This window comes from Papaver somniferum, chromosome 7 (genome assembly GCF_003573695.1).
Source record: "Papaver somniferum cultivar HN1 chromosome 7, ASM357369v1, whole genome shotgun sequence".
NCBI lineage: Eukaryota > Viridiplantae > Streptophyta > Magnoliopsida > Ranunculales > Papaveraceae > Papaver > Papaver somniferum.
Window position 1 is genome coordinate 259,996,382 of NC_039364.1, and position 72,089 is coordinate 260,068,470.

Here is a 72,089-nt window from a genome sequence, read left to right on the forward strand (position 1 = left end):
GCCAGCTCCGTTAAGGTTGTTACGGTTTCTAAGAGATTGGACGTGGTAAACTCGGGTGAGCCGGGCAGAACTGAGTCGCAACACCAGACTTACTTTGACAAGAGTTATAACTCTGATTCCAGGAATTCAACTCCCTCTGAGATTAATGGAAATGGAATTTTGGATCCAACAAAAAAAGTGGGGGGAATAACTGAGAATGCTATGCTAGAAGGTAACAAAAAAATTATTCTGGTTTCTAAATCTCAGGATGATATTCCTCCTACTGGAGTTTTGGATGATAATAATGGGTTTGTTGAACTTCATGTTAATATAAATTTGGTGGAGGATACAAATTTGGAAACAAGGGTGGTCGAGGATGAAATTCAGCTTCAGGAGTCGGAGTTTAGGAGAGACGCGAGTTTTTTCACGGTGGCAGAGGATCAAATTATTCTTAACTTAGGGTACTAGCATAAAATTAATATTGACTCAACTGAAGTAATTTTCTCTACTTCTAAGTTGGTCTTTGAACTTTGTAGCAAAGTGGGAGGTTTGAGAAAGGAAGATGAAACACAGGAAAAATTGGTGATTGGGAAAATATTGAGCAAGTACCAACACAGGTATGCTTCACTTACAGCTGGAAGGGAGATGCATGATAGTATAGAAAGTGGTAGTTCTAACGGAAGCAGAATCAGAATCAGAAAAAGAAAAGATAGAAGTTAACTCAAGAGAGCTTGTTGTTTTGAATTGGTATCAAAATCATTAGATGGAATATTAGGGGTTTGAATGCTTACGATAAGCAGGTGACTGTCAAAGACTTAAGTTTATTCATAAACCCATAGTCTGCCCAATCCAAGAACTAAAATCATAAAAAATGACTTCATGGTTTATTAGACAACTTTGGTATGATGGTGATTTTGTCTGGAAATTTATTCTGTCACAAGGAAGTAGTGGTAATAGTGGTGGACTTTTATCAGTTTGGGATGGGTCTAGGAATCAGAAACTTAAGGAGCGTCAATATATCTTTGTTAGCTATGTGGCACTAGAGATATGCAAAAGAAAAGGAAACGTGGTGGAGAAAATTAATTTGTGAGAAGACTAACTGAGATGATTTCTTCTTGCTTCCTGCAAATTCTAAAGATACTATTGGTAGGAGTATGTGGCTTGCTATAGAAAATCAAAAGTTGACTTCCATAGTTGTGATGATACTGAACTCAAGAATGGTTCAGGTTGTAGATTCTGGCATGATTGTAGTTGAAAAATAGGGATTTAAGTGAGAAGTATCCAAGATTATACAAGTTGAGTTTGAACAAGTATGGTTCTCTTGCAGATTATCGACGAGATACCTGGACTTTATCTTTCAAAAGACCTCTGGATCCGGCTGAAAGAATTGATTTACTGGAGCTTAAGCATGATGTGAGAAATATTATGGTGCTGGAGAATGAGGATGATACTGTAATTGGTGATATTTTGTCTAAAAAGATTTATGACAAGCTGATCGAGGCACATGAGGACTGTATGTTTGGTAATCTGATCGGTGGTAAGAATATACCCATAAAGTCTTCTTTTGTGTGTGTGCAGATATGTATAATTCAGTTCCAACTAGAACCATGCTGGCGAGTAGGAGAATCAATCTGTCTTAGACTGTGTGTTTATTATGCAACAAGGAATTTGAGACAAGTGAACACTTATTTATACATTGTGAATGGGAGCAATTGTTGTTGAATTATTTGTTCAATGCTTAACATTTAAAATGGTGATGATAGAGAGTTTTCTGGCTTGTATGAGAGGGTGGAGGATAACTAAGTCTAATGAACGTAATTTTATTATTTGGAAGACAATACCTTATGCGATCATCTGGGAGTTATGGAAGGAGAGAAACTTAAGGGGTGCATGGTGGTCGTCACAAGAGGCAAGATGATCTGTTGATTGCGGTGAAAGAAAAACTTGTATTTATGGTGTTCAAGAAAAGGTGCTTTTGAGGGTAACACGACAATATAAGTTCTCTTTCATGGGAGGATATTGTAAACTTGTAGTTTAAGTATCTCGTTGTAAGCTACAACTTTCAGCAAATCAAGAGAAATAGCAATACACAATAAAAATATATTAAAAATTTGTATATAAATCAAAGTAAATTTATAGTATAATCCAAAATCAACTCGAATTATTTTGAGTAATCGTCTTTTTTAATAAAAAATGTTCAAACGAGAAAGATGAATACTTAAGTAAAGTCTATATTAACGAATGAACTTGATGTCTCAAACCTTTAGCTTGAATATGAAATCATGAGATGCCATGTTAAAGTATTTTTTGCATTATAGGTAATTCCCATGGATTAATATACGAGAGACCCATTTTTGCACTCGAAAGCTATCACTAAGGGTCCGTTTGGCATGCAAATTTTACCAGCGCAAGGTAATACCGATTACTAGCAGTAGGAAGTCGTGCATTCAAACTACAGGGAGTACACAAATAGGTGTTTGGCTTGCTTGGAAAAGTTCAATACTAAAGATACTCCATATCAGACTACCAACAATTTTAAAAAATAGAAGATCGCCATGGACTTGATATTATCAAGGTCTTCATTGTCAAATTAACGTTTTCTGATTGATGATCTGTACTAATTTAATGATTTTTTTTTTTATCTTTCGAAGCTTAATTTCATGAAATTGATTAGCATGAAGCTGATTAGCAACAAAACCTCCATTTCACATGACAAAAACCAAAAATAGCTTAAAATCTTAAAGCTAGATCGTTCCAACGACAACAAAAATCGGTCTTTTTTAAAATTAATATCCACATAATCACAAAGAGATGAAGATACATCCTAAATACCCAGAGAAATCATAGGTTTTATATATTCAAACGAATTTTATTTGTAAAAGTAAATCTGGATCTACAAAAAGAGGCAGAAGACTAAAAAATCATATCTACCTAAAGTATTGTTTTTATTAGTGTTAAATTGTGATGTACGTAACATGAGTTGCAGAGATTAGAACAAAGTTATCATGAAAAACACAAATATCAGTTAAAGAAGATGATAGCAAGTCAAGAGTAATGTTTATCTTCAAAATTTTAGGAGTCAGAATGGACAAAAGGCGTAGTTTAATAATGCAATAGAAGGCGAACTTCAATGCAGGTATGGAGAGGTGAACATTCAATGTTGCCTTAAGGAGGTAGTACGAACTACCGAGTATGTGCTATTTCCTGCATTTGGACCATGCCAAACCAATAATGCTTGGTACCGGAAGATAATCCCGTGGCGGATACCGAGTGAGAGTAAGAAAGAGATGGACCCCTCCTTTAACAACCCCCTATGCAAACGGAGAATCCGCGGGATTATCTCCCGATGATATGTGTAGCATTACTCATGCTAAACACGAAAACTCTGAATGCAACCATTGACCACACCGTTGACTGCACTATCTCCTTCTATTACGCCTGTGCGAAATGGACCCAATTGCATCCCAATACTTCATAAAGTGAGTTATTTAAGGGAATATGTAAGATAGTGGAAAGGTCAACTTGGATGTATTTATTTTTCTTTTCTTAGAGCTTCTCTAATGGAATGTGTGTGAAGGAAAAAAATTTCATCCACATAGGAAACACAACCATTTTTATAAAAATTCATCTCCAACCCATTGATAGGAGGATGATGTGGCAAAAAAAAATTAGACATCCTCTAGGTGAACCTCTAGTTTTAGACATTCACTTAGAGGATGTCTTCTCATTCTAGTCACACTTTTATTAATAAAAATCATTAAAAACAAAAATGGAAATAATTTTAACCAATTATACTATACCTATAAACAAGTAAAAGAAGAATACAACACTTTATGGGTTGGAGATAAAATTTATTTTCTCTTAATATTTACTCCCTCCGTACCTATTACATGTGCAGAATTTTCATTTTCCCCTGTACCAATATATAAGCGTAGTCCAATTTCCAGCCATACCCTTATTTATGGTACATAGATAATAGTGTTATAAATAGGACAAAGGGTAAAACATGAAAATTTATGAGTTGCACTTTTCTTAATCCACGAAAATTAACCCCATCCGCCTACATATGTGGTACGAAGGTGGTAGAATTTTATACCTAGATGATGTCTTAAAAAGGATGCTACGTAGAAAATATCCATATTCACCATCAGAGAAGCTCTTACTTTGTTTTTAGTATTTTAGTTCTTGGGGAGAATGTTTGAATGCGTATAACTATCATTCAACTGAAAAGTCTTGAAGAAGAATCTATGCACATTAAAGATGTGCTCTCTATTATTTAATTTTACAGATGCCACCATCTTCTTTATCATTCAACAACAACTTCTTATCATACAATTATTATTAATTATATTAATAAATAATGATATCATTAAATTAATGGACAGATTGCAAACGTAATCTAGGTGCTTCAATAGTCATAGGTGGAGCTGATTTTGTACTTAGAAGAAGAAGATTAGTTCAGAAGGGAGTGTTTGTGTTGAATATTGTACTAATTTGTTCCTATAGTCTTATAATCCCAAGTCTTAAACAAAAAAGTAGTTGGTTTAACTTACATGTTTTCCACAATGCTCTTTACATATACATGCCTTTACAAGATTTTATACTAGGTTAAAAATTTTTTTTGAAGCATGCATTTTATTATAAAAACTTAGTTTATAATTTATCGTGGGTATGTGATACCCACGGAATCATGAAATAAAATTTGGTTGATAAAAAATGAGATTGTCTGGTCCCAGATTTTGGTTGGTGAGTTTCCTGTTAGACTGTCATCCGCTGCATGATTGGCCAATCCGTCGGCTGCTTGGTTTCCTTCTCTGTAGTTGTGCTGAATAGCAACCTGCGGGATTTGTTGTTGTATTTCCCCAATCATTTCTGCTATGTGCCAAGGTGGAGGAGCAGAGGAAGTGATGAAGCGCAATAAGTTTTCTGAGTCGGCTTCAAAGAGAACTCTTGGCCATTGTCTTTCTGTTGTTGTTCTTGAAGCTAAAAGCATAGCCCAAGTTTCCGCTGTTAAGGCAGTTGTAATTCCTAGTGGATGAGATAGAGCCAATAAAGTTCGTGCGTCTGAATCTCGGAAAATGAATCCTGGCCCTGCGAATCCTGGATGTCCTCTGGTTGCTCCATCGGTGTTAATCTTGATCTAGTTGATGTTTGGCACAAACCATTTTACCGAAATTGATGATATCCTTTTATCTCTTATTAGATGGTTGAGTATTGGTGTATCTCCTGGAGTGATTGGTGGTGAAGAGTGTAGAGCCCCGTAGTATTCGTGTTGCATTTTTTGTGCCCAAGCTAGGATTTCTTCCGAGGTAGTTTGTTTTTGTTGGTATATTAGATCATTCCTAGCCAGCCATAAGGTCCAAAAAAGGAAACAGAAGGATGATATTACAGATGTTGATGTAGGTTGTTGGAGGATTTGGGAAATGGTTGTTTGGGGCTTTAGGATGAAATTTTGGGTGGTATTGGGGTTCGGTGAATTAGTAAGTTGATTGAATAAGGTGTTCCAAGAGTTAGTTGTTGTTGGACAATGAATTAGAAGGTGACTTGGGCATATGGATGTGATGTGTTGCATCTTGGGCATATGTCTGAGTTGGTCAAATGGATGTGATGTAAGAGAGAGAAGGTTGGTAATCCTTCACTGATGGCTTTCCACAAGAAAAGCCGAATTTTTGGTGGACACGGTAGAGTCCATAGAAATTTGGTTGGTGGTAGAGGGGTATGAATTGGTTGACCCTGAGTTAGACATTTGTATCCAGAAGAGGCAGTGTAGTTTCCAGTTTTTGAGTGTGGCGAGATAATTTTGTCCCGGGGACTATTTTGGGGAAGGTAGATGTTTATGATTTTTTGGATAATAGAATTGGGAGGCTATTTAATTTTTCATGGTTCTATGAGTGAGATATTGGATCGATGATATTATTAGCTCACTTTTTTTTATGCATCACAATTAGGTGTAATTTTCTTGAGCAGACCCAACCAGCTAAACCAGTTTGAATGCTGATTTAATTGTCATTCCCAATGATACATACACAATTTTGATCTTAGCCATAGATGAGATTCTAATTTTGAAAATTTGATCGCAGTATAAACAAAAGAGGATGGGTGTCCTGTACGCTATGGAATTTCGTGCAGTTACAAACAGGAGCGGAGCCATATTGAAAAATGGGTGTCATGTGCACCCCCTCAAATATGAGCTCCCAACCTAATTTGAGCTAATTTAACCCATTTTATTAGCCTTTTTAACCTTTTTACAGACATTGATTGGTAATTTGTCCGCCTATTCCTGAGATCTTGGCTCTGCCCCTGGTTACAAACTTCTTAAAGAAGAATAAGCAGGATGCTTGTTTTGAACAAAAGAAAGAAAAAAGGTGTGATAACATCCAAACAGACCCTACATTCTCCTGTTTGTTTGTTTGTTTGTTTGTTTATGAGATTTGGTGGAGAATATATATGATATATGGAAATGGATGTCTATTTGGACCTTTTATTTTTTCCTACCTAACATTTTATTGGCTAACACCACCTACTTCCTCCTCCACCTCTTCCCAGTGCTCCCACTAAAAACACAAAAAAAAGAAAGAATTTCTTTTACGTTACAAATAAGGGATTTCTCAATTTTCTCCTTATAAAACCAAACTCATTTACTCTTCTCACTTTCAAATTCAATTGCCCAATTCTTCCATTATTCTTTCTCTCTGTACAATCAGAATTGGAATTTTTTGTCTTCCTAATTTCCAGCTTCTTCTTCTGAAATATCATCAATGGAGGGGAAGCTATTGAGAGTTAAATCACATACTTGTGCCAATTACAGTACTATTCATCGTAATCATGTTTCAAAGAATAATTTAAGAGTGCCCATTTCTTCTATTTTCACTCTAAAACCAAAAGGAAACTCTATCATCGTTAAGAAGGGTTCAACAGTAACAACAGGGTTTCAACCTATCAAAGCTTCATCATCAATGGCAACATCTCATTCTTCGTATGTATACAACGATATTTTACTTTCCTTTCTTGTTAAATTACTTGAATTTTGGTATAATGTTGCTTCAGATTGCTTTGATTTTGGGTTTCTATGAGTTTTGGAGATTAAAAATTGTTTTTTTAAAGGACTTACTTTTCCTTAGAAGGCTCTAAGTTATATTCATTTAATAGTCAGTCACGTTTATAACATTGGGTTTGCTTTACTTTTCTAAGATGTGTGAGCAACTGCTTCAGTTACATACTGGTAGAGTTTTGAGTTGTTGGAAGAATTATCTGGTTATGATTTTGAAATTTCATGCCGTATTAGCTAGGTTGTTCAATTATGTACTCCAATCGGTTACGCATTAAGACTTCAAGCTCATTTTGGCAATTTAAAACATCCATATGTGCATGTCTAGATTGTTTTTATTGTATAACGTAAGCTGATACATTTGGTAAACTAGAATTGTTGCTGCTGGGGCTAGTTTTGGGTATTGGTGGTCCTGTAACGTGCACAGACATTAATTATCCTGACTCTCGTTTAATCCCCACCCCAACTGCATCATGTTATTCGACATTGTTTATGACCACGTGCTGGGTCTTCTGAGGTTATAACATCTTATGTGATACATTTAAGACTCACTATCGACAAAACATTTTATTTTTTTACGGTTTCACCTTGTAGATGTCGTCGTAGATATCTGCTAATAGGATGTCATAACCGATCACGTGGCAATAACAATGCCTTGCATATGCTGCTATACGATATCTTCAATGAGGATGAGTACAATTGCGTGCTTAGATCATTTATTATTTGGTTTGAGTTTGTTCTATTGCTATAAACACGGTGGTGTGCGATGTTTCTAATTTATTGCTGAAATACAACTTTTAAATGCTTACGAAAGTAATTAATGATAGGAGTTGTTTTTAATACTTCGCAAAACTTCCAGATCTTTCACAAATTAGCTTAGGCCCCATGTTGGTGTTCGATGAATGTAATCTATTATGACAAGCCAAGTTTTTTTCTGTCCTCTTATGCACACATCTAGTCAAGACATCACTGAAATGCTTAGTCAGAATGTCTGGGGAATTTGACTAACCAAAATTGTTAAATCTATTGCTTAGTCAGCATATATTCTAAACAGATTTTAAATCTTAAAGATATTTTACTCGTTATCATTGATCCTCGTAGATCAATCTCTGACATTGAGCTTTATATTATTGTAGAAGATCAGAAAGCAAGAAGAGAGTGGATGAGAGTGACACCTTGACTTTGGACAGTATAAGGCACTCCTTAATCCGCCAAGAAGATAGCATAATATTTAGCCTTTTGGAGAGGGCTCAGTATTCTTACAATTCTGAAACTTATACAGCTGACACCTTTGCAATTGATGGTTTTCATGGATCTCTGATTGAGTACATGGTCAGGGGAACGGAAACCCTCCATGCTCAGGTAGGAAAGTTATCCAGATGAAAAGATGAAGTACGAAATACAGACTTTTTTTTTGTTCCTGACCTTTAATTGAGTTTCCTATGTCAATTCAGGTCGGGAGATACAAGAGTCCTGATGAACATCCGTTCTTCCCATCTGACTTGCCCGAGCCAGTGCTACCACCATTGCAGTACCCACAGGTTAGTCCGAACATGTGATGTGGCCTAGTTACTATTTCCTTATTGTCGCTTAAAAATGATGTTCACTAGTGAGATGCTAAGTAAAATCCTGCAGAACAAAATCCCGATTCCTGAATGATGGAGTACACTCAAAATTCTTCTCAATCTTCTCTTTTAGAACTAGAAAATGCATATTAATTCTCAACAACCAGTTGTACACTAAAGCAGAAAGCAGAAACTTGGACCAGCTTTCTTGAGTCCCTGAGATTCTCTGGTTTTCATTTGATTTTAGAAGTTACGGAATCCAATACAAGTCACATGTTCAAGGTCCTTTTGCATTTAATAAAATAATGCTGATTTTATAAAGTTGTACTGGTCTTGCTTTATAAAACCAAAATCTCTTTCATTTTGTTACTCTGTCTGGGTATGACCATTTTCTCAATCAAAGACAATTATGACCTTCAGTCAGTTACTGCGTTATCATTATTGCTAATGTTTTCTGCTTGGGGATCTTTTTCTAACTAAGCACTCAATATATGATTTCCATATAGGTTTTGCATCCCATAGCTGATTCTATCAACATTAACCATAGGATCTGGGATATGTACTTTAAGAAGCTTCTCCCCAGATTGGTTAAAGAAGGGAATGATGGCAACTGTGGATCAACTGCTGTTTGCGACACAATATGCCTCCAGGTAAGTTCTTGAATATGTCATGCTTCACATAGTAATCAATCCCTCTACAATTAAAAGATGGAGTTCGACTATGATGGTCGCAGTATTACATAAGAAATTAGAAACCAACTATGCTTCTTCTTATCTTCGTGTTAGTAACTAACTTAGTGTATACTATCGATTTTGTCTTGATTTTACCCAATAGTTCATGAAAAATGGATGTTTGCAAGAACTTTACCTAGTATGGTGGTGCAGAAGAACTATGTGTTCATCTTGCCTTTCAAAAGACTTACAAGTTGTAATCAACAACTGCCCTAGGAAGGGGATAGACAAGTCCTTCTGTAAGACTTAACCAAGAAAGTTGATGTTAATTTGTTGCCACCCGGATAGATAGAATCAATCTCATATGTGAAACTTGGTTATAGGAAATTAGCTAAGAGACATGCCAACAATCTATTGACTAGGTCATCGTAACATCTGTAGCTTTGGTTTGTGTCCTGGCATCCTTTCTTATTCGGTACATGATGTATTTCTTGTAACTAGCCAAAACCGTAAAAGGAAATTGAGACTTATCTACTGTCTTTCTTCTTTGTATTTTCGCTCTGCTTGTAGGCACTCTCTAAGAGAATCCATTATGGTAAATACGTGGCTGAGGCAAAATTTCGAGCCTCCCCTGCTGTCTATGAAGCTGCCATTAAAGCACAAGTACAGTTTCGAGCCTACTTTTGTTTCTGTTTTCCATTGGGCAATCTTCATTTACAGCTCTATTTCTTATACTGATTTTGCAGGATGCAGATAGATTGATGCAACTACTCACATATGAGGAAGTGGAAGCATCAGTCAAGAGGAGAGTCGAAATGAAGACAAAGACATATGGTCAAGAAGTTAACACTAGTGAAAATACTGATGGATCTGACCCAGTCTACAAAATTAGGCCAAGCTTAGTTGCAGATTTATACGGGGATTGGATCATGCCCTTGACCAAGGAAGTCCAAGTCGCATACCTCCTCAGAAGGTTGGATTGAGAACTTCCTTTTGTCTTGTTTCACTGTTTCTTTCCTACTTAAAATTGGGTAAGAAACAGTGGTTCTTGATCCTTATACTCATTAGGATTACTTACCTGATGGTACCATTGTTGATATAGAGGTGTTTAGTTAGTTCAGTTAGTTCGGCTGCTATTTATAATCTGTTTACCGGTAGTTGGTTTCACCTAGTATATTCTAAGCTGTGCTGCAATGTGAAAAGAAAGAAAAATATCGATGTTTATGCAAATTTCTATTTGTAATTAGAAATGGGTGCTTTTGCGAATTGATTCTTCTTTTCAGTATTTTCTTTTGATTTGCTGCTGAAAAACTAGTCTTTGTTGCTGAAGTTCAAATCAGACTTTTAAAAGAGTACTAGTCATAGACACTGTCCTTTGAATCTCACTAGGTGAACCTCTGAAAGACACCGTGTTCCACCACAGCCTATACATAGCTCAATGTTGGAGAAGAAATCTTTGTGGGCAATTCAGTGGGCCTCAAACTTGAAGTAAGCAATCCAGTGGGCCTCTACTTGCACTGTCTTTGAGCATGACAAATAGTTTGGTTTGCGCTACATCTCAGTGGGCTTAAACCTACTAACCCAAATCCGGCAATTATGCTAAGGGACATCTCAGTGGAAAAACCAAATGCTGATGTTACCCTTGAATCACCCTTTACCCTCAAATAGGTATATTAGCTTTGCAATAACATTCCCAAAATCCTCAACAACTCGAACCTTTCTATTGTAGGGAATTTTTATTGAACTTTTCTTCAAATTCGCAGAAGTTTGTTGTTCGAAGAGAGCCTGAACTACCCTTATATTTCTCATGAAAAAACGAACCACATTGATAATCGAAAAACTATTTCATTTTGGTTTTATAGCCGGTCCAAAAAAGGTGGGAGAAACACCTTTTTTGGCGATAATAGAAAGGTTCGAATCCTCAACAACTCGTACCTTTTCATTGTCGGAAAGTTTTTTGATCTTTCTTCAAATTCGAAGAAGTTTGTCGATCGAAGAGAGTCTGAACCACCCTTATATTTCTTATTAAAACCATGGAAAAAATGTCACATTGATAATCGAAGAACTACTTCATTCTGGTTTTGTAGTTGGTCCGAAAAAGGTTGAGAGAAACACTTTTTTTGGCGAGTAGATAAAGAGAAAAGAAATAAATGACAAATACGAAATCCCATGTAATTTTGTACCATCTTTTTTATTTTCGTTTGGACTTGAGAAATTTTGTTGAGTTTCTTTAAAATTTGGTTAATGGAGGCCATGGATAGTTGCAGGCGTAGTTCGTCCATTTAGTGAACAAGACTGTCGAACATGAAACTTATCGATTTTTTAAAATTATTCCAATACTTAGTTCGGCCACTTAGGATGATAATATGAACGACCCCTAAAATTTGACTGGTCAACAAAGGTAAAACAAACATCAGGAATATTCAGAAGTTGTGCATTCCTACTCTCAAGCCGTCGATTCATTCAGAATGTCTGACAGAAACCATATTCATAGATTCAGGTTATTGGCGGCGAATATGTTTCAGCCATGATTTGTTCTACAACTAACAAAATTATTTGTGTAGTAAAAAAAGGGATATGAGGTTTGTATTGCATATTCTCTGTGCTTTCAAACTTGAAAGTACTGGAATATAAAGAGACCAAATCGTTTCAATTCCATAACTTTACCACTCACATGGTGGTAACCAATTAACTTCCACTCCCTAATTTGAATTGTTGTCTTTTTATGTCAGTTAATGTTAATTAGTGATGTTACTAATTATCTTTAGTAGTAAATTAACAAACCCAAAACATTTTAATCCAGTTACAGAATGAAGGAGCGGGTGATTACAACCAAAGAATTTTCTGCCAAAACTACAGATCCGACAGAAGAAATTATTGTTATGAAACCAATTGCCCAACATTCCAATTCACCCAATGATGTAGAACTTTCATGGCCTAATGTTGGTGGAACAGAAGTAGTTATCGAGGAACAACAGTCAGATAATTTTGTTGACCAAGTTGATGAGGAAGACATTGAGGAACCACATTCAGTAGAATGGGCCGAAGAAGTGTCCGAATAAAATAAAAATACAAATAACAACATTGTTAACCAGTTGTTGCTGCTTGAAGAGATCGGTGATGGTCTACCCAAGGATAATGGTGAAGTCCTATTTGGATATGAAGACCATATCATTGTCAAAATTTGGCGTCACCGGGTAATGTGAAGTTGTAATCTTGGTAATTTTTTATAGAAATATTATTGACCAATGTATTTTTTACTATGTAGTATCCAAAAAATGATGCTAGAATTTTGAAGCTCTACATTCTCTTTGAAACAATGTTAAGTTGGCAATTGGATGAGGAATGTGAGGAGGTTCAAGAAATTGTGCTCAAGTCGGGATATATAACACAATTAAAGCTTCCCAATTCCCATCATGAGGTCGATAGAGTTGACATCTCCGCATTCGTGGAGAGATTTTATTTCGAGAATGACACATTTCATCTCCCCACCGGAGAAATGACAATAATTCCGGACGACATTGTCCATATTTCGGGTTTATTAGTGGGCCGGGTGCGACTCAAAATTGATTGGAAACCCTTGAAAGATTTGGGTTTAAAATTTGCTTGGTTGGATGAAGCCGAAATGATGGTTCAGTTCAGCTGCTGCAAAATTTCCTAAAGTAATTTCCTAAAGTAACTGGTAGGCGAATAAAACAACCTACAATGTAATAACTGCAAGTATACAGGTTCTATTGAAGATAGTATGCAAGCAAGGGTTTGTCCACAGGGACTAGGTGGGTGTGGTATTATTTCTTTGTTTTCCTAACTGACTTCTACAAGTGGCAGTGACAATACAAAAGCAAACAAGGAATTGGGGGAACACTAGGGTCTTGAATCCACCTTTCTCCTAAGCTAAGTCATCCTAGTTCTTGCTCTTGTCCCTAGTATAGTTATCAGTGAGCTTCTAGGCTCAACTGACTAACTAGATGGCAGTTGAGGTTCAATGCCTGCTGCTCATCAAAGGGTTGGGTCTAAAAAGGAAACTAAAAGCACTAAGATGGTCATCTTCCTAATATTAGATAGTATTCTCATTAACCAACTAACTAAAGGTCAACCACTTAGGTGTTCTACTAACCTAAAGGATATTCAATCCTAGCCTTTTCAGCACAACAGGAACATAACAAGAATTACTTAGTAATAGGATCAGAGTTTCACCAACACCCTAATTAAACTAATTAGCACATGATGAACATAATGGAACTGCACATGAACTGAGTTGAATTGGAATTGAAACAAAAAAAAATACAAACCTAAAAACTAACAGTGGGTGCACCGGCTAATCCAAGCATACCCATTTCACACAAACCGCATCCCAATTTATAGTTACAATGCTCTTCCCCAAAATAACCTAATTTCAGAAATTAGGGTTTATAAAAATATGAAAAAAATACTCACCACTCTTCTCTGATAACTGCTCCCTCTCTTCGATACACTCTGCTGCTCCATCTCCTGGTCCAATTGCGTCTCTAGCTTATCCTAATTCATCAATCTCTCACCTAGGGTTGCAGAGGGAGAAAAGAGGAGAAATTGATGAAATAGAAGGCTAGAAAGATAGGGGAAATAGGTAGGATGAAGGGTTTGAGGTAGGGGAGGTGATGGTGGTTTTGTTTACTCGAGTTCTGCTCGAGTAGGTGATGGTGATGGTGAAGCAGGAGAAGAAGAAGAAGGTATGGGTCGAGTTGTTTTTTTGCAGAGGAGAGAAGGGGATGATGGGTTCGATTGAAGGGAGTGTTTGGTTGTTGTTTAGAAAAGAGTTAGGTACTACGGTGTGAGACGGAGACATCTAAATCTGAAGTTTGGCGAGGAGAAGACGTTGGATGAAATGTTGATGGATGAATCCGACGGGTGAGATTAGAATTAGGTGATATGGTATTGGTCAGAACAGCGAACTCTGACGAACAGCGAAGCAACTCCGTTGGATTTCTGAGATGATGGGTCGATCTGATGGCTACAGAAGAATGGGTTTGGGTTTGGAGTTTAGGGTTTAGAGTTTGGGCTTGGGTTTAGAGTTTGGGTTTAGAAAATTCTGAGCCCACTTCTTCTTTAAGAACAATTTCTTCCTTTTAAGCCCACTTCTATCCTTGAGTCTTCCATACCACATTCTTCACTGCCTTTCTGCCAAAGTTTCTGTCGGCTTTCTCCCATGTCTTTGCTCTTTTCGCTCCACAACTCATCCAATCTTTATTTAGAACCTAAAAATACAAAATTAAATAGCATTAAGTATTTATCCTTGAGGAGAGTAAAATACATAATTCATTACAAAAAGAGAATTAATGGTATGCAAAATGGGATAAGTGCTAATAAAATGATAAGCAATAATCCAATATTTGGCACCTATCAGAAATCCCTGACGGAGAAGCAAATTAAAATAAAGAAAAGAGATTGAAATTCTTCGAGCTAACAGAATTGAGGCATCGTTTTAAGGGGAGCGTGAAAAGAAAAATTCCTCTATCCCCAAACGAAATCAAGTGGACTGTTACAACGTTCTTAATGTTTGTAGAAATGGTGCGCGATATTTTCGGAAAAACAGGGAACTTAGTGGGCGCCAAATACCTTCAATTGTTTATAAATGTCAATAAAGCTTCTAGATATTCTTTGGGAACTATTTGCATTGCCTTTTTAGTCAAGAATTTGAGAGAAGCTTCTCGGAAGAAGTATCGGCAAATGGGTGGTAATATAACTTTTCTCCAAGTAAGAAATTTCTGATCCCCTTTTATAATTCTAATATGTTTTTATTTTGTTTTACCTTAGATTCAGACAAGAACTATTAGGACATTCTTGATTAGTATTTTTGGTAACTTATATTTGGATGGTAATCATAATGTCGTATGTATACGTACGTGAACATAGGTTTGGATATACAAATATTTTTCGGGAGTGAGTAAGAGATTTGTAGCAAACGAAACAGTATGGGATGCGGGGTCCCATTGTAATGCGGTAAAAAGTAGAGGGGTGTCCTCAAGCCATCAAGCTTGAGACTTGGTGCGCATAAGGTTTTCGTTAAATAACTTGAAGTGGGACGACATCACGGATGTGAAATTTGACCCCATGTCGATCGGAGATATGCTTATGAAAAATATCCAATTTCTTTGTACCATGGACCCTTGTTTTTTCGGAATGAGTGCACAATGTATAATTCAACCAGAATCGTGCACCAACTTGGTTACCACCGGCAGAAAGTGTATGTTCAGCTTGAAGTTGATGTGAAGAAAAGTAAAAAGCCGAAATACATGTTTCAATACAAACTGGAAGTAAGTTCTAAGACATGCGTCGAGAGGGACCATACCTCCGGAAGTTACATGGATGTGGAACGGTTGATAGAAGATATCGGAGCAGATGCTGAATACAAGCAATGGTTTGAATCAATCTCATATTTGCAAGTATCTGTCCCGAATAAACCTATCATCCGGGGCAGTGAAATTCAGGACCTAGTGGAGTACAAGAGAATCACGGTAACATATTATGCTCATTTTTATGGTTCGATGTTATGTATAAAAACCATCTCGGATTGTAACCCAAATTCTTTTGGTATATAATTGGAATACATAGAGAAATAGGTCTATTCTGATATCTCATTTTCAAATCTGAGCCTTTTTTTTTATTTCTTACAAAACTAAGCCAATTGAACGGATTCCATCAAATTCGTTATCTCAGTTAATATTTCGTGTTGACTTGTCAGCATCTCATTAAAATATCGTAGTAAATATGGTTAGAATGGCCTTAGATGTATGTTTAGCAACCAATGCTGTTATCTTCAGACATTTTTATATGACTACACTTTTGCAAATTTATGTAATACATTATATATCTTATTAGCCAATTTCATTTTACACTGCAGATCATTTGGTGACAGTTGTTGCAGATTATTTGATGCAAATTTCGAAAAAGTTCAAATGCAGAAGGTTCCTGCTGATGAGAAGTCACTGTGGGCTACAGTCGTTTTGCATTGTGCAACCCCGATCGCTGCAATCATGCAAGGTTGAGAAGAAATTGCTAGGGATGAAAAAATTTCTGTCACTGGCTTTAAGTTCTTGTGATTGTATTTTCAGTTTCAATATTAGCTAATGATTTTTTTTCAAGGCCTCTTCATGTTGATACTTCTAGGGATGAAGAAATTTCTAAGACTGTTAAGGTTTAGTTGCGGGTCTATTTGGACTAACTTGCAGGCTTGGTTAAATATTTGTTTGGTTAATGCAAAAAAAAAAAAAAAATCTGAATGTGTTTGAATCAAGTTAAAAAAATAGATTCTTAATTTTATGTTGGCTCAACTGAATTTTGTAAATTCACGATGTCTGTCTTATAGTTGTTCTCATCTTTTTGCATACTGAATTTAGCCTTGAGAGTTGGTTCTTTATGTTTTCCTTCTGTACGTTGGTGATTAACAACATTCACTAGTCCAATTGAAATGAGACTAGTGTGTTTATATATGTCTTTATATGTATCTTGGATCAGAAAAGGAGATGATGCATCTAACTTCTTACAACAACTGCGCAGGTACTAGAAACACCACCACATAGTGGTATTCTGACGCCCATACACGATCAAGCTTGAAATATCCTTATGCTATCACAATGTCAGCGGAGAAGTCCTCTTGCGCGTAATATAGAAGCACCAGCACTGACCACAGATTTAGGTTGGGGGTATAGGTAATTAGACTGAAGTTGTGGAATACCAGTAGAAATAAAGCAGGGATAGCATCTGGCAGTGTGGCACACAAGGTAAATCAGATTTTTTATTCAAACTGGATGCAAAATCAGTTGCATGGGCAGTAACTGATGTAGAACGACTTATAGCTTGGCAATTACATCACCAGAATTCAGAAGCTAAACAAGTTGTACAGGCTTTTGAGTATTGGGATTGCATTTGTATTATTAGAGTTCAAAACAGTGTTGCTCATATTTCTGGCCAAACTGTTTAAGAAAAAGAAACTAACAAATGAATGGCTTTTTAGACACCAAATTGCATTAGGCATCAGTTAGAAGATGTTTGTCATGTGTAACACACTTAATTGTTCAATGAATCTTCTTTTGCACCAAACAAAAAAAGAAGTCCGTACACGAGTTACTGCACTCCTTTTGGACTAAAAATATTAGCAGGGATTCACCGTCTTATTAATTCTTTTTCAATTTCTTGTATTCTGAAGGGTGTTCTTCTCTTTTGCAGACATATTTTTTACTTTGTAGCGCAAATTTTTGTTATAATATAATTGTATGACCTGTAGACTTTGAAAACTACCAGTTTTAGTGTGTTCCATAATTTTGTAATGACACCTAAATGTCGGTCTATCTAACGGCATGCATTAACTAGCATGAAATTCCAAAAAAAGGGTATGATTGAATTTAATATATATACCAAACATGCAAAGTTTGAATGTGACATGAAAGAACTTTCTTGGCTGTGAGCATCCGGGTTCAGGGTCGGATTGAATTTAATATATTCCAAAAAAACTTTCTTGGCCGTGAGCATCCTGTCCTTGTCTAGGCATATTATGAAGTCAAGGCAATAAGAAGTGTCAGTTCTAATCCTTTTACTTGTCTTAAAAGGGAACTCTATTGAGGATATACTACTTAAGAGGACTGCCTCCCCTACAAGGTCATCCTGAACTAATCAACATGGCTATTATCATCTCCTTAAGGATACAGTTGTTAGATTCAAGGCTTCTAATTGGTTTTGAACTTCAAGTTTATACATCTTAAGGATTCTAAGGCATCATTCTTATCCCTAACCAAGTATACAAGATAGTACCTCGTACAATTATCTACGGAAGTTATAAACCATATTTCACCACAGTGGCTTTGGGTTGAGCTCATGTCAACTAGGGCTAACTGAATTAATTCTAAGGGCTTAGAATTACTCTGAACATTTGTGGTAAGAGATTTTATATCATATTTTGATTCCTCAAAGATTTTACTTTTTTGTTCAAAATCCAAACTAAATTACGGATTCTATCTGATCATCATTATGTCTATGTTCAGTACCCATAGTCATAAACTATATCACAGGACAATTAGATAGAACAACAAATTAGTCCAGAGAAGTCTTATCGCACGTTTCAATTAGATAGCGATAGCTTCAAGTAACAAGGACTATGGGTTGAATAGACGATTCTATCATTCCCATAAACGACGCTAGTGATCGCAACAAGAGTTAGAAATCAAATTGAGCAAAAACATCAATAAATTTTGTTAAGTGAAAGTAAACATTACTTACCGAGAAAATCAGTGAAGATAAGTCCATCGGAATAACGACCAGTCGGGACACCGGGGACAGGCATACCATAAGGGAACTTCCAGCATCTAACAGTAAAGTTGTTATTTCCTGTATCAAGATAAGAATCCCCGAATAGAAACAACTTCGAGGGAGAATGACCTTCGGAACCATGATTTTGTACTACTACTTGTTGATCAGTAACAGAAACCGTTAAGCCGAATAAGAAGAAAAAAAGAACTAGCACTGAGAAAATAAAAGTAAAATTTTGCAAAAGAACTGTGGCAGTTGTCCTGCCTAATGGTCATTTACGTTGTTTTAAATAGGACTCTTTGTTTGATATTTTCTTTCAAACTCCAAGTTTTCTTCTTCGTTGAAACAAACAAGTATCCATATACTAGATGATGAATCATTTACGTCAAACACAATACAACCCCAGTAATAAAGAACTGGAGTTGGAGTTGTGTTTCTCAAGTGAATCATTTACATCACAGGTTTTTTTTAAATAAATAGCCTTATGAAATGATAACATCCTTCAATCATCCATGGCGATGTTGAATATCTTTAATTCATCTCTTTGCTAGATGCTGATGGATTATGTATTTATACGTTTCAGGTGAATCAATTAACAAACATGCACCCCAAGAAGTCACCGGCAGTTAGACATCACGGGGAAGTTGCTGATGACCACCAACACACTACAAATATCGAAGAAAATGGTCTAGTTCTCCGACCAATGGCTAAAGAATCCGACATTTGCATTCCCTTAGATCGAGAAAAAGAACATTATCAGGTAAACGAATTTCATGTTCACTTTGGGTTTCAGTAAAGATCATTCCGCATTAATTTCGCCATCTAACGCCTAAACAATATCTTGTGTCAAGACCTTAGAGGCACCTTGTCCAAGTGTTGGAGATGTCCTGCGACGAATGAAATCAGATGCTAAGAGAAATGATAAACTAGCAAAACTCGCTCCAATCTGTTTAGGAATGGCAGCCTTTTCAATTGCAATTGTTACTCCTGTACTTGTGGAACTTCTGACAAAAATGACACATCTTCATCACCCGGTAATCTTTAAAAGCTTGGCATGGTCAGGCATGTTCTCCTTCATCTTCTCCATAACTGCATGGGGTCTCGGCTACATCAACCCACATATACAATTTTTAATCCGTTTCGTAGAAATGCTCTTGATCCTTAGTTTTTCCTTGATCGTTTGTACCTTTCTAATTGCACTTCTCACTTTATGAATATGATACAGTAGTTGCTTGGTAGCTTCGTTCTGAGAAACTTGTGGTCATACATACAGCTAGATACACATAACTCAGAAAATGTACGTATATACTGTATTGATTGTTATACTCACCAACTGAAAAGCGATGCTTCGACAATATATCCCACACAAAATCTCCCATTTCAAAATCCACTGCTTTGCGCTTTTTATCATCTGATGCCATGATAAATTTATTTAAGAATTTGGTCTTGCGACTCGCATGCTAGAATAAAACTTGAACTTTTTCACTTTCATAATTACCAACCAATATTGAGCATTGGATGGAGTACACCTATCCTCCAAAAATCCAACTGCACCATAACCTGAAAACAGTCATACATAAGGAATCAATACAAATATTTAAGTTCTTAGTTCTAGTCATAAACGTAAAACCAAGGCCACAATCGGCAGAAAGATTAACATTAGGATGAACATCTCTAAGATCCAAGTTCTTATTTCTACTCACATTGTTCTCCCAAATATCTTCTGCCACCCAAGAAACCTTACTCTTAAGAGTATGCAAGAATGCAACATTCACTATATTGGATAAGATGCATAGCAGCCTAACGTACAACCGTGGCCTTTGAGCCACAGTAATTCAAAAGGTAGTTAAATGCTATAAATATGCCCGAAGGAAATTTGACATTGAACTTGAAAAGGCCAACTCGACCACTGTCAGCATCTGGTGTCTTATAAGATTCCATGATTTTTTTGATTCAAAACAACCTAGGATATTGATTAAAACCATGACTAATAGTGCTGCTGCATTATAATAGAACGAAGAGGACTCGAATGTGGAGGGGTCAAGGTCTAAATAGTCTGACAAGACAGCTCACTCTAGGGAGAAGACTACAATTTAAATCCTACTGTAAACATCTGGCACAATCCTCCCTAGGTACAGAATTGAGGCTAGCTTAACAACTTAATGCAAATCGGGATGTTTTCCATAGAACAAATTAAACTGAAACATGTCAGGCCGTCCAGGCAAACAAGATATTCTTAGACTAACAACCCCAATCAAAGGACTTTTTATGTAGTCACAGTGTACATCACGAACACATAACAAATTGATAACCCCCAGATAAACGATCAAACAAAAGTAGCTAAATTTACACCAAACAGTCAAAAAAGAACACATACCAAAAGAGGGGGAAGATTAAACACTAATATAAGACTACTTACTTCTATTGAAATGGTGAAGTCCAACTTCAGCAAGCATAGCATAGTACTCATCAAATCCTTTATCAGTCACTACTGAAGGTGACGTCAGAGAAATTTTCTCCTTAATCAAACCCTTTGAGACTATAATTCTGATGATAGATTCAGAGACACCTTCATATTTCAAAAGTTCTAGTTTGACCATCAACTTTCAACCACATTTACATTGAGAATCCAAGAAGAACTTTTAAGAGTTGTAACTACGACTGAATAATTCTCTTACGAATCAAATGAAGGAACAAATTGGATTTTTAAGCTCACATTCAGGATGAATGAGTTCCTTGAGATGAAATTAGCTAGTTGTATTCCATAAAGAATTGAAGGAAGAAAAAAATCCAATTTGAGTTTGTTTTAAGAGGATGAAATAGCAAAATTAATGGATGCTTAGTGATAAGATCTGTAGTGTGAGGTTTAGTGAATCCTCAGTTTATCGAATAGCTTCATTTTTCAGATAATCCACATAATGAATTTATCAAATAAGAAACTACAAATGAAGAGTCAGAAGGAGAGGAAGATGAACTGATCACATTATCACTAGTAGACATGGAGCTAACCTAAACGAAAAACACCTGGATTCTGTAACGCGAGGAGAAAATATTTAGAAGATATTGATGAACATAGATTGGTTGGTGTCAAAACAGACTATTGAATCTAGTTATCTTATCTCTAGTCGATATGTCCATTTCGAAATGGACCTTGGCATAGGGGCGGCAAGGAATGGTAGAGGTGAGGCAAGGGTAATAGTAATGTCCCTCTAATTGGTTAGGAGGTGTCCTATGGGGGTTGTTAATTGATCAGATTACCCTTTTCACCTCAAATGGACTAATTTATCCTTGTTTTTGTGGTTGAAAAGACTGAATTGTCCTTCCCCATTATTAACCTAATTAAAACTCAAAACAGTTTTTTTTTACTTCATCTTCTTCTCCTCTTCTCCACCACCATTAAAACTTCTTCATCGTTCTTCTTCGATTAATCGGCGAGTTGAAAAATTGATAATCGTTGATTTGAAACTATATTAGAGATGTCGAAGAAGCAGGTTTGTGAAGATTGTAGGGTTCTAATAAACCAAATCCTCCATTAGGTCAAGAACATCAATTTGAAACTCCTCAGCCATCAAAATCATGCACAATGACTTATATAAGGTATGTTTCGAAAAACCCAGTTAGTATTTCGTCTATTGTGTTTGATTTAAGTTAGTTTTGTATGAAAAATTAGGATTTTAGATCAAAATTGAAACTTGAAATTGAAACTTGCATGTGAGGTACGGTTGAAAATAACCCGCATACCAATCGTACCTGCAAAATTTGAAGAACATACGGTTGGTTTCAACCCAAATACCAACCGTATGTTGAAAAAGTTGAGAAATAGGTTTAGATACGGTTCGTAGCGAAACGTACCTTACCAACCGTATCATCCATACGGATGGTAACCTAAAGCACATTACCAACCGTATTTTTTCCTGTGTACTTTTTGTTATGGGAGCTACGGTTGCAAATATTGGTTGAATTACCAACCGATGCTTTGGACGGTTGGTATGGGAACCCAAGTTATGAACCGTACTTCCATCCGGTTGGTAACTTGATGCAGGTTACCAACCGTATATTTTCCTGTGTATTTTGTTTTATGGGACCTACGGTTGCAAATATTTGTTGAATTACCAACCGACATTTTGGACGGTTGGAATGGACCCCAAGTTACGAACCGTACTTTCATCCGGTTGGTAACTTGATGCAGGTTACCAACCGTATATTTTCTTGTGTATTTTGTGTTATGGGAGCTACGATTGCAAATATTTGTTGAATTACCAACCGATGTAGTATACGGTTGGTATGGGAACCCAGGTTACGAACCGTACTTAAGTCTACTCAGGAATATCTTTGTGTTTTGTTTTTGTTTTCCATATTATTTGTTATAATTTTAGTTAATCAATCAATTGTAATGCTTGTGTAGGAAAAAGAGAGGAAATAACTTAACCCCGATTGATCATATGCCCACCCCTCGTGGTGACAAACATTTAGGATTTCAAAATAGAGGTATCCACAAGGATGAGATGAGGAAGAAGAATAGGTTTGAAATTAAGTGGAGGGAGCAACCTGTGGCTCAATCTGCAGCTGAGTTAGAAGGATTGGAAGATGAAGAGGAAGAAGAGGAATCAAATGATGAAGAGGAGGAAGAGCAAGCAAATGATGTAGAGGAGGAAGATGAAGAGAATGATGAAGAAATGGAAGAGAAAGAAAATGATGAAGAAATGGAAAAGGGAGAAAATACCAAAGGAAAAGAGGTAGTTGTTTATGTACCTCCAAGGAAAAAGAAAGAAAAGAAGCCGAGAAAGGAGCCCGCACCGAAAGGGATGCATATTCCTAAAGGCAAAGAATTGTTGTTGCCAGCGAAGAAGAACAAAATGCTTTGGGGCGAGGCTCCAGATAAGTCTTCAATCTTATTTGGTTATAAAGATTCCTGGGCTGCAAAAGTCTGTCAAACAAGGGTATGATTTTTCTTTTTTTTTTCTTAGCATTCAATTTTTAACTGATTGTGATCCATTTTGTTTGTTTATTTCAGTTCACCAATATGTGTTAATATTTTTGTATGTTTCTGTTTTTAGGACCATGCAAGATGCACAAAATTGCTCAAGCGTCAAAGGGATAAACATTGGACATTAAGTAAAGAATGTGCTTTGGTTCGAGATCTAGTGGTTAATACAGGATTAGGGCCCGGAATCCTCAATTTTCAAATGGAGTACGATAGTGTTGTGGTCTCTGCGTTTAGGGAACGATATTGGCTTGAAACCGATACATTTCATCTTTCATTTGGAGAGATGACAATAACACCGGACGATGTGAAACAAATTACTGACCTTGAAGTTGAAGGACAATCAGTATTTGAAGGTTTCAACAACAACATGGCTTGGACGGACCTTTACGCTCTTCTTAAAGAAACACTTGGGTGGGGGAAGATGAAACTGAGATGGAGTTTAAGTTGGCTGGTGGTTACAACCCAAAGGAACCACATAAACTAAAAAAACCGTTGAAAAATCTAATGTTGAAGAATCTGAGGAAAAAGTTTAAAGGAACGTTCAAGAGGGAAAAGGCAGGTGAGGTGATTGATGAAATAACAGCTAAGCGTACAACCACAGCTTACTTGTTGTATTCTCTTGGGACCGTATTCTTTCCCGACAACTTGGGAAATCGGGTGAATGTTCATTATCTACAATTGTTGAAGAATTTGGACAACATCAAAAACTATTCGTGGGCCACTGCCACCCTTGCATATCTACTTGATAGCCTAAGAAAAACCTCGAGGGTTGGAGCTACTGAAATTGTCGGGAATGTTGCGATTCTAATGGTAAGTTTGGTTACATTTTTATTCAATTATATGATGGTTTGTTATATTTTTAGTCATGAGGCAATAGTTTATACTCGGCTTTTATTTTAGGCATGGGTTTATGACCACTTTCCTAGCTTGGACCCTCCTACTAATTTGGAACCACATGATTACGGCCCTACGGGAAAGAAGTTCATGTTCACTGGTAGACAACAAAAGTTCAAAGACGACAAGCTCATTCGAATGAGGGAGCAAATAGATGCTTTCACTGTTGAAGATGTTATCTTTGACCCTTATGTGAGGATCCACAATGGAGTTGATGTTTGTAGGTTCTTAGAGACCGCAGGATACAATGGACCATTGTATCATCCCACAGGTTACGTTATGACCAATCTTCGTCGCATTCTACGCCAAATTGGTCATATTCAAGTAAGGGCTATCAAGGAAAACTTCAAATTATCCAAGGAAGGATCCGAGACAAAAGGCCCCACCATTTTACTCAACCACCTCCCAACTCCGACGGTTGATGCTTGGAACAATCGCCATGAAGAAAGATACCAACTCGCAGTGGCAGAGGAAATTCCTTGTATCAACATGAAAGAATCCACTGCTGATTACATGACTTGGTATACTTATTTTGGTCATCCATATGTGATCAATAATGATCCAGAGGCCCAGCAAGCTATTCTAAAGGCTGTAGCACAAAGGAAGGCAGTTGATGAGACCAAAGAGAAAACGGGTCTATTTGGTTTGTCTTGGAAGAAGCTATACTTCATGTCGGTATGTAATTTTGTTATCCTCATGACTTTGGATTTGAAGATTAATGTATATTATGAAATAATCTCTTAACACTCTTTTTGACATGTCAACAGAAAGAATGAGGACAATCTTTGGCAAATAGCATGACTTCATGCATACGTAGTAATGGTGTGATTAAAACTCCTCAACAAAAGATCTTGCAAGAACAAATAAGGAACTTGCATAATCCCAACATGGAAGAATTGTACGAGGGGTTGGTCATGGAAGAACGAGGCTCAAAAAGGAGTAGAGACACTCTTGGAGGTGCGAGTAGTAGCCGTCGTCAACTTTCACCTGGCAGCGAAGAGACAAATGATGGAGATGAGGAGGGAGGGGTGGGCCATAGCCGAAGAGGTGGTCGCGGTCGTCCTAAAACTCGCGGTGGTCCTAAAACTCGTGGTGGTGGTAGCACCAACAAAAGGGGTCGTGGTGGCCGCCATGCTTATTTATGGTTTTATCTTAGTTGTGTGTTGTTAGTTATGACTTTCGACTTATGGATTTATCTTATTTGTGTGTGGATGTTATGAATTTCGACTTATGTTATGCATAATTGTTTTATGTTAGTTATGGAATTTAGCTTATGAACTTATATGTGTTAGAGGTACACCAGAGATACGGTTTGTACAGTTAGTAATTACCTTTTAAATACCAACCGTATCTCTGGATTTCAAATTTACTGAGACATACGGTTGGTAACTTCCTTTTAATTACCAACCGTATGTATAGGTACGGTTGGTAACCCAAATACTCTACTAACCGTATATCTTCCTGTATCCCTATAACTGTGGATTTCAAATTAATCCAGACATACGGTTGGTAACTGCCTTTTAATTACCAACCGTATCTCTGGATTTCAAATTAATCCAGAGGTACGGTTGGTAACTACCTTTTAAATACCAACGGTATTTCTGGATTTCAAATTTACTCAGAGGTGCGGTTGGTAACTGACTTTTCATTACCAGTCGTACATGTACTTTCCCCACTTTTTGGCAGTTGGTTCCACTGACATGTACTTGTGCAATTTGAAAATATATCCGTTGTGAGTATCAATAACTTCAATTTCAAAAAATAGATCCGTTACTGAAGACTTATATATATATATATATATATGCTTATCCTCCTTGCTTGGACTTACACCTCCACTTGAATTCCAAAAATAGATCTCTTACCTTAAACTTTATTATGGCTCCAAACCTTGAATTCACTTTGGAAGAAGATTTATGTATTTGCCGCAACTTTGTTCTATGCTATCCAAAAAGAGGAGAAGAACGACGTCGATGTGGTTTGGTGAGTACAAGTTATTTGAGTACTCTATTTAAAAACTTTTGTTCCGAAACAGGTAATCCTAATAACCGCAATGGAATTATGTTGTATGTTCGTTATGGAACTATTCGGGATAATGATGTATTTTCAAATGTTGTTGTAGATAGTGGTGAAAACTGGGTTCTTTTCGAACTTGTGAAGGTAACTTTTTTCTAGATTTAAATAAATAAAATTATATGCACAATATTGACAAAATATGGGAGAGAATTTTTACTGGGGGTCAGGATTCCACCATCCAACAAAATTTATGTGATTCAATAACAATTCTTATCATGCAATTCTAGACAATATAACTCCAATCAAAGGGAATTGTGATTCTAATCATTGCCTAAATTAGATTTTGAAAACATCCATTGTTAATCGCGAGCATGAAGTATCAAAAGCAATTTACTAAGCATACTCCATCAAGAGAAAACACAATTGATTAATAAAAATCATTTACTCCATATTTATTCGGTGCAATTAATCATAAAAGAGTTGCATAAATAAATTTAAATAAATTTTACCACATAATTTTTGGAAGAACGGCTTCCTCCGTCACCCCTGGGATTGGATTTAGCTACTCATGATGAAAAACCTCTCAAAATGATTCATTGATACTCAAAAGTTTTTTACAATCAAGAGAAAATGGAGAAAAAATGGTTTACAACACTGTTTGCAACTCATAAAAACGTTACAAACAGCTGTTAGAACAGCGACAAAAGGGAAGTGCCGTTTCCTGGTTGAATACGTCCCTCACTTGAGCGTCGCAGACGCTTGGGTAAAACGACTGCTTCTACGCGTCTGTTCTTCGCGTTCTTCAGTTTACACCAGCAGAAAACTCTTCACTGCGTGTTCTTATTTTTGATTTTTTTCGACTCCTAAACTATCCCCCAGACTCTCCAACTCTTCTCAACTCTTTAGCCTTGTATTTTTATAGTGTTTTAGAACAAAAATATCCGACCATAACACCGTATAATCTCCCATTAATCCCGTCATTGCTCGCTGCCCATATTTAACAATAATTTCCATTTTTGGCTTCTACACACGTAAACTTTGATCCTGCACGCTCTAGTTAACCTTCCCCACGCCTCCAAAGTCATCGAACTCCTCCACAACACTCCATGCATGGAAAACACACAATCAAACTCATGTTACAGGACACGTTGCTCTGTTTTGAGCTCGTGACTCAAACCAGGATTTCCAGCCAATTCCGATCAAATCCGATGCCCACAATGTGTTCCTTAAGCTATATCACATCTTCCTACCAAGTTTGAGCCATTGAATCGCAACACAACACCTTCATTTTGTCGATTTAAAATCTGCCAGTTGATGAACCAATTTTCCCGCCAAAAAGTTTATTTGAATTTGAGAAGAAGGTGCCCCTTATCCAGAGTGCTGGGGTGCGAATGGTAATTTGGGTGGAAATAGTAATTTTTCTGGGATCCTCCGGTACATTTCTTGGGACGTTTCCGGTGCATTTCTGGGGTGTCTTTCAGTGCATTTCTCCGGGGTGTAAAACATTACTTATTGAGCAACTCTTTCTACACAAGGGGTATTTCTCCAAAAACACCTAAACAAACATAAAAACACCACAATAAGCAAAAATGGGTACTAACAAAATACACAAAAGAGATGAAAATAGACACATAAATGCGTCTATCAAATACCCCCAAACTTATTATTTGCTAGTCCTCGAGCAAAATTTATTCTTGAAAAGTGACCAAGTTAATCTCGGGTGGGTTTATCAGAGGTGTACCCACAAAAACCAATACTCCAGACCCTAGCTATCTACGAAAAATCTTGGAAAGCACTAAAGAACCTCCTTGGTTGGCATACTTATTAATTACAGGAGGAAGTACCCTGACGCGAAATTCCAATTGTTGTATACGAGTTTGCACTCAAGCATATTAAAATTCATATAAGTGACAGAGCTCTACTAAGATAGTTTCACGATGGACATCATACTCGGAGTCAGACTAATCACATGAAAAGATTAAGAAGATGGAAAAAGAAAAATGTAGATGGTTGAAAAGTGAACGGTGTTTCCCATATCTGTCTGAAGGCCTCTGCCAAGGTGAACCTAACCTAAATGACTGAGATACCGGTCTGACTAATATTAACACACTGGCATATACAAGAGAACCAGTGGTCAATAACTTAAATCTAGATCAACAAACTGGCAAATACAAGGGAACCAGCAGTTGACTACACATAACCATTCACTCTTTTTTTTTTTTTTTTTTAACTTAACGGCATGAATAGATCTTTTTGATCCAAGCGCATGCTTCTTGTCAGCAGATTACACGATAGTTCCCACGGGTCCTGCATTCCACGCTTGCTTAGGCGACGGAAACAGGGAGAACACACGCATATTGCTATCCAAGTGTTAATACTTATTCCGATTGGTCTAACTGGTCCGAGTTTTTTTTGTTTTTTTTTGGGTAACTCAGTCACTCTATTTCACCCTAGAAAAGGTAACAACTTGAATCGTGTGCCCCACCAAATCACTTGAAACAAAAGAAAACTAAAAATAGAAAGTGAAAAGGACTCGACGAGATATGGCGAAACTATCATGTTATTTCTAACACCTGAGCTCTGTGCTTTTATGAATAGACTCTATAAATGTTTCCATCTAGTCAGATTGGTTCCTCATCTCCTAAAACAAAAATGTTTCCATCCACTTAGATTGGTTAGTGCTATCCTTAATAGGCGTAAATTTCTAGGCTCTGGAGTTTATTTATTGCAACTAAAAAGTTTCTCCCATACCCCCAAACTTAAATCTAACATTGTCCTCAATGTTCTAAAGATGAAATTAAAAGCATGAACAAGGAGAGACAGTTACTATTTGAAGCAAAAGAGTGAAGGAAGGATATTACCGGGTTGCATGAGATTGGGTTACCTCCCAAGAAGTGCTAAGTTTAAAGTCTTCAGCCATACTTAGGAAAGGATTAGTCAACTCGAACCATAAAGTAACAGTCGAAATAACTGTGGGTCTTCAAAACTAAATAGAGCTGACCAAAGGAAACTACAATAACCCAAGAAAGTGAACAAGAATAACATGCCCTTATCTAGTTTCCTGATTAAGATATTTATATCTAATTGTGGTTCAGGTTCAGGTTCTATGAAAGGGTCTAAATAAAATATTTTCCTCGGATGCATTTCCTCATAGGTTGGATCCAAATTATTAGGTCCTAGAGTTTGGAAAAACTCAAATAAGAACTTAGAATCACAAAATAATAATAACCTAAATAACTGAGGATCCTCTAAGTCAATCAGGTTTGACTTACATAATTGACCACAGTGAGAGTAGTGGTCATTCTTAAGCAAATGTGTCGATTCTAATTTCCTAAGGCATTTAGGTTTAGTCTCACAACTTAATATTCGACACATTTGGAATATAAACGTTCCCACATTTGGAAGAAAACTATTTGGTGGGAAAACAAAATCAATCTTGGTATTATTGCCTGGGTTAACCACATCAACCAGAGGATGAGTTTCTAACATTTGAGACTCTTGTTGGATATCATTAGGTTCTGGAAAACGATTATGAAGATAATCTTGTAAGATGGTTGCGGCATTGATGTCAAGTCCCAAGTGAGGGACCTTACTAAGAGTTAAAGCACATGGAGAATGATACTCACCCCCAAACTTAGAGTTTTCGGCGTCTCTAGATAGACTGGTCATAACCTCCCTAATTTCTAGGTCGGCAATTGATTTTTCTAAGTCAGGTTCATCCTCGCTAATCTCTACGAGTTCATCTAAGACTATTGTTTCTAAATCGTTTGACTCGATCTCAAGATAAACTGGTTCCTCTAAACCATCATCGGTTTCGTAAACAGGATATACTACATCGTCTGAAACGGGGGTATCTCTAGTCAAATCCTCGTCCTTTTGAATAGGTGAATAATTTTTAAAATTATTAGGATCTGAACCAGAAATAATATAATCATTATAAGGCTCAACTGGGGTAACAAATTCTTGATCACTATTCCCACATATTTCAGATTCTTCATCATCACTATCCTCATCATCATGATACAATTTTTGAAATTCAAGAATTCTCAATCTTTGTTCCAAACTACATGGTCTATGTTTATAATATTTCTCATAGATCGTTAGAGGTGATTCCTCAATAAAAGTTGGAGTATCCATATATCGCTGCCCACGCATATATTCACCAAGAGTCATTTCCGAAGACGTCTCTTGATAACGAGAATTTCTAGACATATATTCTCGCAACGTCATCGCAGGTGGCGTCTCCTCAAAAGGATTCATCACCGAAGAAATATAAACTACAGAGGGATTCTACACAATCACAAACAAGGCCGACTCGACTCCACCAAAGCAAACCTAAAGATTTCTAGCAAACAAAAAGCATGATGGCTCCACTTAGATTGTTTCTAGACCAGCTTCTATCTTTCGAAAGGGAATTCGTTGCAATTTGATCAAACCCCTCTGGAATCAATCCGAGTCAAAGTAAGTTGAATTGAGGCGAGGGAAGCTCAGTGGAGCTTTGATACCCAAGGCCTCACCGCTATCACAAGGCGGCGCAGTCACGCATTCAACTCACAGAAACCATCATGAACTTTGGAGTGTGCTTAAAGAGCAACCAATATTTTTCGAACGAGTTTCCTATTAAGCTCGTTACCTTATCGGTCTCGTTCTATTCCAAATTTTAAGCTTGGGTTCGCGTTAGGTTTCTTTTTCCTAAGGCGGGCAAGAAGGGAACGGTGATGAAATCCGAACCCTTATCTTGTTTAGGCCAGGCCTTGCCCTTTACTAGGAAAATAAAGACAGTCCAGTTCGTCCTCAAACAATTATCACCTTAAGGCAGACAGTAACCCGCTTGCAGGAGATTCGCGTGTGTTTCGATTGGACTTACCTCCCGTACCAGACGGGCGATGAACCGTTGTCGTCGACTCGGGCCACGACTCCTATGTCGTGTGCGAACCCGAGGGGCCGAGACGATATAGTAATCGTCGTCCTTCCCTGCACACAGTTTATATAATAATTTTTTTTTTATTAATAATACCCTTCCGTAGGGTTAAAAAAAATAATAATAAAGTCCAAGAGTCCAGTCCAAAGTCCAAATAAAGTAAAGTGCAAAAGAAAAAGAAAAATAACCAAAAAAAAATATAAAAAATCTCTCTTTTTTTTTCTCTCTTTTCTATATATAAAACAAAAAAAAATTCCTCTTTCGCTCCTTTCGCTTTAAGCTTTTCCTTATAAGGTCCTTAGTACTCCACTTCGAACCTGCAAATCAAAGACAAAAAGAAACGTAAAAAGGAAAAAAAAAAGATAATAAACCTAAAAAAAAAATTCTACCTAAGCACAGGTCCGCGTCGGCGGCGCCAAAAATTTGATGTATTTTCAAATGTTGTTGTAGATAGTGGTGAAAACTGGGTTCTTTTCGAACTTGTGAAGGTAACTTTTTTCTAGATTTAAATAAATAAAATTATATGCACAATATTGACAAAATATGGGAGAGAATTTTTACTGGGGGTCAGGATTTATGTGATTCAATAACAATTCTTATCATGCAATTTTAGACAATATAACTCCAATCAAAGGGAATTGTGATTCTAATCATTGCCTAAATTAGATTTTGAAAACATCCATTGTTAATCGCGAGCATGAAGTATCAAAAGCAATTTACTAAGCATACTCCATCAAGAGAAAACACAATTGATTAATAAAAATCATTTACTCCATATTTATTCGGTGCAATTAATCATAAAAGAATTGCATAAATAAATTTAAATAAATTTTACCACATAACTTTTGGAAGAACGGCTTCCTCCGTCACCCCTGGGATTGGATTTAGCTACTCATGATGAAAAACCTCTCAAAATGATTCATTGATACTCAAAAGTTGTTTACAATCAAGAGAAAATGGAGAAAAAATGGTTTACAACACTGTTTGCAACTCATAAAAACGTTACAAACAGCTGTTAGAACAGCGACAAAAGGGAAGTGCCGTTTCCTGGTTGAATACGTCCCTCACTTGAGCGTCGCAGACGCTTGGGTAAAACGACTGCTTCTACGCGTCTGTTCTTCGCGTTCTTCAGTTTACACCAGCAGAAAACTCTTCACTGCGTGTTCTTATTTTTGATTTTTTTCGACTCCTAAACTATCCCCTAGACTCTCCAACTCTTCTCAACTCTTTAGCCTTGTATTTTTATAGTGTTTTAGAACAAAATATCCGACCATAACACCGTATAATCTCCCATTAATCCCGTCATTGCTCGCTGCCCATATTTAACAATAATTTCCATTTTTGGCTTCTACACACGTAAACTTTGATCCTGCACGCTCTAGTTAACCTTCCCCACGCCTCCAAAGTCATCGAACTCCTCCACAACACTCCATGCATGGCAAACACACAATCAAACTCATGTTACAGGACACGTTGCTCTGTTTTGAGCTCGTGACTCAAACCAGGATTTCCAGCCAATTCCGATCAAATCCGATGCCCACAATGTGTTCCTTAAGCTATATCACATCTTCCTACCAAGTTTGAGCCATTGAATCGCAACACAACACCTTCATTTTGTCGATTTAAAATCTGCCAGTTGACGAACCAATTTTCCCGCCAAAAAGTTTATTTGAATTTGAGAAGAAGGTGCCCCTTATCCAGAGTGCTGGGGTGCGAATGGTAATTTGGGTGGAAATATTAATTTTTCTGGGATCCTCCGGTACATTTCTTGGGACGTTTCCGGTGCATTTCTCCGGGGTGTAAAACATTACTTATTGAGCAACTCTTTCTACACAAGGGGTATTTCTCCAAAAACACCTAAACAAACATAAAAACACCACAATAAGCAAAAATGGGTACTAACAAAATACACAAAAGAGATGAAAATAGACACATAAATGCGTCTATCAGATAACGTTCAAGAATTTATGGCATTAGTTCGTATTATGAGTGAAATACGATTAAGGGGTGAAACTGACGCTGAAGTTTTAGAGAGCTCTATTCAAGAATGGAGGTGATGGAAAAGGTCGAGTTTTCAATACTTACCTCATTTCAACATCCTTAAAGACTTCTATCGCACTCGTAGACCCGGATATTAGTATCATTTTAAGTCGCATGAATGACGTTGAAATTTCATTTATATTTTTAATGGTTTCATGGTTGTAGTGTTGGTTTAGTAATGAACATGGTTTAATGGTTGTAGTGTTGGTTGGTAATACTTCATTCATTCATCACCCGAATCAAATAGAAATGATATTGTCATTTTTAATCATATCACATTTAGTCAAAATACAAAATACTTTCAACATTCTTTGAACTACTTTGAACATAATACTTCATTCATTCATTCTTCATCATCGCTCATAAGTACGAATTGCTTCGGAATAGATTGAATTATGGTCTTCCATAATTCAATCCTTTCCTCAAATCGATTGCACCAAGTCTTGGAGAGTTCACCGTCACAACCAAATTCCCTCCACAATGGAGGTAATGGACTTCCTTCATGCAATCGGAGGCCAATGTAATGATTTCCTTCCACATGCCCCATTACAACAGTTTTTTTAATTGACAAGTCTTCGTCAAACGGAACTCTTGTTGGTGCAAATGTAATGCTCGAGCCTCTGGAGATTAAATGAATGACGCAACCAAATGCGTTGGCGAGTAGTTGGGCACATATAGGCATGCGCATCCAATATTCCCTTGTCAAACATATGTTGTCGGTTAACCGCTTTTCCATTTCCTTGAAGCTCTCATTTAACACCTCATCGGTTTCGTTTCTTTCAACTCTCATCATCGGCTTATAGAAGTCGCGGTAACCACGTAATTCCATTAAGATTTTTTGCCTTACGTAAGTAACTTGGTCACAACCCCACCTTATCGTGTCTTCAAAGGGTCCAAGTTGATCCACGAAGACGTGGTAACCACAATTCCCATCACCATGAACATCCTCCGTGGCCTTGATATAACCACGAATATAGTCGGGGAAAAAACGAAGGTAATATTCATAGAGAATGTAATTGTTCCGGCTATATCGACCATTCTCGTCTCTAGGGGGTGCTTTAGGCAATCCTTTTAGATGAATCGTCTCCTTCTCCTTGTCAGCACTTGAAGGAATTATTTCAACCATCGGACTCTTTCCATTGTTCCTTGCTAATTGTTTAACACCAACTCTACCAACAAGCTTTTTTATTGAACTATTTTAGGAGGAAACCTCGGGACCGACATTGGAACCTTTACATTTAAATTCATCATATTTTTCTCTTTCTTCTTTGCAACCATTTCCTTTATCATCAACTTTGTTTCTTTGTTGTTCTTTAGAGCGATATACCGGACCTTTTCCTTTAACATCAATTTTGCTTGTTGTACTTTCTTGAGTAGCAAGCTCGGTACATCTTTGTTCTACATTTCGACGGCTTGGTTCCCCTTTATCCGCTTGACCTCTTTTTCGTTTGTTTCTACCTTGCACATCATCCTCTTCCATCTCATCCTCCGCTTCATATTCCTTTCGCAACCATTCATAACCACAAGGATCTCTTTTCTTTGATTCTTCCGGCAATTCCCTTGCTTTTTTATTTCCTACATACCTCTTTTTTTTTGGTAGGAGGCCTCCCCTTACTCGTCCCCTTTGGTGGTTCCCTGATATCATACCTAAATTGTGGATATACGAAATCTCTCAAGCTACTCAACCATATTTTCCTTTGGCATTGGCTTAGTGAAGCATATTTCTCTTCTAGAGCTCTTCCAATCTCGGTATCGGCAAACGTTCCTCCAAATTAATCATCAAAAATTGTTTCACGGAAGGATAATTGTTTCCAAAAGGGATAAACATCTTGAATAGGGATCACTTTGTCTTGGTACGTGGCTATAACATGCCGACATGGGAGTCCCAAACTTGTCATGTTTGGACAAACACACTCTTCTTCATGATCGCCCCATTAATGTTGGACTTCATACATTATCTTCTCAATGGATTTGTGCGAAACTTGATGTGTAATTCCCCTTAGCCACTTATTGTCTAACCATTTGGTGTGTTGCTTGCACTTTATTTTTTCAAAAGACTCCGTAACTCTATCGTGATCACAGAGGAAATACGAATGCATGGCTTCGAATAACGTAACTAACCCACCATTACAACTATGAAGTTTCTTCTTCAACCGGTTGTGAGATGACTCCACCGTACTTGTAGCTTGGTTGTCATAGTGCTTATATTGGTTAGTGAACGCCAATATGAACTTATCTTTGTGCGGATCCAACCAATTATCCAACAAATACTTCACAACACTTGGATAACCTTTTTTCCAATGAGCCACTAACATACGAGCTCTATCCTCATATTCATCCACGGTGATAGAATAGGTCAAGGCTTTCCACTCCGTTTTAAAACTTTCCCATTTTAGTTCCGCCAACTTGTCATCCTTCTTAAATTTCTCTTTGGCTTCATCTTGTTTATGTAACGGTAGTTTCTTTATTCTATCCATTTCACTTTTTTTGGTTGGACGGACAAGGAGCATGCACTTAGTTTCAATACTTTTCCACAAGTGGAACGTGCAAAGAAGGTTATGAGCTTCCGGGAAAACCCTCCTTATTGCATTCAACAAAGCTTTTTCCTTGTCGGTAGTAATGACCTTTGGAGTATATCCCTCTACGTAGAATAGCTTCACTTGGTTCAATGCGCACACATAGCTCTCTTCGAGCTCATCTTTCAAGAAGCAAAAACCAACACTAAAAGGAGCATTGGTAGAAGTTTGCCCGACAAAGTTCAACAATGACATCTCAAACTTGTTGGTTTTGTATGTGCAATCCATTAGAAGGATTTGATGAGAGCACCGTGCCAACTTCACAAACTCGGGATTAGCCAACAAAAGATGTCTTATTCGCCCTTTCTCATCATCATCGTGGAATACGGAGTAGTTATGCATCTCCCCCAAATGCTTTAATTGTTGCATTTCGTGTCTTTGTTCCGATTTCTTAGCCTTGTATTTTTTTCTTGCATTGTATATATTATCCAAATTAGAAGCATTTTGAGGATTTCTTTCCTTTAAGTGAGCGAGGATATCAATCGGATTCATACGAATTTGTGTCAGTAATTCTATGATATTCTCTTCTTCTTTGGTAAGGCGTCCAGCATAAGCGTGTGATAGAAAACTCTCGGGTATAGGGTGGTTATGACTACCACATACAACTTTCTCCAAAAACCACCTCTTTGCCTTGTTCCTTTCAAACTGAAGCTTGAAGGGACATCCTGTCTTCTTACTGAAAGTAGTATTCTTCCTCTTTGTCTTTGCTACTTGCAAGGTATCCTTTTTTGCGTGACTTTTATGTTTTCCACTGCACTCGCAAACCATTTGAAAGGCACTATCATTAGTGGTACCATTACAAACTATGATACACCTAATCAACTTGCCTCGTTCTCTATCCCACTTCTTGGCATCGTCTTTCTCCTCCCATGCCTCCTCGTTTAAATAGCGAGAGCTAGAATCTTCGGTGAGAAGTTGATTTTCTAAAGGTTGGTCATCCATTGGAGGAGGTACAAAAAGGAGCTGGACATATATACCAACATTAGTCTAAACTAGGAAATATAACAAATATATGTTTACAGGTACGGTTGGTAACGATAAAAACTTACCAACCGTACAGGCATAAAGTGTAGTGTACGGTTGGTAACTAATTCTTAAACACCAACCGTACCAGCATACAGAGTAATATACGGTTGGTAACTAATTCTTAAACACCAACCGCACTAGGTGCAGTAAATACTTCCATGCATAGGATGATCAGGTACGGTTGGTATCGAAAATTCTCTACCAACCGTAACTGGTATTTTCCCCCAAAATTGAAGAACATACGGTTGGTAACGAGCTCAATTCCAACCGTGTGCACTTGGTACGGTTGGTAATGAGCTTAATTCCAACCGTATGTTCTTCTATGAAAATTTTAAAAGTTTGATATTTTTACGTACTTTAGAGAATTTTGAGCAACAAAAAACTAATGGGAACTAGTTTAGAAGTATACCTGGTCATTTTCAGTGCTTGGTTCTCCACTTTGTTGGAAAATTTCTTCAATTGGTTGAGATTGACCTTCATCTTGGGTTAAAACATCTCTACCATCTAACAAATACTCCATATCAGGATCTCCATCAAGAGGTATGTAGTACTTGTTTTGTCTATCATATAGAGATTCACCCACCTCAAAGTTGCCACTGAAATCACTCATTTTGGTTGAGCGAATCAAAATCTAGGGTTTCACAAATATCACATAAGTTTTTTTTCCTCTCCTCTAAACTTTTTTTTTTAATTTTCATAACTCTAAAAATCTGATTTTAGATTTTTCCTAATATGAAAATTAGTTATCACACTAATCTTGATTATCAAACACTAAACTTGATTACCAATCACTAATCTTGATTATTAACAATAAGGGTTAATTGGTCATTTCCAAATTTTATTTGATAAGGGGCACTTCAATTACCACCTAATGACCCTTTTTGTCTTACTATTCCTTCCCGCCCCTATACCAAGCTTGTTCGAAATAATAACAGAGACATAAGGTTGATTATTAAGAATGACTCTATATGCCGCATTCTCGGTTGGTTTATTTGATAAGCCACTTCCATCACCTAATTCCCAATAATAAATTATTTTTTTTAATAATAGACATACCCTCACATATTCCCCCTCCGTAATATGCCCTTACTTAATTTAGACTAATTTTATTTAATTAGTACTAACCTTATTTAATTAGCAGATAATATTTTTTATTTTTTGTTAACAGTTGTCGTGGTCTTAAGGTATCGACCACGACGACTGTTCTAATGTCGTCATGATATTCTTGTGTGACCATGACAAGCGTTGCCTAAATCGTCATGGTAGAAATAACAAGTAGGAATTACCAATAGGTACCATTATAGTGTTCTTAGTTAGTGGCAGGTCCACCCATTAAAGCCCACTAATCAGAGGTCCATAATTAAAAGAAAACATGAAAATGGACCAAATTTTTTAAGCCCAGGTCCTGCACACGTGTGGAACATATGAGGACGTATTTTTAAATACCGAAAACACCCTTAAATATATAAAGCAGTAACAAAATCAATTTCTTCTTCATTTCTCGATCTATTCTTCTTCTTCATTTTCTCATTTGTGGTTCGGTGAAAAGCTCCGGCTATGAAGATCTTCTGAGGTGTTGATCAATTCGTGAATTCAAAATAAGATTAATCGGTAGGTTCACTTCCTTACTGTTGGTATAGTTTAGGTTTTCATTTTTCCTTTCTTCTTCAAAAGCTAATTTTAATTTAGGTTTTTTTTCTTCTCGGATTAGAGAAATTTTTATGTTTATAGCAAAATCTAATGTTTAGGTATTAGATCTGATGTTGATTCGGTTATATTCAAAGTTTTGTCATTGTCTTTGGATTCTATCAGCGTTTTTTAATTGATTTTTGGGTTCGATCCATGAGTACGTATATGTAATACTGAAATATTTGGTTTGATTCTTAGGTATTTCGTAAGTTGATTTACCTATACTGATCTTTATTTTAAGTTTTTTATTGATTCTATCTTAATCTGAGATCCAAATCTCTTGATTTCATGGGAAAAAGAATTCAAAATTCAGATTTTAAGGTTCCGAAAAGAGGAATTAAATTCAGTTTTTTTGTGTTTATGATCTTCATGCTTGATTCGTTATTTTTTTACTTCAATTTTGGTAAAAATACTTTAGATCTAGATAGATAGTGATGTTTTATGTTCATTTCATTATTAGATCTGATGTTTTAACTCGGTTTTGTTGGTCTTTGGTTTGTTTTTAGTTTGCTTTTGTGTATTAATCATCAGTACATATATGATGTACTGAAGGTTTTTGATGAAAATGGTCCAGACCTAGTTATAAAATCATGTTTTACGTTTGTTTTGTTTGTAGATCTAGAATTTTAGTTTCATTTTGTTGGCTTTTGGTTTGGTTTCAGTTTAGTTTTATGTATTAACCATCAGTACGTATATGACGTACTGATTTTTCTGTGTTTACTATGCTTCTATATGTTTGGTTTCAGTTTTTGCTTGTGTATTAAACATCAGTACATATATGACGTACTGTTTTTATGAATCTTGATCGTAATTATTCGATTTTTTGGTTAGATTTTGATGGTTTTAGCTTATTTGAACTCTCAATTTGATTTTCTAGTTATTTTCTTTCTTTATTTTCTCAAAATCATACTAATCATACTTGTTAAGAGTACTAAGAAGCTCTGTGCTGTAAGTTTTGTTGATTTGAATTGGATTGTTTTAGGAATTGTCATGATCTTCGTTGTTGTTGCAGTTTTTGAATCGTTTTTTTGGAATTGCTATTATGGATTATAGAGTGAAAATTGATAATAAATGTGCATATCTTGTTGTTCACTTGTTTCAGGTTATGCTAGATACAATAGGCCCTGAATTGCAAGTTCTTAATAAAAGTGAAAAATCGATTGCACTGAAGGATGAATCATCGGTTGTTTTGACTCCGGATCAAGATAAAGAAGCAACTTCAGATGTATTGCCAATCAATTATGATGGATTAGCAAAGGTGTGCTGAAATTTTGGTTAAATCATAGTGTAATTTCAGTTTGGGCTTGGGAATTGTTGTCACATAATTCGAATATGTTTGCGTTATGTTGATGTATATCGTAAAATTGGAAAACAATGATTAGGAAGAAGGATGACAGTGTAGATGTTCCCTTGAACCTTCCAATTGTTGTCTTTGCGATACCTGTGTGACTATGTTATCCTAAGCTATATGATTCTGTGCAGGCAGTAAAGAAAGAAGACACCATCTTTCTAGGTCAATACCTGTTCACAGAAGTGAAACTACATCAGTTTGGCTTGAGGTACGGCACTGAACTCTGACATTTGGAGGATTCATCAATTCTTTTTTACAGGCAGTTGATTTTTATTTCATGAATATGCAGTACGTATAAGGCGTACTGATAGAAACTTCTTTTGATTCTGTTTTATTCAGAGTTTTGTCACTTTTTTTTGTTTGATCCATGAGTACGTATGCGCAATACTGAAATATGTGCTAATTTATTTATAATTGATTCTAACAGATATGTACTTTACCTGGAAGCGGTGCAGCAGATATGTACTCGAATTGTAAGCAGCGGATATATACTCGAATTTGTAAGCAGTGCGACGGATATGTACTCAGATTTGTAAGCAGTGCGGCATATATGTACTCAAATTTGTTAGCATATATGTACTCGAATTTGTGAGCAGTGTGCCAGATATGTACTCAAATTTGTAAGCAGTGTAGACACACACGTTTGGTAGTAGGGGGTATTATGGTCATTTCTATTTTTTATTAATTTTGGACCTCCGGATAAAAAAAAATTCTGGCTGGACCTTACTATAAATAACTATATGGGCTTTGGACCAATCAACAAATTTTTCAAATAACAAATCATGAGGATATTTTAAGTTTTAAATTTTCTGGAAAAAAATACTATAAAAAATCTCCATGGTTGAGATTCAACACCATGATAAACTGTTAAGAATATAACTTCACCCATTCTATTTAAAACACGTAAAGAACCGGTATGATCCTAAGATATCGATCACGATGACGGTTCTTGTATCGTCACAGTATTGTTATTAGACCATGACGATTGTCGCAAAAGTTAGGCATAAAAACTTCTTTTTGATGGTTCTTAGCTTAGTTAGCATTTCATCAAAATTTTACCGTCTTATTTGTTTCTGAATAACGCGAGCATATTAATCAAACACTGAACCAGGTTCGCAAGGTTTTAAAAACTTATTGATATTAGGGATCAAATCTATGTCATTTGGATTACTAAACCACAGTCCAACCAGCAGACTACTTGCTGATTGGTGATTAAAATTAGTGTATTATCTGTAAATTATCGAATAGAGCTGGCAAACGGGTAGGTCGGGGCTGGCTTGTTACGGGTTCGGGTTAACACGGGCCAAAATCTGCGGGTTGATATTCTTCATGGGTGGTGATTTCTTCAACATGTGCCCGTAACGGGTAAAACTTACGGGTTCACGGGTTATCCCGTTTATGGTTAATCAACTCACCAGAAACCGATTTGATAGGGTTTCCTCTTATTTCTGGTCTATTTTCGGCCACATCCAGGTCATCTAAAGCTCATTCTGTGCAACCTAATAATCATTTGATATTTCAATTCAATTCAATCAAATCAACAGTCACAGTGTCACACCAAAATTTAAAAACTTAATGAAAGGATCAAGGAAATTGCAAAACTTGACACTACTTTTGCATTTGCACCATAAAAGGAACACAGTTACACTTGCACAGTATAATAAACATTAGTAGTTTAATACTTCATCAGTTCATGATATCTTCAACAAAGAAAAATACCCTTCAAGACTGTAGTAATACCATTGTTTTGTACTTTGTGACTTTGTGTCCAACAATAAAAATATTAATAATTGTTATGGAATAATAGGTTGGTGGATTTACACCACACTTACACCATCAACCTTTCACCTCCTCTCTTCCCTCTTTACTTTGTAACCACCACCACTAGTAGTAATAGGTAGTAAATGGCTGCATGCCTTAACGTCATTGTAAATGCTCATGTAAATGCTCATATTCTTTTCCCTATAAATAGAGAGCATTCTATTGTAATCATATACACACATAATAAGAAATCCTTATTCTTTCTTCTTCCTATTTCTTTTCTTTCTTCTTTCACAACACGTTATCAGCACGCTCTATATCGAGCTTCGGAACTTCTAAGAAGAAAATCATCAAAGGAATTGGTGTTAAAAGACACGATCAATGGTATTGTTGGTTTCATTGCTAACCCATTTTTTTATGCATAAATTTTGTTAAGGTATTTCTATTATATCTTTTAATTATTTTCTTGGATGGTAACTACATAATTGATTATTGAATCAATTTAGTTAGCCTTATTTGGCATATTATTGTTTTGTCTTATTGACAATAATGAAACCCATGTCTATGAGATCATAAAATATGTTCTCATTCGAATGATTCTTTTTCTTTTTTTTTGCGATGGATTTCATATCTTCGCCGCACCAAATTTTAATTTTTGGGTGCAATTGAATTAAATCTTGATTAATTCTAAAGAGACATGGTTTCTTTTCTTCTCTATTTTTTTTATAAAGAGAAAGAAAAAATAAAAATCCATCGAAAGATGGTGCACAGTTTCTACTCTAATAAAATTGTAATCACCAAGAATTGGTGTTATCGCAAACCTACCCGGTAACTAATCACGTGCATGGTTGAAAAACCTATGACCATTTTTTTTGGTATCTTCGCTCATTGGAGGAAGATCATGTGACATTTTGGTTTCTAGTCACCTATAAGAAACCATTCGTCTAACCACAAAGTGGATTTTGACTTTACGATAACTAAAATGACAATTTTTTTTATTTTGTCGATACAAGAGATTGATAAATCGTATAAACCAATTGGTGATAATTTTCTCCATCATTCTTATAAGGTGGAAAAATAAATTGGCGTATTTTATAAAAAAATAAAATTGCCAATAAGGATTGATTTTTTTTTGACCACATAATGGATTTTTTTTCCGAAAAAGATAACGATAATGATTTCTTTATATTTATAAAGAAACATTTTAAACGAAACAAAATGTTTGGCTTTCTCTATTGATCCCAAAATGAGATATCATTATTATGATAGATAAACAGTTTAAAATACCAATAAAACGAGGAATTGCATATTCTTGAGGGATATTTAGTAATTTTTATATTTTCCTCATGGTAATATTTTCCAATATTGAAAATGTTCCGCTTGTAGATGGAATATGATGGGACACAAAAGATCAAAGGGTGTGCACCCGTCTAATTAGCTTATATTATTAGTCTTTTTAGAGACTATATTGATCTTGGTATAATTTTCTTTTGATAAAGAATATGTCCATAATTTCCTTCTAAATCATTATTTCGTTAGACCTTAAGGTTACGAAATTATTGGAGATTTATTTGCATATTTTATATATTTTTGGTTGTAATCATAAAAATCCATGGTTGATGATAAATATGTATGTCTATTAAGACTACATTTTTTTTAAATGTCGAACGACATATTTCATAAGGAGTATATGTCCTCGATTTAATCGGACAATACTCTGCGAACTTATTTTCGTATATGAGATGATCATATTTCCGCCATAATCAGGGGGAGACTATACATTGCCAGACGTTTCTATCCCATTATGATCAAATTGAAAAAGGTTGCTATTAAATAGGCGCGAAAATATGTCTTATAGCTTTTTGTATAAGTTTTTGCCTCTTGAAGAGGAATATCCAGTCACATCTAACCGATAGGTAATGCTCTACAAGAGACTACAGGTAGTGCTCGAAATGAGTCTATCAAATTACGATCCACATTATCTTAGTTCATACTTCCTCATTGGAAGACGGGGAGATTATAATTCCCACGGGCTGGTACCAGTAATTATTTGAATTTTCAATATATACATTAATTTGAGAATTATGTGGGATCACAGTAAGTTAATATGATTGTCGATTATTCACAGTAGCTACTGAAATAAGAAATGATGGTTGTTTGTCAACCCTTCTGCAGAGAAATATCGACATATGTGATCGGTATGCACAAAATTCAAATTATGTTGGATTGAAATCTCTTGAATAGCGCGATTTATGGATCCAAGATTTAACACCGTAAACGTGCAAGCCTGAATTCTTAAAATTACAGGTTGGTGTAGTCGTGATGCGTTATTAAGAGAAACTAATCGTATTAAAAACGATTTGATAGTTTTATTTTTACTCAAACCAAACGATTGATTCAATAATATTCTTTTCTCCCTGAAGAATGCATTTGGAGTGGTAGTCTTTGAATGACTCATATTGCATTCGGCGAATATTTTCTAATTTCTAATCCTTGTAGGATTCAAATTATATCCAGGCAGCCACCTGACTCGATTATATCTGGTTTAACAATCCTTTGTGTTTTTAGAAATTTGGTACGAAACCAAAAATCCGGATTAGTTGATGCTATCAACTTTAACATTAAAATCCACCCTTTAGCAGCATAAGTTCTATTTCTTTTTTATTTTCAACAATCTGCAGTTAGAATTATGATAGCTTAAACTCGTCTTTGAAATAAACTAGAGTTATTATTTTGATGCTTTTCTTTTGTAAAACTCATATAGTTGAGTAAGCATCCATATTTACGTCAAAATTTGTACTCTTTTTCCATCGTTTTCAGGTTTTATCCCATGTGGTTTTCCTGACAAGGTTTTAACGAGGCAACATCTCATTGACGTTTAATTTTGTTTCAAAATGTTGATATTTATGCTCTTTTTCCTTCGCCCAAAATTTTTCCCATCGGGTTTTACTGGAAAGGTTTTAGTAAAGCAATTTAATTCAACATGATGGTCATCCAAGGGGGAGTTGTATCAATTTTGGTTGTTTAGTGGATGCCCATATTTGATTAAACCAAATCAATTTAATCATCTCCTAAGCATTTGGATTTCCTTCTCACAAATACGATTTTTGTTCACGTATGATAAGGTATTCATATCTTGTCACTTTGTTGAAGAAACTACATCAACTATTTATACAAATCGCCTCCAAGAAATTAGCAATCCATGAAGCAAGTAATGAATGCGTTTGGTTAAGGTCAGTAATACATCACATTCAAGAATCATGTGGACTTCGTTCAATTAAAGACTTACCAACAGTATTATACGAAGACAACACTGCTTGCATTGCACAACTAAAGGAATGTTTCATTAAAGGTGATAGAACGAAGCATTTTTCTCCGAAATTTTTCTCCACACATGATCTACAGAAGAATGGTGAGATTGATATTAAACAAGTATGTTCAATTAACAATCTAGCAGACCTCTTCACCAAAGCATTACCTACTTCAACATTCAATAAATTGGTTCACAAGATTGGAATGCGTCGTCTTAAAGATTTGTAAGCCAAGATTTTCCGAAGTATCCATCAGGGGGAGCGTCTTTCAATAGGTATTTTATTGGACTTATCACGTTGTACTATTTTTCCTTCGTCAAGGTTTTTTTTTTCCACTGGGTTTTCCTTGTCAAGGTTTTAACGAGGCAACATATGCTTGTCCATATCACTTTTTGTACTCTTTTTCCTTCGCATAGGTTTTTCCCACCGGGTTTTTCTAGCAAGGTTTTAACGAGACAATCTAAGTAGTGTGGTGTCATCCAAGGGGGAGTGTTATGGAATAATAGATTGGTGGATTTACACCACACTTACACCATCAACCTTTCACCTCCTCTCTTCCCTCTTTACTTTGTAATCACCACCATTAGTAGTAATAGGTAGTAAATAGGTGCATGCCTTAATGTCATTGTAAATGCTCATGTAAATGCTCATATTCTTTTCCCTATAAATAGAGAGCATTCTATTGTAATCATATACACACATAATAAGAAATCCTTCTTCTTTCTTCTTCCTATTTCTTTTCTTTCTTCTTTCAAAACAATAGCCACTTCCTGCACAAAATATGTATTGTGGTTAATCAAAAAAAGTGACAACTGTCCAGAAAAAATCTCCAATCTCTTTTCTATAAAAAATTTGGAGACACTTTGATAAGTAACTATCTGTCCAAAAAAACATTCTCATTTTCCATGCCTACTTTTCCCTTCTAGGGTTTTATCCAATAACTCCACTAAAATCCTTAAACCCCTAATTCACCATAAACCCTCAATCCCATCTTAACAATCCATAATAAAATTCAAACCAACCAACAAAAAAAAACTAAATTAATTCGTTCCGACTGAAAAAATCGGCATTTCATCAAACAATTTGTATGTTAAAAAGAACTATGGTAATATTATATAATACAAACCCAAAATCAAACCCTATACTAGAATAAAAAACTAAAACAGAAATTCAACCTGATAGATACAGAGAAAAGAGCTTACAGTTACAGAAAAATCAATTTCTTTCAAATCTTCCAGAATCAGATTTCCCTCCGGAGTATGAAAATGAAGAGAATGTGTCTGTGAGTGACTTTTTTTAAATTCCCGAATACATTTTTTAAGCCATAATTTTAGTCTAGCATGAACTTAAAATTGTATTTTTATTAATTTTATCTATGCCGAATTTTCAACCGAGTTAGTATCTTTAAATCGAATTATACACGCATATATGCTATTTCGAATCATTGACTTGTCATGAATCATTGACCGGATTTGACTTTTATGAATCATGTTCCAGGCGTTGTCGAATTTCGAATTTCTGATTAGGGTTCTTAGCCACAGGAACTCCAGATGTATCCACCCTAGAAAACAATAGACAATGCAGAGAAGGCAGAGAGTAAAGGACTTTGACAGGCATACCGTGAGATAGGTGAAGGATCTAGGAGAAGAGGTTGTTTGCTTTGAACTGGACTCTAAGCTGGTGATGGATACTGTAATCAAAGGAAATTTCAATATTGATCGGAGATTGCGCAATATGATCCTAAGGATCAAAGATTCTTTTTAAATTTATTTACCTATTGGAAGTGTTGTTATATGCGGAAAGTGTGTAATTAATAATGTAGCTGAAATTGTACCAAAACATGCTAGAGTAGAATAACTAGAGTTGGTCTGTATCCTCTCCGAGTATTATTAATACTCAATTTTTGGAGGATATTTCTGTATTCTGGTCCAAATTAAAGTATTATTATACTAAAAAGTATTGAAAGAAGACGAGAAGCAGATTGAGGTCGGGGGTTGTTGACCTGGTCTACTTTCTACTTGATAAGGTTTGACTTCCTCCATCCACCCAAATGGGCCGTAATAGTCTTCGGCCATTCTCCTTATCCGTTGTTTCTAATTCGTACGATTCTTTTCAAAAACGATTTCTGCTGCTTTGTCACCCATGAATTAGGACCAAATTAGGACCATTCATGATGATGATTCTATGCTTGGAGTACCAAAAGCTCAACCATGGATTGTCTGTTCACCTCTGGAATCCATTAGGCTCACCAGTTAGGTCTTATATAATACATGATAAAAAAAATTAAATGATTATATGTGTTCGATTAAGTTATTGAAGAAACTAAGAAACTAAGAGACAGTGTTCTTGTGTTTCACAACTGTGAACTTAGGAGTTTTATTCTCAATGATATTTATACAGAATCAGATTACATAAGATTCTCCTAAATAAGTTAAAAAAGATAAAGATATTCACAGAATAAAAAGGAAATATGGAGATATCTACGTAAGACTAAGTAAAGAATGAACTAGTAAACTAGGAAACCTATTAAACTGGGAATCAATACAATTAATTGCCAAATAAGTCGCTAACACCCCCCCTCAAGTTGGAGGAGTAGATCCAGATCGAATACCCAACTTGCGAACCAAATGTTGAAATTGCTTGACTCCTAAAGGTTTGGTGAATAAATCTGCAAGCTGTTCCGAAGACTGTAGATGTGTTGGTTTGATTAAGCCGTTGAGCAGTTTTTCCCGTACAAAATAACAATCGATTTCGATGTGCTTAGTCCGCTCGTGGAACACTGGATTTTGAGCAATGTGAATAGCCGCCTGACTGTCACAGGAAACAATGATTGGAAGAGTGCAAGGAATATGCAAATCCTGAAACAAGTTACGAAGCCATTGTAGTTCTGCAGTTAAATGTGCAAGGGCACGATATTCAGCCTCAGCGGATGAACGAGCAACAGTGGGTTGCTTTTTAGATTTCCATGAAACTGGGTTGTTACCTATAGTAACAAGATAACCGGTAGTAGATCGTCGCGTCATTGGACATCCTGCCCAATCAGAATCGGTGTATCCTTTTAGTATTAAAGGAGTTGAGGAAGCCAGAAATATTCCATGGCCAATTGTACCTTTGAGATATCTTAAAATATGATGAGCAGCATCCAAATGAGAAGAATGCGGATTTTGCATAAACTGACTGAGATAATTCACTGCATAAGTGATATCTGGTCGTGTTACTGTAAGATATAGTAGACGACTGATTAAGCGCCGATAGACACTAGGATCAAGCAAAGGTGTGCCATTCTCAGGTGTGAGTTTCAGGTGTGCATCCATGGGAAATGAAGAGATGCGTGCACCAGTGAGTCCAGAATCTTTTAAGATATCTAGAATATATTTCCGTTGACATAGAAAAATTCCTTTGGAAGAACGAGAAACTTCTATGCCCAAGAAATATTGTAATTTCCCCAAATCTTTGATTGAAAAATAAGACGCAAGTCTTAATTTGAGAGAAGTAATGAAAATATCATCATTACCAGTTATAATTATGTCGTCCACATAAATAAGGACAAATATTGATATGTTGCCTTTATGATATGTGAAGAGAGAGTTGTCACACAACGATTTTTGAAATCCTTCAGCAACTAGAACGGAAGAAAGCTTGGCAAACCACTGCCTAGAAGCCTGTTTCAGGCCATATAAAGATTTATTTAGTTTAAGAACTTTGGATTTCCCTTCAGAACTTAAACCAGGTGGGAGTTTCATATATATTTCCTCGTCAAGATCTCCTTGAAGGAATGCATTATTTACGTCAAGTTGATGGAGAGACCAACCTCTAATGGCTGCAATGGACAATAAGACACGCATTGTGACAAGTTTAGCAACAGGTGCAAAAGTATCGTAAAAATCAATACCTTCCTGTTGAGTATAACCTTTTGCCACTAGGCGAGCTTTATATCGTTCCACTGTACCATCCGCATTAAACTTGATTTTAAACACCCATTTACAGCCAATCGCCACTTTACCAGGCGGGAGATCAACCTGAATCCAAGTGTTATTAGCTTGTAGAGCAAGAATTTCTTTGGCCATAGCTGCTCTCTATTTAGGGCATAGCTTGGCTTGCGAGTATGTCTTGGGTTCTTCTGTAAGAATCACCGCAGCGAGAAAAACTTTATGAGCGGGTGAAAATTTGTCAAACGACAAATATTCAGTCATTGGATAAACTGAGGTAGAATTGCATTTTGGAATAGTGCAATGATAATCCTTCAAATATGAAGGTGCGGATTTTGTACGGATTGGCCGTGGTGGTGGGTCATTAGACGTAGAAGAAACAGAAGATTGTGAGTGATTAGGTGAAAGATTGGTAGAATTGATGCCATTTTGTGAATCAGATGGCAATACGTCCGGCAAAAAAATTTCTGTGGAGGAGATTATTTCTGCAGGTAAAGTAAGCGTAGAAGGTACAGGAGAATCCTGTTGTATGATACCTGGAGATTCTACCAATCTACAAGACTTCTGGTTAGAATTATCCCTACGAGCAACAGATGGATACAGAAGTAATACTGAGTCGAAGAAAGCAAGATCAGAGTCGCGGATAGGTGGATGGACTGTTTGTTGCGGAATAGTACTTAGATCATGAAATGGAAAAGTTGTTTCATGAAATACTACATCTCTTGATATGTAAATCGATTTGGATTCAAGATCATATATTTTATAGCCTTTTTGACTATAAGGATAACCAACAAAAATGCCTGGTTTAGCACGAGAATCGAACTTGTGTAAGGGTCGTGGATTTCTACCAAAACATAGGCATCCAAAAATCCGTAAATGAGAATAGGATGGTGTCGCTTTTAAGAGTGTTTCATGAGGAGATTTATGAGATAAAATTGGAGTTGGCATTTTATTGATCAAATATGCCGCAGTCAATATGCATTCACCCCAAAAATGCAATGGGGCATTAGACTGAAAACGGAGAGCTCGAGCTACATTGAGGAGATGTCTATGTTTGTGTTCCACAACCCCATTTTGTTGAGGCGTATAGACACAACTTGTCTGATGTAAAATGCCGTTCTGTTGAAACCAAGATTGAAGTTCTTTGGATTTAAATTCAGAACCATTATCAGAACGAAAAGTTTGTAGCTGGGGAATGAATTTAACATGGTTTCCAGAAGATATGGTAGTAATCTTTTGGCCATACTGTCTGATTACGAATTTAAAGAAATTCTGTAAACATGTTAGAGTCTCAGATTTGGCAACCATGAGATAAACCCAAGTACATCAAGTGTAATCATCAACTATAGTGAGAAAATATTTGGCACCAGTAGATGAAGGTACCGAAAATGGTCCCCAAATGTCAGAATGGACAAGTTGAAATGCATAAGAAGATGAAGAAGTACTTTTATTAAATGATAACCTTGTTTGTTTAGCCAAAGGACATACAATACAAGAATGAGTGTGCTTGGAATCAATACAATTAAAAGTGCGAGATAATAAACGAAAACAATCCTCATTGGGATGGCCTAAACGGCAATGCCACATATCCATTGGCTTGTTATTTGCAGTAAAAGAGAAAACAGAAGGGCGGAAGCTAAAAGGATAGAGGCCTGCAATGCGCCTACTCCATCCAATCTCCTTGTTCGTTTGAAGGTCCTGGAATATACACGAATCATGTAAAAATTGAATACAACACTTGGTTGTCTTGGTTAATTGACTAACCGATATAAGATTAAATTTAAAACTTGGAACATGGAGAACATCAAGTAATTTGATTGTAGGTGATAAATCAATATTACCGACATGACTCACAGATGTAAATGATCCATCTGGCAATTGCACCTCAATTGGTTTATCAACCATCGCATAAGTATTAAAGGATGATATAGAAGAACAAATATGATGTGTAGCACCACTATCAACAATCCAAGTATTCATGGAGCAAGCAAAAACACGCGGTAAAGAAATAGAGATAAATTTAGGAGACGTACCAGCAAAGTTTGTTGTCTGAGAAGCAGCAGCGCTGCTGGTGGGATTCAGCAGATTGAGAAGTTGGGCATACTGTTCAGCAGTAATCGTAGGTACCTGGACAGCAGCAGGGACCTGGACAGGGGCAGCAACAGTCGCCAAAGCATGGGAATCAGCAGCCTTGGAAGAATCATTCGGATAGCCGTGAAGCTTCCAGCAGAAGGGTCTAGTATGACCGTGTTTGTTACAATGATCGCAATACGGCCTTGGACGTTTGTTGCCATTTGGGCTGCTGTGAATAGGCCTAGGCTGCGAAGGGAAACGATGATGCCTATTGTCTGTGCGAACAGTGCTTAGGGCTGCAGACTCGACGATGGGAACAGCAGCAGAATTGATACCCTGCTGCTCTTCTTCCTGACGAACAAGGTTATATAACTTGGCAGCCGATGGTAATGGCTCAGTGACAAGAAGTTGACTTCGCAAGGCAGAAAAACGGTCTTGAAGACCCTGTAAAAATTCCATAGCACGGTCTTGATTATGGTGTTCAAGGAAAGACTTACCAGCATGACAAATACATGGTGTAGTAGGTCGAAAAGAGTCCAACTGATCCCAAAGTGTCTTGAGCTGGGTGTAGTATTGAGCAACAGGTAAATGCTCCTGTTTGAGGTGAGAAATTGACTGCTTGATAGCATACAATTTTGTTGCATTGGATTGAGAAAACCGGCTCTTCAAGTCCATCCACATCTCATGTGCAGTATCAAAAGACATGATGCTACGACCAATCTCAGGTTCACAAGAGTTGCAAACCCAACTGCCAACAAGATCATCACAGCGTTGCCAGTATGGGATATCCGCTGGAATGTCTGGTTTGACAATAGTGCCATCAATATATCCTAGTTTGGCTTTTGCACTCAAGGCCTTACGAAATCCTCTAACCCAAGTGGCATAGTTATCACTTGTGAGAGCTGGTTGAAAAAGAATGGTGGTAGGATTGTCCGCAGGATGAACAAAGTATGGACTTGAAGGATGAAGATGAGGATTAACATCAACAACGCCTTTGCCATTGTTGCTGTTGTCTGGGGTTTGGTCACTGATATCTCCCATTGTTGATGAAGAAGTGCTGCTGATATGCAAAGGAATGGAGGAAGAGACGTTGATCGTAACCTAGCACGAAGATACCATGAAGAAACTAAGAAAATAAGAAACAGTGTTCTTGTGTTTCACAACTGTGAACTTAGGAGTTTTATTCTCAATGATATTTATACAGAATCAGATTACATAAGATTCTCCTAAATAAGTTACAAAAGATAAAGATATTCACAGAATAAAAAGGAAATATGGAGATATCTACGTAAGACTAAGTAAAGAATGAACTAGTAAACTAGGAAACCTATTAAACTGGGAATCAATACAATTAATTGCCAGATAAGTCGCTAACAGTTATTCCCTATTGCCTTGGGTTTCAATAGGTGTTATGTCTAACGAAATTTTGTTAACAGGATGAGAAAATTGTACTGTTTCAGCAAGCCATGTCAATGGCCATGGATTACCCATGTCAAGTCATTCCAGAAATGTATCACTAGGTGACGTGGATATGATGGACGCAAGTAAAGACGATCAAGAGCTGCGACGGTGAGTGCACTCTACCTTACTACACATGATTGGGCTTCTTACGCATGATGGTGGTTATTCTTTTTCGAACATTAAAGTTAGGTCACCATAAAATCTTTGGCGTTGCTTTCTGTGCTTGCATCCACTCCTATCGGTGCATCATGTATTATTCATTGTAATTATCCAAAAGCATGAAGAGAAATGCAACCTATTTACTGTGTTTTTTTTCTTTTTACTCTGCTTGTAGGCACAGCCCAAAGTAAAGACCTGAGATGTTAGTCCTAATAGGTCTTGTCATTTTCACTGCTACCTACTTTCCAAAAATGATCGGATGTTTGTCTTTAACTTTGTGGTTCCATATTTCGCCTTAGTTTATTGATATCCGGCTGTCAATGTACCAATGAGTGTTTCTAATAGTCCATGTTGTATATTAACAGTTTTGATTTTCTTTGTGACTATTTGTTCCTTTTAGCTATCTCGGGAGGCTGCCTCGTACAATGGCCAACATTTTGAATGGGAAGTTGCCTAGTATATTCCGCTGTTACAGTATATGGGCTTTTTAATAAAATGGCCAATATTTTGAATTATAATTAAGAAATTGGCAGTTTTTTTTTTCCTAAAAGCGGGTAAGACAGTTAAGTGGACATGTATTAATTATCTTATTTAGAAAAATACTAAGAAGTCCCGTAAAGTTTAAACATCTTTTTCTTTTTCTTTTTCTGGTTGTCAATCTTAAGCATCAGCAGAACTCGTTTTCATTGATTTTCCGACTAATACTCTCGTCTAGATTGTTTTCTAATTCATATCCAGCCACAACACTGTCATTTTCAAACTCGTATCAAAAGCTTCATGTCTCACTGGATGCCAAAAGCTTCTTGTAGCCACTGCCAGATAAACAGGTGGTTCAGGCATTCTATCAAACACTTGCTATACGTCTGGTTGGTGATACAACAAACATGAGTATGTTGCCCATCTGTGTCTTCTTCGCTGCCACAATTTTCTAATTTCGACAACAACCATATTTTCAATTCGTTCAAAACTCTCAAAAAATACCTTAATATCATATATTCATTATCAACTTCAACTGCAACCATTTAATCTTAATTTTTCTGGAGCTTAAAATTCCCAAATCCGTTAATCAAAAATCTCAATTTTACTGGAGCTTAAAATTCCCAAATCCGTCAATCAAAAACAAACAAACCAAATTCGCCATAAACAAGCAGATCCTAGTTCAGCGAAAACAAGCAAAGTATCATAGACAAAATTCTCGTGAATCAATTTCTCAAAATTTAATAGTTTCGTATCCAAATGTTGAAATCCTAATTGATCCAAAAAGACCCAAAACATCAAAATCCATAGCAATTCGTCCCTATTTATCAATTCATCCAGTCAACAAATTTTTCGATCACCAAATCTTCCTTGACTAAGATATGTTCGAATTGGGTTTGTTCGAACTGATCCCTGCCTGAGTTGTTTGAATTGATCCCTGCTTCGAAACCCTAGTTCAACGAGACATCAAAACATGAGAATTGTTTGTTTTGATCCCTGCATGAGTTTCTGAAATTATTCTTATTGATGTATAATTTGTTGCTAAAGAAGAGCAGAAAGATGAAAATAAAGAGATGTGAAGATGATGTTTTTACTTGAAGGATTTTTATTCAGTTTTTATCAGGACATGGTGGTAATTTCAGTGGAATAATTGACTAAATCAACTTTTGTTTACCAACCTAGTGGGTCCTGATGTCAATACTAATTGAAAGGCCACTTTATAAAAAACTTAAATTTTCTGGCCCTCTATTAATTATATGGAAGGAAGTTGGTCAGTTTATTAATTTACCCTTATAATACAACGTGTTCGTTTCGGCCTACCTGTTTTCTTAGCGAGGTTTTAATGAGTTAATTGACTTAGAAACAGTGGTCATCTAAGTCAATAGCCAAGGGGAAGTGTTATAGGTCCTTTAACACATGTGTTCGACTCATCTTTATGTAACTGGGGTTTACACCCTAGTCTATACATAGAGGCTTACTCCTATGTAATATGTATCTCATATGTAATGAATAAGTTCTCTTCTCTTTCCTATCAATACTACATTTAATAGATTTTAGTATTTTTATAAATAATTTAAATGTTGAAAAGCAAATTAAAATATTTTTCTAAAAAAATTTAAAAAAATTAAAATGAAAAACACATGTCACAACCTAAGGAAGAAGGGCACTGAGGTACCTCTACACTTTTTAGATGCCCCTTATCCCACTATCTTGGTTGGGATTAAAATCCTTAGCCCCGATTAGGTTGGTATACTCCAGTCCAACAAGTATGATAATGATAATTCTTTAAAAAAAAATTAGTTTCATTTAAGTTATAAGCTCTCGTACCAACCAAAGGAATGAAAAACATAAATAAAAGGGCTAGACCTAATCTCAAACGGAAAGAAGAATAAAATAAAATAAAAATATACATTATAAATTAAAGATTATCTAAATCAATAAGCAGTGAGTGTGAACCAGGGGATGTAGTGAGTGTGAATTTATAAGTAAAGTAATAAATAACACAAGAGAATAGTGGTTCGGCTTTCGCCTACATCTACGAGGTAATGAGTAGTGATTGTATTAAAGGTTACGAGTGTGGTTACGATATATTAAATGCCATCAAAGGTACTAAATCAAGCTAATAGCAAGTAGTACTCTATCTCTCAATATTCAATACAATTATACGCTCTACCTAACCCACTATTAGTAATTGCATGTCCCTTTTCTTGAGATAAGGCTAACTATTTATAACTCCCTCAATATCCGAGACATATTTGCGTTGTCTTTAGTTTCATCGAGATATATTTGATGGTCATTGGTCAATCTATTATCCTCGTTGGTCGTTTACCAACTCCATCCAGAGAGTGCCACGTATTATGGGTCCACGTGAGCGAAACCCACGTGCCTGGTCATGTTATTGTTGCATTTAATGCTGAGTAGACCTCTAATCCGCCTATGACACCTAGGATAGTTCAACACCGTCGATCTAATCTCTCATCGAGATTTTATAAAGTAGTGAAGGATTGATTCCCTGCTTCCGGTATCCAACTGCTGCTTTGACCATTATGTTATCTGACACATGCTTGTTTAGATTGTGCCACGTGTATACAAGATAATTAGTATTCTTAATCAATTTGAACCTTCTATACGGAGAGAGATATACATAAAGCTTTAGTCGGCATTGCCATGTTTGCTAAGTGAGGGGCCTTAACAGTTCATTCATTCAAGTATTGGTTGCGATTCTTGAGATTCTTCATAGCTTACTCTTCATAGATTATCTTTTTACATGTTTATTTTATTTTATTTTTGGAGGCCTAGCCTCCTCATTTCCATTGCATAATTATAGCGAGCTCTACTTCATTCATGTCATAAAATAATTTTTTTTATAATTTTCTTTCAAACAGTAATAAAAAAATCTCTGATCTGTACTGTGTGTGTATTTGCCTATCGTGCTTTGAATAAAAATTAGTATTAGTAATGTTTACTAGTCCCTCCGCCCAAGTTATATAGGCGGAGAAGACATTTGTACTTGTCCAACTAGATAGGAGGAGTCCATATTTCTAGGTTATTTTCAATATATATGCCTTTATTAACGTCGCATAGATATCACCACATCTAACTTGATATTCTTAGTATATGAAAGGTAACATTCTTAATATTGAGAATATAAAAAGTAATAAAACAAAAAACGAGATAAGTTTTTATAAAACCTAGTATATTTTTTCTTAATTTAAGATATGTTGATTTTACGCCTATATATAACTCGGACGGAGAAAATATTTCCTTGTTCTGTCCAAATTAAAGATTATTAGTATAAAAAAATATGTTACAAGAAGACGAGAGGAAGATTGAGGTCAGTGGTTGTTGACCTGACCAGGAAGTTCCACTCTCTACTTCATAAGGTTTAACTTCCTCCCTCCACCTAAATGCGCCGTAATAGTCTTCGGTCGTTCTCCTTATCCGTTGGTCAAAAACGATTTCTGCTACTTTGTCACCCATGAATTAGGACCAAATTAGAACCATTCATGATGATGATACTATGTTCGGAGTACCAAAAGCTCAAGCATGCAATGTTTGTTCACCCATATATAAGCGTCAAGTGCAATGGTGTAGGGGAATCTCCATATATATACGCTTCAAGTCCATATATGATTCGACAGAGGATGAGAAATCAAGTGTAGCACTCCTTGGTGAAAATATCAATTTTGATAACTGTAGCAATACTCGTATCAATTTTGAAAATTTTCCTGATGATGCAACATCAAAATCGCTAGTGGGTATGATGTATTTTTCACTTACAAATGAAAACTCTTACCCTCATGTTTCAGGTACTCAGCTTTGCCTAGCAGCATGCTCGACTATGGTGTCTGAGACGTCCTCCACCTTGACATGTCCTTGCTGCACTATTAAGGGTCACGAACTCTCTAATTGTTTCAAATACAAACATAAAGTAAGGTATGTCAACAAACTTCAACGTAGAGCCAGTCACATAGTCCAATTTTAGTCTTTATGTTTGTTTCAAATACAAACATAAAGTAAGATATATCTGCTTATCTGGATATATTGTTTATCATCCGAGACTGATAATTTGGACGTTAGAAGATCAAGGCGAGATCTGGTTCAGCTAACTCGTTTAGTTATTACAAGAAAAGAGTAATGTGGACAACATCCTGCTCTGCCAAATTACAAGGTACAGATTCTTGTTCTCATAGTCCAACCAACTTTCTTGGGTTAGCTGGAACGCTGAATGTTATCACCCATACAAAGCATTTTGACTTGCTGACCAGGGAGCCTACTGATGTGGTTTACTTGTAAATGATAAATTCAGTCTGAACCCCTATAAGATGGTTGTTTATCATAAACATCTTTGTGGAGTGCAGCTCCTTTGGTCACATTAGGGTGCCCAAAAGACATTGTAAATAGGTGTTGATGATTCGTTTTGAATGCGATGTTAATAAAAGGGTATATTGTCAAAGCCAACTGCCATTGTTGGTATGCAGAAATTAGGATGGTTCTGGTTGTAGTTTGATCTTAGGATTGATAAAGAATCGGTTGCCCTGGCAGCAAATTCTTAGCTGGAAAGACATTGGAATACAAAGATGGAGTTGAAATTATGGTTCTTGAGATGCACCTCATTATGAAAACCAAAATCTGTAATTACTTGGTGCATGGACGTTGGTCTGTCATTATCTCTATTTTTGTTGTCTTGTCTACAAATATACAAACTTTGTATTTGAGTACAGTTTTAAGTGTCTCTGATTTATTCCCGGAAGCCATTTATTTTTTACATTTTGGAAAAGAAATAATGGTTGCGCCAATTCTAAGCTGGTCGGCAAAGAAAGAATAATAATAGTACATAAAATAACATGGCATGTTCTTCTAAGTCTATGTACATCTAGATACCATTATTTTTCTGCTAATTTGGATTTCTGATATCTCAACCCAACTGTCATTAATCAAAATTAGGAATTACCAATAGGTACTATTCTAGTGTTCTTAGTTAGTGGCAGGTCCACCCACTAAAGCTTAGTAACGGTAGGTCCATAATTAAAAGAAAAGAGAAAAATGGACCTAATTTTTTAAGCCCAGGTCATGCACACGTGTGTAAATATTACGTGCATTTTTAGAATTCCCAAAATAGCCTTTACTATATATAACAGAAACATAAGCCAATTTCTCTCCATATTCTTTTTCTTCTCAGATTCATTTTCTCTCTCCCCCCCCCCCCCTCTCCCTCTCCTCTACTGATGCGGGAAATCTTGTTTTTTCTTCATTCATTTTCTTCATTCTTTAATTTCTAGTTTTTTGCATTAGGATAATTCTAGTGCTCATTAGATCTGATCTCATCTCATCTGAGTATTTGCTTGTTTTTCAGGGCAGGAGATGTGTTTGGAAGGAGAGGAAATCGACAGCTTAAACAACTCTGAAGACTTCGTGGATTATTAGAACGATTATCTGTTGCACTCATTGTTATTTTGATCTGTTGTATGTCTCTTTTCACTACTTTCAAGAGTACTACCAATCGCCCTGGGATTCACTCCGGTGTAAGTTCTCTCACACTCTTTAACTCATTTCTGTTTCAATTCGCGTTCATAGACATGAATCAAGTTAAGCCCCAGGTATTCAGCAAAAAAGATTTTTATATTTGATGAGATTTAGGAAGAAATTATCATCATCAATCAAATTATTGTTGTATTGTGTGCTGGACACAATCTGAATGATTGAAAATATTGGGAATGATGATGGTGATGATATGAATAGGAACCTATTTTCTTTTTCTTTTTCTTGATCTTGCATTGTTTGGTGATTTTTTCGATCTGTACATATATATGGTCCTTTTTGATGTTTGATTTTTCGATCTCCATGCTTGATTAATTTATTCTCGTGAAAATAGGTCAGATGTAGATGGATCCTCACATTTTTTGTTTATTTCGTTATGAGATTTGCCTATACTAGTTTCTTTTTGTTAGTTTTAGATTTTTTTCACTTTGTTTTTCTTTATGAACCATCAATACATATATGATGTACTGGTAGTTTTTGATGAAAATAGTTCAGATCATGCTTGTTTGTTGTTACAAATTGTTTGGATCAGCAGTACATATATGGAGTACTGATAAAAATTGCTTTAATTTTGTGGTATTTATAATTTTTTAAATTTTTTTTGCTTGATATAGAAGTACATATATGCAATACTCAGGTATAACTGTTTTGATTTTCTTGTATTTGTAGATTTATAAGTTTTTTTTGACATGCAGTTGATTTTTACTTATGAATCATAGGTACATATATGGAATACTGAAAAGAACTTCCTTAATTTGATTATCTTTTTGTTTTTCGCTTCAAAACCACGCTTGTTTGTAGATTCAGATGTTATTATCCACAAGTACATATGTCAGATACTGATATGAAGTGCTCTTTGTTGTGTTTGATTCATAGTTTTGTCACCTTTTTAGTCTTATCCTTCAGTAAGTATGTTAAATACGGTAATATGTCTTTCGATTCTCTTATTTTTATAGATCCGTCACCTATTCTTGTCATGCAGTTGATTTGTAATTCAAGAATCTTTAGTACATATGTCACATAGTGATAGTAAGTGCTTTTTGTTGTGTTTGATTCAGTACGTGTGTGAAATACTGAAATAGATTCTAGTTTTGTTGATGTGTTTTACGCGGTACGTATTCATATACAGGTTTGTACTCGCCATTTTGCAAGTACAACCATGGTTTAATTTCCCTCCTTTTGGTATTGCTTCTTTTTCTCCCGCTGATGTACCTATGAAATCCATGAAAAGTAGATTACTGTGTAGAATAGGCTTTCATTGGTGTTTCCTTTTGCCGTGTGTTGTTTTTGCTGCTCAAAACCACCGTTACTCCATTGGTATGTATCAAACGACATCAAAGTTGGCTGGGAGACAACTGGTCGTTGATGATGAGCATATGGAGTTGGTACTATGGTGTTGAGCTGTTAATATTGAACTAAAACCCCAACTGCTATGGAGTTGCATTAGCCAATACAGTCTCCATGAGTCGTGTATACAAATAACTAACCTTAAGTTAATTACTACCAAAGAATATTCCTATCTTGCAACGATTGTCGTTTTTAAGAATGCATTTTAATTCCAGTCTGTTCTCCCTGACACCAATGTTGATCTTTTTTTTATCAACTCTATATACAACTAAATGGTTAACCATTTCTTTATTTTTCCTTTGCAGGAAGAGTCGACCAAAGATGAGAAAAATACTATTGAAAAATCGCCACAATAATAGGGATTTTCTGGTGTAGAATGATTGCTCTCACAGGTTTGGTTAAGTTAATATGTTAACTTAACTTTCTTATTTATCATCTGGACAGTTGTTAATGCTGACTAAGTTGAACACATCAGATGAAACAATGGTTTTGATAAAGCTTAGGAAATGAGCATAAATTGGAGACATGGCGTAGAACTCATGAATTGATTTAGATGTATTTGAAAAGAATTCTTCTTCAGTGGAACATTAATTGATTTTTTCCATGACCATTGTCTTCTATATTGATATTAGATGATTCAGGAGTTTGGGTTTTGCTATTTTATTATCCTATCGAGTATATATTTCCATGACAATAATAGAGCCTTGCAAGCAGATTAAATTTATTAATATGTGCGCATGTCTGAGTTGCATAACAAATGTGACATAGAGAACTTCGTTGTTGGAACAGACGTGTACTTTTCTCAGTAACGCTCAAGGTTGGGGTTCCTTCATTGATCCACCGAATTGCAATCCCTGTGCTTGCTTAGAACCATTTTTATTTTAGATGTTAAATTAATGTCTCCTGCGTTTCAGATTCGGCTCTTCGTAGATTTGATTAAGCTACTGTTGATAAAAAATTTCTCATTATGTGGTAACAATCGACAGGTAAAATCATTGATAACCTCCCATGGTGATTTGAATTTAATTACACCCCTTTTAAATTCTTTATGGCTATGATTGAGGAAAACTACTAATGTTAGCTTCGGGGTAAAGCGCAGCTTATGCTGTAAATGTCTTCTTATTGTTGATACTAATGTTTTTTTTCTTTTTCTTAATGTATTAACTGTTTGTGTATTAGATGCTTTGGATTAATGGCAGGGGCATCAAGAATGCCAATTATGTGCTTCCAGTTTAGTTTTTTGGTTGTCGATTAACTGTAAGAAATTAGCAAAAACAAAAAACATAGTTGCACGACTTATTTCAGCAGAAGTAATATAGTTTTTCAGTTATATTATGACTGGATTTCTATGAGATTGCTGCTTTTGTTGACCAGACTTCGATGTATTTCTGCATAATTTATTGGTGGAGACCGCAACAGAGCAGGATGGCTCAGTCAGTAATATCACCGTGCAGCCCACAGTTTTTCAGGTTCATTAAATTCTGGATTTATTGGTGGAGACCATTTGTCGTGCATTATGAGTTTTATTTGCATTGGTTTGTATGGTTCCTCAAATTAGACTCTGTATGTTTGGGCATAAGTTATGGCCCCTATGATGAACGTTTTAATTTTTGTGTGTCTGCAGGCATTGACAGTAGCAGTACGTAAAGCGAGTCAATCTATATGCAATTAAGAAGAAAACGATAATAGAAGATCCTTGCTTTGCCCCCAGAAGCATGTCAATACAGTCGAAGAAAAATTATAATCATCACAATGTATGTGATGTAACACGTTTTCTAATTTATTTATCATTGATTCTTACAGATTTGTACTATACCTGGAAGCAGTGCAGCAAATATGTACTCGAATTTGTAAGCATTCAGATATATAATCGGATTTGTAAGCAGTACGTCAGATATGTACTCAGATTTCTAAGCAGTGCAACAGATATGTACTCAAATTTGTAAGCAGTGTAGCAAATATGTACTCGAATTTTTAAGCAGTGTACCAGATATGTACTCAAATTTGTAAGCAGTGTAGACACACGTTTGGTAGTAATGGGCATTATGGACATTTCCATGTTTTAATTAATTTTGGACCTCTGGATAAAAAAAAATCCGATTGGACCCTACTATAAATAACTATATGGGCCTAGGACCAAATAAGAAATTTTCCTAATCAAAAAGATGGAGAAGTAATTTTCCAACTTAATTCAAATGAAGTTAAAAACTATGGTGGAAACCAAATTTTAAAATGATTTTTGAAAACAAAAGATAAAAATATTCTGAAACAAAATATTAGGACTTTATTATTTATTGTTAGCAATAATTTTATTTTCGAGTTAGATGTATATGGTTCGGTTGAGGACCTGGTAAATAACAATATTCCGTTTCAATGAATAGTTAAAAGCAGAATTCTATTAATAGTTAAAAATGAAATTGATAGAGCAAAAAAATTAGGAAGAAGTGTTTGTACTAATTTTTCATCATAATTAAATCGAAAAATAAAAAGGGAGTAAATTTTGAAGTTGTTTTGATTTGTAAATAATTTTTGAAGTTGTTTTATTTTTTAAAGTTGTTTTGCTTCGTATTGCTTTTAAAAGTTTTGAAGTATTAAAAAAATAATAACACCCGAAGTAAAAAAAAACAATCGCCTCCCAATAGGGTCGATACGTTGGGCTGAAATAAACATTCCCCGTAGTTGCGTTTTGTCATTTTCTTTTTGGAGCGGGCGCCGCTTTTATCTATCTCTGCACCACACGCTTTTGTGGTTGCTAGAAGAATGCATAAAGAAGAGAAGAGACATCAGTGACAGTGCAGCAGCAGCAGCAGCCTCCTCCTTCCTCTGTGAGAAAATGGAGAAAGCTCTAACAAAGGTTGGGAGTTTGAAAGTTGGGAATTACTGGATCGCTAAGAAAGCCAAAGAAGAGATCTCTAACATTGGCGAAGACATCTCTGTAAGCTAGATTTTTCTTTTTCTCTTCCTAATTTCTTCAAATGTTTCTCTTTATTACATTGTTTGTTGTTGATGACTGCTTGAATTTTAGAAAACCCCCATTTTTGATGATAGTTGCTGCATCTATTTTAAATTTCCCCTCTCTCATCTTCTTCCATAGTGAATGCATTTCTTTTCTTTTTCTGCGGATCTCTTTAGTACTAGTAGTATTTTTGTTGATCTCATTCCTTGATTGATTTGGTATGACATTTGGTACCAAACACACAAGGTTAGGTTTCAAGGGAAGAAACACAATTTTGATTGATTTGATAAGAACCCCACAAAATTTCTCTAGGGAAGAAAGAACACAAAGGTTGGATTTTGATGATGGGTACTTTAATGCAAATGCTAGCAACTTCTACATTCTTTTGTTATCGGAACTAGTTTCGCATAATTCAACTTGAATTGGTTAAAAACAAAAGTCACCCAATTGAATCTGCAAATGATAATTTGAGAGGAAAGTGTTGTTGATTAAATATTAGGGCAAATGAAAGATTGATAAATAAAATTGGTAATGCTTTGGTGGGAGTTTCACTGTCAATGTGAAACAACTAGGTTTAGTGTTCAATGTAGTGTTTCATGACACATGATCCAGTGAATATGGTATCCCAGTTAACTCTTTTTCTGCTAGTCATAGCTTCAAAAAAAGAAAAATGGGTGGGTTACATGGATTCTGACAGAATTCTCTTGATTTTTCTTATTATGTGTTGTGTTATACTGAATTGATGTGCATGGTTGCAGACCTTCTCGAATACAGTTGAGGAGAAAGCAAAATGGTTATTCAACAAGCTAAAAGGTGCACAACTACCACAACCGAACTCTACTTCTTTATGTGCATAGAAAATGCAAAATTTTATGTTGATTCTTTTTAGAATACTTTGTCGATTATTTTCTTTGTGTTCGCATCAATGGTGTTACACATTTGTTATTAAGTTTTGGGAATACTAAGTGGTCTTTCATTAGGCTTTTCGTATCAACATTTCTTCTTTTTTGTGTTGGGATCATGAAGTTGAATTAGACATTGATCTCATGGAGGTAAATCAGTTTGCTCCGTAATCACTTCCAGTCTGTTTGCTACAAGATCGCTTTCCGAGTAGACCCTTCAATTTCTTTGTGAAAAAAAACCAAATGCACCAACTTTAGGCGGACCCCTGTACCCACCGGTGGTAGTTAGGAGTAACTTTAACTCACATGAAGATGAAATTAGAGGTCGTGTTTATGGAATGCCACCCAGGAGATTTCGGTAATGCAAGGAATCATACTATTGTAACCATGCTATATATATTACATGCTTAGGGAACTAGAAAACAGATAACTTCAAACCTTTGTCATATTCTATGTGTGATTTATCTTAAATGGTGGGTCGGCAGATAGACGTTAAGAAAGCAAAACTAGCTAAACGTGAAACGGTGAGAAGGGATTATCATACATGTGTGCTTGAATCTTCCAATGCTGCTGGAGTCCCTTTTTTTAAGCAACATCTTGTGGTGGACCTGATCGTAGTAGTTCAGATAAGTTGATGTCATGTACATATATGTGTTTATGTACATGACACAGCAACTAAAATTAGGATATAGTGAACCCCAAATAACCACATATCGCTGGAGACGATTATGCTCATGTATGAAATGATTTTATTCTAACAGGCAACAGGCAAAACTCGGATATATTAGTTGATGTCATGTACATATATGTGTTTGTAACAAAATTTTGCATTAATGAATCATTGATACATGTATGAAACTGACCAAATCTTCTGTTGTATTGTTTGTAGGGAAACCAGCGAAAGCCTTGCCAGATCTTCTCAAAGAATACAACCTACCACCAGGCCTCTTCCCCAAGAACATAACATGTTATGAATTTGATGAAATAAAGGGAAAACTGGTTGTTCATTTATCCTCCCCTTGTGAAGTACTCTTCAAGGATTCATCTCTAATGAGGTATGCTACTCGCGTCAAAGCAACACTGGCTAGGGGAAAACTTACAGGGATTGAAGGAATGAAAACGAAAGTCCTGGTATGGGTTAAGGTCACAAGTGTGACTGTTGAAAGTTACAGATCTGACAAGGTTATGATCATGGCTGGGGTAAAGAAACAAAAAGCTAGAGATACGTATGAAATGCCTCGTGATTCTGTCAAGGTTGAAGAATTTTGAGGAATTTATTCAGTCAGATCAGCTGTTGTTGTCATGCATCGTGGAGTCAAGACTTAATCTGTATGGGTGGGGTTGGATTTTTCAGTTTACCTAGTGCGATAAAACTTGGTGAACCATTAACTCTAGTTGCCCAGGATTTACACAGAACATTCTCAAACTCAGGATTTAACTGCCAACATCTAAAAAACTTATAAGGACTATTAAGCTTATGTTCTTGGTGAAAACATTTAAGCAATATCGGAAATGATTAGAATAAACTCTACCCAAATTTGTAACACGAGTATGAGGAAGAACATACAAGTACAACCATTCATCATTCATAAAACCCCTATCCGGTTTCTCAAAGATTAATTCCCCAGGATTCTTGAACACCAAATATAAGGATTACCAAAAGCAAAAACTTCATTCGTACGCATTTCAACTAAATTAGTTTCAATGAAATCTGGCTCCTTGCTTTTCAGAGGAATGCAAGTTCCTCTAGTAAGCAGTTTCCATCACCACCTCTCCATCGAGAGCACTACCACCTCTAGTAAGCAGTTTCCTATTTTATTTCTCCTCCTTTCGTCTTTAGATTTTTTTTTTTTTTGCTTTTTCTTGCATTTCTAGGGTTTCTTCTTCTGTTTGGGTTTAGGGTTTCAATTTGTTGAAGTAAACCAACCGATAGATTTCTTTTTAGTTTCTGTTTATCAAACGATTTTTGTTGTCAATCGATATGGGTTTTAATTATTTTTTCTGTTTTTTCTTTATATGCAGAAAGACTGAGAGGAGCAGCAGGAGTTCTTCATCTGTATAGTTGCGTTAAGACTTTGAGGAGCAGGTAACAGATTTTTCTTTTCCATCCAGAGATTTTTCTTTGTTTTTATTGATGTTCATGTCATGTGCTCTAGAGTTGTTCTTTTAATCCAGGATATATGGGATATTTGCAAGTGTTCATGTTTCAGTTTGATAAGATTTGAGATACTGTGCATAAATCTTGAGTGTGTTATTTTGTTACATAACTTTTAAGCTTTCTGCGTTAAGAAAAACAATGAGTTGCCATGAACTAGGTTTTCACTGAATTCTAAATTTTCAATCCCTAACCCTTAATCTGAAGATAACACTACTAGGAATTTCCTGAAAGATCTTATTAGATCAAATGGTCTTTCCTGACTTGATTTTCTTTTGGGAAACTAAAAACAAAGTATAATAAAATGAGATTCTACATTGTTACATATGGGTATTCTAGTGCTGTGTGTGTAGAGCTAATAGGTTTATCTGGTGGGTTATGTTTGTTGTGGAAGGTTATGGAATTATCAATTGAATATGATAAATTGTTTGATTAAGCTTGATGCAAGAGTTAGCCCTTACTTGCTGACTTGTTCATAAGGCACTTTAAATCCTATTGATAGAGCTACCCAATGCTCCCATTTAACGGACATTATCCAGAATTATGAAGACAATTGGATTTCTGTAGGAGACTTAAATTTTATCTTGTCTGATGATGAAAATTCCCTTCTTAATAATTCTGGTCTTTATAGCATGCATTATATTGAGAATCCTTTCACTGTGTCGAATAAAAGGTCAGTTAATGAGCTCATCTTTGTTAGGCTTGACAGGGCTGTGGCTACTCTGAATTTATTTCCTCACTTCCCTAATGTTAAACTTTTATCATTTCTTTCACTTAAGGAGCGACCATTGTCCAGACATCTTGAGATAACAACTCAACAAAGAAACCATTTAGGCTAAATAGAACCTGGTTTAGAGACCCATCTTGTTCCGATGTTATTAAGATTAGTTGGTCGGACAAGAGAAATGGATCCTCAGCTTTCAAACTCATTAGGATTTGCAGGATGCAACAATCACTTTGTTGACATTAGTACTCAAATATCTAAAATCAAGGCTCAGATTAGTAATATTTCTATCTCAGGAACCCATACTAGCAGTGATATACTCCCTCCGTTCCATTTTAGATGAGTGTTTATGGTTATTTTTTTGTTCCATAATACTAGTTTTCATATTTTTCCCACAAAACTACCAACAATACCCTAACATTTTGTCTTGGAACTATAAAATTTATTTTTAAATACACTAATAGCAATTAATGCTTGGAGACTTTTCTCATGAGTATGAATAGAATTTTTTTATATCTCTTTCCATTTTTTAATCTTCATGAAAACTCCTAAAACATCATCTAAAGTGGAACGGATGGAGTATTAAAAGATATGTCTGATTCTCTCAATCATTGGCTAGACATAGAAGAAGACTTTTGGAAACAAAAAGTAAAAGATGAAACCACGCAACTTGATGACAGAAACACGACATACTTTCATAATAAATCCAGTTTTAGGAAGAGAAGAACTCAAATAGATTCTTCACACAATAAATTTGGAATCTGGCTTAGCTATATGACTGATATTGTTAATGAATCGCTTGATCACTTTTCTAGTATGAGTAAATCAACTAATCATATTTCTACTGATTCTCATTTGAATTGTGTTCAATCTTGCATTTCTATGATGAAAATGTTATGCTTGTGGCAATTCCTACTGTTGAAGAGGTTAAGCAAACTGTTTTTGCCATGCAACCATGGACAACACCAGGATCAGATGGTTTCCCTCCTGGTTTCTATCAGGAAATGTGGCCAACTGTGGGTCCTGATGTTATCAAGATGGTTCAGAACATTTTCCACTCTAGATTCCTGCTCAAATAAGTTAATCCCTAAGTCTTGCCCTAAAAATGTAGATTTCATACCAATTAGCCTATGTAATGTAGCCTACAAGATCATTTCTTAGCTGTTAACTAGTAGACCAAAATTAGTTCAAAATAAACTCATTGCCCCTTCGCTGACTGCTTTTGTGACGGACAGACTTATAACGCACAACATTTACTACACCATATCCAGATTTTTGCAGCTTTTCCTGTTTCAGGTTCACAATGGATATATTCTTTGCAGACAATTATTTGTTGCTCATAACTAAACATGCATTGCACTAAATCCTAACTGAACTTGCCTTTAGTTGAGGGCTTAAATGTCTATTGCAACCTTATTATCCTCTATTTCTCTTCTGTTTTCAATTTCCTTATTTTCTCCTCTCATTTTTTCTTCTTTCTAACCCTAAATCGAGATCTTCGAATTAAACCCAAGTTTTCAGAAATCCATACCCATTTTTCCTAAACCCTAATCTCATAACAAAACTCATCTTTTGGAAATCAAACCCAATCTTTCAATTACTTAAACCCTAGAAATAGTTTTCTTCTATAAAGTTACATGATTCTGTAATATGTGCTTGGATCCAACCTGAATTTTCTTTCTCTGGTGGTGAACTAATAGATCTTGTAGGGTATGACCTGCGTTACATGGAAACCGCCACGGGTGTCTGACACGGACACGTATACGTGTGTCCAATACGGAAACTCTAAAAATTCATTGATACGAGGACACGGCAGTACACATAAATAAAAATATTACTAATTTCATAAGATATGCAAAAACACAAATGATTACACAATTTTAATGTTAATTGTCCATTCATAAGTTAGTACTCCCGTGAACAAAAGTGAGTACTCAACAAAAGTCTAGGATTGCAGACAACTAACATAGTTAAATTTTTGATTACGAAAAGTTGGCCATAATAAGCCAGTACTGACGTCTTACTTCGATATCGATAGGAATAATAGTGATGATTGCCTAGACCTCAACAGTTGCATTATCTTCATAAAAAATGAAAGGCTCTAAATCGGGCTCTTCCAAAGACAATACAACATCTTCCAAGGAGTGACGAGTTGCAACTTTAACCTTCTATTTACACCCACAGAAAAGTTTTACTTACATAAATATTAATTTTTTTAATTGCTTTGTATCCAAAGAGTGCCAGTGTCAGTATTCGTGTCCATACGAGACACGAGCATGCATGTGAAGTATCCGTGTAACGCAGGATTTCAGTAGGTAATATTCTGTAATGATTTTTTTTGTTTTGTTTACTTTATTTGATGGAGTTTTGAAGTATGGGTTTTCTTTTGATTTCGGTAGGTCATGTGATGTTCTAAAGATACTGTTTGTAAGGCGAATTTTAAGCCCGGCAAGATTTGGTTTCATGGGTGAATATGGGCGAATAAATAAGATAATTGCTTAGTAGAACTTGTTTGTTTGCAGCTGACTCGGCGTCTGAATCTGAGTCAACCCCTGACTCGGGCCGAGTCAGCAGTTAGACCGTTTGTTTTCCATTTTGAGCCAGATCTGACGCGACCTCTGACTCAGACATAACTCCTCACTCGGACTCATTTGAGTCAGGTAATAAAATACCCCTGATTCATGGGACCAAACAACTGATTCACATATTTCCGAGTCAGATGAGTCAGATCTGACTCAAAACAAACATATCGATTCAAATCCAGATGATTCAGGTGATTCCACTCAGATCCAGACGACTCAGATGAGTCAGAAGTAAATAAACATGGTGTAAGTTTTTGTGGATGTATTGTAGATGGAAACAGGTATAGCTAGCTCTACGACACCGTCCTTTATCGATCGAAAATGCTTGATTATAGAAAATAATCCGATTGAACCCACTTTGACCTAGATGTTGGTGTTGAGCAAACTTGGTAGCATTTCTCTGCACGTGGACGGCATGGACACTACATTCTCAATTCAACACAGAAAGATGTTGTGGATGTTGGCATTGGAGGCAGCTTTTTAGGTCCCCTCATTGTACACACTGCACTTTAGACAGGTGTGTTTGTTTCGTGCAGTTTGTCTGTTGAAGTTTTGTTATATGTGGTTGTGCAGCTTGTTGATGATCGATTCGTTTGTCCTACTAACTTATGCGAGTCGCGTTTGTAACTAGTCGAATGTGTTTTCCCTCCTTTGTGTTTTCATCTTCACAAACATCATATCTAGGCGGTTTGGAAGTTCCTTTTTATGCTTAAAATCACTTTTTTTACAAGACTTCTGGTCAGTCCTTTTCATTTTTCTCAATCAATAAGACTGAATCGCAATGGTGCAACATCTGATGAGTGGTCCTGTGATGGTGTAACAGCAAGTATAAAACTATGTGATGGTGTAACTGCTATTGCAGGTTAGCATGGAGAGAAATGGCCAGAGTGTGTCAATTGATGGTAGTTCTCTCCTTTGGAGGCAGGCAATATCACTTTTTTGTTTCAGTACAAGATTCCTCTGGTGAGTGTGAATCTAGTTGATGTCTTCACGATGCAATGGTGCAACATCTGATGTGTGGTCCTGTGGACATGACTTGCTAACATGTGTAATTGTCTTATGTTTGTTTCGTAGGTATGTGAATAGATGAATTGAATATGACCACTCACACATCAACAATTAAGATAATGCGGAAAGTTGCTTTGAAACTGTAAGGCATCAACTTACAGTGTACTTTGTTTTGACAGTTGGCTAAAACCGGACCTGGAGGTGATCGTGGCAGAGGTTCAACTTGACCAGCTGCTACTTCTACTATTACCGCTGCATCAAGAGGAGGTCACCTATTAGTGGCAGAGCTGCACCAAGTACTAGTTCAGGTAAACTATTAGTGGTGGTGGGGGAGCTTCACCTAGCACGAATGCTGGAACTGGAACAACCAGAGAAATAGTGCCAAGGTAATCCAGTTTCACTTGGAGTAGCTTTGAAGTCATTTTCTTATGTTTGCATGTAACTAATGTCGGGGCAATGTTGTAAGACTTATAAAGATCAGGGTTGAATGTAATGGGGGTTTTATAATACAGGAATTTTATATATACAAACATACAGATATTATTTATTTTTTTCATTTATCTTTATACGATTTGGTGAGATGAGGGGTATGGATAGTTGGGTTGTTCATAACATTTCCCCTTTAAAGATTATTCAAAGAAGTTGCTGGCTCAACAATCTGTGCATGTGAACAGAATAAAAACCAAAAATGTCGCTGCGTTGGTCACTTTCTTCAGGGTTATCCAATCACCAATATTTTCATACATGTGATAAAAGAAAAAACAGCGACGTCGAGTATATTCGGTACCTAACACCAAAGGTTTTAACCTCAAATAAACTTTAACTATCGAGTATATTGATGCCAGTCCGTCGCCGCTTGCTATGTACATCCTCCAGTTCCCCCTGGTCAGGCTTTTCCGGTACATCCAGTTCCATACTCTGGCCAGAATTTTCCTGTGCATATGTGCATCTGCGTATTGCTTGTATTTTCCCCAGGTCAGGCTTTCTCGGTACATCCAGCTCCATCCTCTGGCCAGAATTTTCCCATGCACCCAGCTCCATACTCTGGTGACAATTTTCCTGTCATACATTCAAGATTAAAAGTTCAGATGAGTATATTCCGTACTCAACTCCTATCGAAGGTTTTAGCCTCTAATGAACAATTATAACCTCAAGGCGAGCGATGTATTCCTCGATCACCGTCTTCGTACTTTCTGATCCACCCGCGTTGCCAATGTTGTCACGATATGCCTGTCATGAATGAAAGATAAACAAAGTTCCCATCAGGAAGTTTCCTACTACACTCCTAACCGTGATCACTGCTAATCAATTCCAAACAGGTTAATGCCATATGAATTAGCAATCACATGATGCAAATCCTTGACACAAATGAGCGGGACTTTTTTGAGCACATACTGAGAGAACATCCAGCACATGTTTCTTCTCTATCTGGTGACGAGATAATTCACTTTCAATCTTAGCCTTCATCCTACAAATCCAGTATAATAACCTTGTGTTAAATATCACATGCAGTGGCTTTATACAGATAAAGATCAAAACAAGAGAAGTAGATGGGAACACTCACTCGGGCAACCAAAGATAACCAAGAATAACAGCAATCGACTGCAGATCCACAATAGGAAAACATTAGATTCGAAAGAAAAGAGATATAAGATGTAAAA

The 72,089-nt window shown here is 36.2% G+C and overlaps 3 protein-coding genes and 1 long non-coding RNA gene across 7 annotated transcripts in view; 2 read left to right on the forward strand and 2 right to left on the reverse strand.

Annotated features, from left to right (window-relative positions):
• The first annotated feature begins 6,487 nt into the window (after window positions 1-6,487).
• LOC113300244 (chorismate mutase 3, chloroplastic-like) lies at window positions 6,488-10,529 on the forward strand. The gene is made up of 6 exons (XM_026549451.1): window positions 6,488-6,955; window positions 8,164-8,389; window positions 8,482-8,568; window positions 9,099-9,242; window positions 9,834-9,926; window positions 10,010-10,529. The coding sequence occupies exons 1-6, from the start codon at window positions 6,738-6,740 to the stop codon at window positions 10,244-10,246; spliced, it is 1,005 nt and encodes a 334-aa protein (XP_026405236.1). The 5' UTR covers window positions 6,488-6,737; the 3' UTR covers window positions 10,247-10,529.
• Window positions 10,530-18,888: 8,359 nt separating this feature from the next.
• Window positions 18,889-21,637, reverse strand: LOC113300245. The gene is made up of 2 exons (XR_003335638.1): window positions 20,965-21,637; window positions 18,889-20,105 (listed from the first exon to the last, which is right to left on the reverse strand). It is a non-coding gene; the product is annotated as an uncharacterized LOC113300245 (long non-coding RNA).
• A 41,212-nt stretch (window positions 21,638-62,849) lies between these two features.
• On the forward strand, window positions 62,850-70,971 carry LOC113300247 (uncharacterized protein At5g01610-like). 4 transcript variants are annotated; one of them, XM_026549455.1, is made up of 7 exons: window positions 62,850-63,036; window positions 63,816-63,870; window positions 64,849-65,757; window positions 65,982-66,045; window positions 69,788-69,937; window positions 70,283-70,383; window positions 70,608-70,935. In XM_026549455.1, the coding sequence occupies exons 1-3, from the start codon at window positions 62,935-62,937 to the stop codon at window positions 65,226-65,228; spliced, it is 537 nt and encodes a 178-aa protein (XP_026405240.1). In that variant the 5' UTR covers window positions 62,850-62,934; the 3' UTR covers window positions 65,229-65,757; window positions 65,982-66,045; window positions 69,788-69,937; window positions 70,283-70,383; window positions 70,608-70,935. The 4 variants fall into 4 exon arrangements, with proteins under 4 accessions (XP_026405240.1, XP_026405239.1, XP_026405241.1 ...); XM_026549454.1 differs by lacking the exon at window positions 69,788-69,937 and having other exon boundaries at window positions 70,608-70,968; XM_026549456.1 differs by lacking the exon at window positions 69,788-69,937 and having other exon boundaries at window positions 70,495-70,958.
• A 124-nt stretch (window positions 70,972-71,095) lies between these two features.
• Window positions 71,096-72,089, reverse strand: part of LOC113300246 — a 3,777-nt gene continuing 2,783 nt past the window's right edge. The window contains exons 6-9 of the mRNA XM_026549453.1: window positions 71,993-72,030; window positions 71,824-71,896; window positions 71,578-71,658; window positions 71,096-71,487 (exon numbers count right to left, since the gene is read on the reverse strand). Coding sequence (XP_026405238.1) covers window positions 71,248-71,487; window positions 71,578-71,658; window positions 71,824-71,896; window positions 71,993-72,030 — 432 coding nt within the window. The 3' untranslated portion in view covers window positions 71,096-71,247. The remainder of the gene's footprint in view (window positions 71,488-71,577; window positions 71,659-71,823; window positions 71,897-71,992; window positions 72,031-72,089) is intronic.

Excerpts from the sequence above, each read along its gene's own strand:
- LOC113300244 (XM_026549451.1), top strand. The coding sequence starts at position 6,738 with ATGGAGGGGAAGCTATTGAGAGTTAAATCACATACTTGTGCCAATTAC. Across the intron at positions 6,956-8,163 it reads ATGGCAACATCTCATTCTTC|AAGATCAGAAAGCAAGAAGA; the intron begins GTATGTATACAA and ends ATATTATTGTAG. Across the intron at positions 9,243-9,833 it reads GCGACACAATATGCCTCCAG|GCACTCTCTAAGAGAATCCA; the intron begins GTAAGTTCTTGA and ends CTCTGCTTGTAG.
- LOC113300247 (XM_026549457.1), top strand. The coding sequence starts at position 62,935 with ATGGAGAAAGCTCTAACAAAGGTTGGGAGTTTGAAAGTTGGGAATTAC. Across the intron at positions 63,037-63,815 it reads ACATTGGCGAAGACATCTCT|ACCTTCTCGAATACAGTTGA; the intron begins GTAAGCTAGATT and ends GCATGGTTGCAG. Across the intron at positions 63,871-64,848 it reads GTTATTCAACAAGCTAAAAG|GGAAACCAGCGAAAGCCTTG; the intron begins GTGCACAACTAC and ends TATTGTTTGTAG.